The sequence below is a fragment of the Dama dama genome, chromosome 14 (assembly GCF_033118175.1).
Source record: "Dama dama isolate Ldn47 chromosome 14, ASM3311817v1, whole genome shotgun sequence".
Lineage (NCBI taxonomy): Eukaryota > Metazoa > Chordata > Mammalia > Artiodactyla > Cervidae > Dama > Dama dama.
This window is the reverse complement of record NC_083694.1, coordinates 8,057,390-8,129,478: the sequence shown is the minus strand read 5'-3', so window position 1 is coordinate 8,129,478 and position 72,089 is coordinate 8,057,390. Positions and strand designations below refer to the sequence as shown.

The 72,089-nt window shown below is 36.6% G+C and overlaps 1 protein-coding gene and 1 pseudogene across 1 annotated transcript; one reads left to right on the top strand and one right to left on the bottom strand.

The window, feature by feature from the left end:
• Nucleotides 1-21,002: 21,002 nt before the first annotated feature.
• LOC133069538 (large ribosomal subunit protein uL24-like) lies at nt 21,003-25,921 on the top strand (annotated as a pseudogene).
• Nucleotides 25,922-29,076: 3,155 nt separating this feature from the next.
• On the bottom strand, nt 29,077-31,081 carry LOC133068994 (choline/ethanolaminephosphotransferase 1). Its single transcript, XM_061160007.1, has one exon. It carries the CDS (start codon nt 30,984-30,986, stop codon nt 29,736-29,738), a length of 1,251 nt encoding a protein of 416 aa, XP_061015990.1. The 5' UTR covers nt 30,987-31,081; the 3' UTR covers nt 29,077-29,735.
• Nucleotides 31,082-72,089: the final 41,008 nt, after the last annotated feature.

The following is a 72,089-nucleotide window of genomic DNA, read 5'->3' as shown; positions in this document are numbered from 1 at the left end:
TGCCAGGAGATATATCAGTAGGCTCAGATATGCAGACGACACCACCCTTATGGCAGAAAGCTAAGAGACAGTAAAGAACCTTTTGAAGAAGGTGAAAAAAGGAGAGTGAAAAATCTGGCTTAAAGCTCCACATTCAAAAAATGAGATCATGACATCTAATCCCATCATTTCATTGCAATTAGATGAGAAAACAATGGAAACTATAACAGACATTATTTTCTTGGGCTCCAAAATCACTATAGATGGTTACTGCAGCCATGAAAATAAAAGACACTTACTCCTTGGGAAGAAAGTTATGACAAACCTAGACAAGGCATTGCAAAGCAGAGACATCACTTTGCCAACAAAGGTCCATCTAGTCAACGCTATGGTTTTTCCAGTAGTCATTATGGATATGAAAGTTGGACCATAAAAAAGCCTGAGCACCAAAGAATGTATGCTTTGGAACTGTGGTGCTGGTCAAGACTCTTGAGAGTCCCTTGGACAGCATGGAGATCAAACCAGTCAATGCTAAAGGAAATCAGTCCTGAGTGTTCATTGAAAGGACTGATGCTGAAACTGAAGCTCCTCTGCTTTGGCTACCTGACTCATTGGAAAATACCCTGATGCTGGGAAAGATTGAGGGCAGAAGGAGAAGGAGGCAACAAAGGATAAGATGGTTGGATGGCATCATCAATTTAATGCACAGGAGTTTGAGCAAATTCTGGGAGATAGTTAGTGAAGGACAGGGAAGCCTGATTTGCTGCAACTCTTGGGGTCACAAAGTGTGGGACACAACTGAACAACAGCAACGACATGTGGGGAGTTAGCTCCCTGACCAGGGATGGAATCTATACTACTTGCATTGGAAAGGGAAGTCTTGACCACTGGAACATCAGAGAAGCCCAGTTTTGAGGTAATTTTTTGTGAAAGGTATAAGGTCTGTTTCTAAATTCATTGCTTTTCATGTGGATATCAAGTTGTCCCAGTTTAAAGAAACATTCTTTGCTCCATTTTATTGCCTTTGAAATGAAAGTGAAAGCATTACTTGCTCAGTCCTGACTCTTAGAGACCCCGTGGACTGTAGCTCACCAGACTCCTCTGTCCATGGAATTCTCTAGGCAAGAATATTGGAGTGGGTAGCCATTCCCTTCTCCGTGGGATTTTCCTGACACAGGGATTGAACCCTGGTTTGGGGTCACACAGAGTCAGACACGACTGATGCGACTTAGCAGCAGAATCAGCTCCTATATTACAGGCAGATTCTTTACCATCTGAGCCACCAGTAAAAGATCAGTAGTCTATATTTATCAGGGTTTATTTCTGTACTTCCAATTCTGTATCATTGATCTGTTAGTCCTTTCTATTGCCAGTACCACACTGTCTTGATTACTGTAGCTTTACATTAATCCTGACATTGGTTAGTGTCACACATCCAACTTTATTCTTCTTTAATATTGTGTTGGCTAATCTTGGTCTTTTGCCTCTCCATATGCATGTTGGTTGAGCAGTGGTAAAGAACCCACCTGCAAATGCAGGAGACACAAGAGACATGGGTTCTATCCCTGGGCCAGGAAGATCCCCTGGAGTAGGAAATGGTAACCCACTCCAGTATTCTTGCCTGGAAAATTCCATAGACAGAGAAGAATGGCAGGCTACAGTCCATGAGGTCTCAAAGAGTCAGACATGACTGAACATGAGCACACAGGTACTATAAGTGGTATTGGACTTTTACTTAAAATTCCATTTGAGGAAACATAGAAAAGCAAATGAATTTTGTATATTAATCTTTATTCTGCCATGTTGCTATAACTGCTTATTAGTTTCTGAAATTTTCTGTCATCCTTTCAGATATTCTAAATTGACAATTATGTCATCTGTGAACAAAGACAGTTTTACTTCCTCCTTCCCAATCACAAAAAATATTTTTTCTTCTTGTCTTATTAATTATCTAGGACTTCCAATATGATGTTAAAAAAGAGTGGTGAGAAGGTACATCCTTATCTTTATACTTGATCATATTAGAGAAGTTCAAATATCTCATGATTAAGCGTGATGTTAGCTATAGATTTTTTTTCAAATAGTCTTTATCAAGTTGAGAAAGTATCCCTGAATTCCTAGCATGCTGAATGTTTTTATCATAACTGGTGTTGGATTTTTTTTTCGATTCTTTTCTTCATCTAAGAATTTATTTTTCTTTCTCAGCTTATTGATATAAGTGGTTATATTAATTAATATTTAAAGATGGAATTAGCCTTTCATTCTTGGGATGAATCCCACTTGGTCATGGTGTATAATTATTTTTATACATCATTAGATTTTTTCACATAGACATTTGACACAGAGCATTGACATGAAACCACCCTTATGGCAGAAAGTGAAGAAGAACTAAAGAGTCTGTTGATGAAAGTGAAAGAGAAGAGTGAAGAAGCTGGCTTAAAACTCAACATTCAAAAAACTATGATCATGGCATCTGATCCCATTGTGTCAAATCAATGGGGAAACAATGGAAACTGTGACAGACATTATTTTCTTGGGTCTCAAAATAACTGCAGATGGTGACTACAGCCATTAAATTAAAAGACGCTTGCTCCTTGGAAGAAAAGGCATGGCAAACCTACACAGCATATTAAAAAGCAGACATTACTTTGCCAATAAAGGTCTTTATAGTCAAAGCTATGGTTTTTCTAGTAGTCATGTATAGATGTGAGAGTTGGACTATAAAGAAAGCTGAGCACCAAGGATTGACACTTTTGAACTGTGGTGTTGGAAAAGACCTCTGAGAATCCCTTGGACTGCAAGGAAATTAAAACAGTCAGTCCAAAAGGAAATCAATCCTGAATATTCATTGGAAGGATGCTGAAGCTGAAGCTCCAATATTTTGGCCACCTGGTATGAAGAGAGCAGGTTTGTTGGAAAAGACCCTGATGCTGGGAATGACTGAAGGGAGGAGAAGAAGGGGATGACAGAGGATGAGATGTTTGGAAGGCGTCACCAACTCAATGGATATGAGTTTGAGCAAGCTCCGGAAGATGGTGAAGGATAGGGAAGCCTGGCGTGCTGCAGTCCATGGGATTGCAGTCGGACACAACCGAGGAATGGAACAACAGTAGCAACAGATTCTATTTACTGACGGTTGTGTTTAGAATTTTACATCGATGTTCATGAAAGACATTGGTCTGTATTTCTCTGGTAAAATTTGTAAATTTAGTGTAATGCTGACCTCATAAAATGTGCTAATGGTAGTTTTTATGTTTCTATCCTCTGAAAGAAGTGAGATAGAATTGCTATAATTTCTTCCTTACATGTTTGATAGATTTCACCAATGAATCCAATTGTTTCTTGTGCTCTCTGCTTTGGAAGGTTGCGAATTACTGATTCATCTTAAATGATTTAGGCCTAATTCAATACATCTACATATTCTTGGGTGAATTTTAGCAGATTGTCTTTCTAAGAATTAGTCCATTTCATCCATATCATCAACTGTGTGGGCATAGTTGTTTTATTTCTTTATTATCCTTTTCATTTCCATGGTATCTGCAGTAAATTTCCTTCTTTCACTTTTGACATTATCAATAGCAATTTGTGTCTGCTCTCTCTTTTTCTTTTTTATCCAAGTTAAATGCTAAATTGCTTCAGTTGTGTCCAACTCTTTGTGACCCTATGGACAGTAGCCTGCCAGGCTCCTCTGTCCATGGGATTTTCCAAGCAAAAATACTGAAGTGGGTTGCCATTTCCTTCTCCAGGTTAAAAGATTATTAATTTTATCAGTTTTTTTTCAAAGTATCACCTTTTGGTTCTGATGATCTTCTGTACTGATGATTTTCTGTTTTCAACTTATGCTTATTTTGAATTTAATTTGCTCTAATTTTGTCATTTTTTTTATGGTGGAAAGTTCTTCTATTGTTGGAGTTTAGATCTTCCATCTTTTCTACTATGTACATTTAATGCTATAAAAGTTCCTCTAGCACTTCTTTTGCTGTATTCCTCAAATTCTAATAAATTGTTTTTGCTTTTTCAATCAAAAGGGGTTTTTTTGTTTTTTTGGTTTTTTAAATTTTTCTTGAAATTGTATTTGACCCATGTGTCATTTAGAAGTGTGTTGTTTAATCTTCTTGTGTTTGGGACTTTTCCAGTTATCTTCATATAACTATTTAGTTTTGGTTTAATTTCTTGTAGTTTGAGAGCAGACATTGCATTATTTCTGTTCTTTTAAATTTGCTGTGATCTATGGCTTACAGTGTAGTCCATCTCTGTGAGTGTCTCATGTGTGCTTGAAAAAAATGTGCATTCTACTATAGTTGGATGAAGTGGTTTCTAGATGTCAATTTTATCCATTTAATTGAGAGTGTTGTTTTTTTTTTTTTAATTTGCAATTGGCCTATTGTTGCTTTACACTATTGTGTTAGTTTTTGCTGTAGAGCAGAGTGAGTCAGCTGTGTGTATACATATATCCCCTCTTTTTTTTTTCAGATTTCCTTCCCACTCAGGTCACCACAGGGCACTGAATATAATTCCCTGTGCTATACAATAGGTTCTCATTAGTTATCTATTTTATACATAGTGTCCATAGTATATAGATAGTGTTTGGTGATTCCAGCTGTATCTTACTGATTTTCTGGCTGCTAGAAAATCAGTGTGCTTCTGGCAGAGGGGTGTTAAAGTTTCTAACTATGACAGTGGGTTCATCTGTTTCTTTGTAAGTCCTACCAGGCTTTCACTCACATTGTTTGATACTCTGTTGTTAGGCATATACACGTTAAGAATTGTTATGTCTTAAAAATTGATCCCTTTATTGTTATGTAAGTTCTGTGTCTCTGGCTTTCCTCGGTGTCAGCTCTGTCTGAAATTAGTATAGCTAATCTTGCTCTCTCTTCATTTGTGTTGTTCTTGTTCAGTCGCTCAGTCGTGTCAGACTCTGCGACCCCACGGACTGCAGTACACCAGGCTTCCCTGCCCTTTACCATCTCCCGGAGCTTGCTCAAACTCACGTCCACTGAGACAGTGTTGCCATCCAACCATCCCATCCTCTGTCATCCCCTCTCCTCCTGCCTTCAATCTTTCCCAGCATCAGGTCTTTTCTAATAAGTCAGCTCTTCACATCAGATGATCAAAGTGTTGGACTTCAGCTTCAGTATCAGTCCTTCCATGAATATTCAGAATTGATTTCCTTTAGGATTGATTGGTTTGATCTCCTTTCATCTGTGTTAGTGTGGTATATATTTCTCCATCCATTTGCTCTTAATCTATGTATATCTGTATTTAAAGTGAGTTTCCTATAGATGACATATGGTTGAGTTGTGGTTTTTGATCCTTTGTGGCAATATCTGTCTTTTAACTGGTACAGTTAGGCCATTGACATTCAAAGTGATTATTAATAGAGCTGGACTAGTACCTACTGTATTAGTCCTGTTTCCTCTTTGTTCTCTTGTTCTTTGTTATTGCTTTTGTCCATCCCTCCTCTTGGGCCTTTTGTGGTTTTATATGATTCCATTTTCTCTCCTAGGGCTTCCCTGATAGCTCAGTTGGTAAAGAATCTGCCTGCAGTTAAACCATCATTTTCTCTGTGTATGTGACTATGTATGTAAGTCATACATAGTCACCTGTATTTTTGAGCATGCAATATGATTCTATTTTCTCTTTTTAGTATTTCAGTTATATTTCTTTTTTCACTTTTTTAGTGGTTGTTTTAGAGTTTTCAGTATACATTTATGATGTCCCAGTCTACTTTCAACTAGGACTGTACAACTTCCCAGGTAATGTGCACATCTTTTGAAACTAACCCTCATTTCCTTTCATCCCTTATACCATTGCTGTCATAATATAATAAGGATAAATTACCATGTATATGACATATACATAAGCATACAAAGTTGAATATCTTATTGCTGTTTTTATTTTCAACAGACTGTTATAAGATCAATTAAAAATAAGAAAAATAAACGTCTTTTTTTTTTTTAACTTTATCTTCATATATTCCTGTTTTCATGCTCTTCCTGTATGTAGGTCTGGGGTTATAACTCATTTTCCTTCTTCCTTTTGAAATTATTTTAAATTTTCTCTCAAGGCAAGTCCACTAGGAACAAATTCTTTCAATTTTTGTTTGTCAGAGAAAGTCTATTTCTCCTTCACCTTTGACAGATAATTGCATACAGTACAGAAACTAATTTGGTGGTTGCTGTCTACCAACACCATAAATATTTCTATTTATTCTCTTCTTGTTTTCATGTTTTCTGAAGAGAAGTTGTATGTTATTCTTTGTTCTTCTCTAAGGAAAATGCATTTTTCCTCTACCTTGTTTTAGAAGATTTTTGCTTATTTTTTGGTTTTGTATAATTTGAAAAATATGTGCTGAGGTGTAATTTTTTTTTTTTTTAATTTATCCTTCTTAGTATTCTCTTGTTACTGAATTGAGTCTAATGGACCTTGCTTTCAAGTCTAGCCCAGCCTCTGAGTGGGAGGGAAGGTTCTTTTCTCTTTCTAGTTTGAGGAGGTAAATAACAAAACAGAAACTGAGATCAATACAGCACAAACTTTATTCAGTGCTCAAAGAATGGAGAAGTAGAAACTAAGTTCACAGATCAGCTTCTCCCACCTGGAAGAGAGTAATTTAATTATGAAGAGTAGATACAAAGGGTGGAAGAGTAAGAGTGAAGCTAATGATGGGGAGACATGATAATTAGTCTGTGGGGAAGGGGCAGGGCTTTTTCTCAGGACTGGGTGCCCCTCAATTTTTGCCTTTTTGTGATACTTAGTATCTGGTCCTGGCTACTGATATGTGTGTCTTTTAATATGCAAATATAGTAGCACCATGTATAAAGAGACTCAGGGTCTGCTGCAGGTCAGATTTGTTGCCATCTTGGTCCCAGCTGGTTCCATTTGGTGTGGGTTTTTTTTGCAGATTACTTTCTTGTCTGCAGACCCCTTACTCAAAGATTTATGTTAAACTCTGGAGAAGGGTGGGAGTTAGAGAGTTTTAAATACTTGGAGAAGTTCTGGCAACACTGTGAGCTTCTTGGATCTTTGGTCTTGTGTCAGATATTAATTTGAAGAAATTATCAATTTTTGTTTCAAATATTTCTTCTGTTTTTCTTTTTTTTTTTTTTTTTTCCTTTCTCTCTCTCTCTTTTTCTTCTCTTTCTGAAGTTTACATGCATGTCTGTTGTAGTTGTCCCACAATCCTTGGAGACTCTCATCAGTTTGGTCAGTCATTGTTCTCTTTGTTGTTCAGGTTCTGAGGCTTCTAGTGATAACTTCTCAAGCTCAGAGAGTCTCTCCTCACCCATGCACAGTCACCTAACAAGCCCATTATAGACAGTCTTTATTTCTGTTCTCCTCTTGTTTTCTATCTCTGTCATTTACTTTGGGTCTGTTCTTATAATTTTCATTTCCCTGCTTATATTTCATCTGTGTTTGCATGCATCTGCTATATCCATTAGAGTCCTTAGCATATTAATCATGTCCCTTTCCAATTCACAGTCCAATCATATCAATACCCCTTCCATGCCTGGTTCTGATGCTTGCTCTGTCTCTTTAACTTTTTTTTTTTTTTTTGCCTTTTAGTATCCATTGTTTTTTTTTTTTTTTCATGATTGCCAGATGTGATGTACTGGTAAAAAGAAATTTCTGTAAATAGACCTTTAGTAAAGTGGTGGAGAGGTATGAGAGGAGAGAAAGCATCCTGTAGTCCTATGATTGCCTTTGTTGTTTAGTTAGTAAGTCGTGTTCAATTCCTTGCGACCCCATGGACTGTAGCCTGCAAAGCTCCTCAGTCCATGGGATTTCTGACAATAATACAGGACTGGGTTGCCATTTCCTCTTCCAGGGGGTCTTCCCCACCCAGGGATTGAACCTGTGTCTCTTGTATTGGCAGGTGGATTCCTTACTTCTGAACCACCAGGAAAGACCCTCCAAATCAGTTTAGCTCTGATCAAACCCCAAGAGGATTAGGCTCTGGTTAACTAGTTTCTCCTGCAAACAGGCCTTATTAAGCAGAACAGAATATTCTGGAATGTCTCAAAATGGTTCCTTTCCTCAGCCTCATGACAGAAACTGGAAGGGACTTTTCTCTGATATTTGCAATGGGAACCTGGTAAGCTCCTAGAGGTAAATTTCACCAGTTTGTGGTGAAATTTGTGCAGTTTGTAACTCTGAGACTTGTCTGCAGGGAACCTCCAGCAATTCATCAATTACAGTACAGATTTTCCTATGTTGGTTCTGGTTCTTGCAGTGGTACATCTCCCTAGATTCTGCTCTGGTAAGAAGTACCTGCCTTTGTGAATTTGCCTGTCTGTCTCTCCTGTCCTGAAGGTAGTAGTTTTTCCTGTGTTTATCTTTTTATCCAAGAAGAGTTGTTGATTTCCAGCCTGTTCAGTATTTTACCTGTTAGGGTAGTGTGATAACTTCCAAGCTCTTTATAGGCAGAACTGGAAACTGAAAGTCCATCTGTTGTTCTTGAAAAAGAAAAAAAAAAAAATCTGTGCAACAACTGAAAAATTAATTCCATTAAGGCTTTATTTCAAATGAGTTTGGGAAAAAATATGTATTTTTCTTAATTTATCATAGAAAACTATGTCTGTAACAAAAAAAAGCTTTTATTTCTTAACATTGGAAAATAAAAAGACATATATACATTGACATAAAAATAGATATGGTGTTTCAAGCAAGTTTATAAGAATAATAATAAATGAGAATTTACTTTCAGTAGAACAAATTATGAAATTTTTTGCAAACTTCTAAGTCAAGCATAGCCAAAATGGGATAGGGAAAATGCATTGGGGATAAGATTTTTTGAAGCTTATTATCTTGTTGGATTATAAACCAGATCCTCTTTAGCTAATTTAGTACTCAAAACACCTTGAGAGTAGATGTTTTTATTTGAATTATAGACTATGTAACAAAGGCATGATAAATTCACGGTTTATTAATATAATGTGATACAGCATTTTATCCCAGATGGCCTGATTTGAAGAGGGAAATTTTACAAAATATAAACATATTTATGAGACAAGCTTCTAATAATTACTTTGCAAAACAAATATTTGTAAGTATTATTTCAGAAGATGTTAATCCTGAAAAGAGGCAGGTAGCTAGCAGTATTGCCATCACTGTATGCAAAATGAAATATATCTTTGACAAATACATGCTTGACATCCAAGCATTTATTGACTTTTTTTGTCTTCTAGCAAAGCTTTAACTTTCTATTATTTTGTTTTCTCAATGTGGTGTATGTATGTACTGTTAGTTCCAAATCCTTGAGCAGATATAAGAGTAGACCAAAATTTCCTTCTGTGTTAGTATTTAATCCAGTAGACCAATGTTTGAATTTTTGTAACAGTATATCACGTGTGAGCATGTCCAACTCTTTGTGACTCCATGGACTGTAGCCCGCCAGGCTCCATTGTTCATGGGTTTTCTCCAGGCAAGAATATTGGAGTGGGAGACAATGTTCTCCTCCAAAGGATCTTCCCAACCCAGGTATCAGACACAGGTCTCCCACATTGCAGGCAGATTCTCTACCATCTGAGCCACTGGGGAAGCCCAAGAATACTGGAGTGGGTATCCTATCCTTTCACCATGGGAACATCCCAAACTAGGGTCTCTTTACCAGCTAAGCCACCCAGGAAGCCCCAACAGTATATCATAGACCATACATGTCAGTCGGTTCAGTGTTTCTGACTAATGCTTACATGAAAGCTTTTATATCTGATCTCATTGTATTAATAAAATATTAACTATATATGGACAAAATCTCTAGAATTGTATTCTAAATTCTGTTGATAACAACCAATAATTGTATGGAGCTATTTGAAAAACTCATTGTGTATCCTCAAATGTTTGTGTGTCTTGGATGTTGTTGGTTTTAAGAAAAGCATCACAGTATCACACTCTGGGTCATGATTTTTGCAACTATGTGTATCAGAATGTATCTCCACCTTGCCTCCTATACTTAATCCATACTCTTGTCAGTGTGTATAGTGAGTATCACAAGACTCAAATGTGCTGAATAAACTTGTGGAGAAGAGAAAAATTAAGAGAGAAATGTAATAAACACACAAAGCAGTTGTTAAGAGCATATTGGTACTAGAGAAAGCACAGTAGATTACTTTTTGGATATATGTGTGTCTGTATGCCTGTTTGCTATTTTAGTTGTATTTTGGGGAAATAGATTAAAGATTTGGTGTCAGTGTTAAAATTACCTAATTTGCAGAAAGTATTCTAATTAGTATTTTTATATATAAATCTGAATTGTCAGGAACAGTTTGCTGGTGTTCAGCAGGAAATACCTGCTATGTTATTTTTAGAATCCCAGTGGGCCAGTATCTTTCTTTTTGGTTTTTACATATTCCTCCCATTTTTTTCAGACTATTTCATTAAAAAAAAAAAAAAAAAAACAACTGTTGTTCTCTAACATCCTGTGAAATCAAATTGGTAAGTGGATAATTTGGCAATTCTATTATTTTCAAAGTGGTAAATGTTTTCATATTTTTGAACCTATACTCTATCAAATTGTAAGTGTTTACCAAAATGATTCATGCATCTCTTCATTTTTATCTATACATGGATAGTAAAAATACTGTTTCACTTTATCATGATAAGGATAACAAGAATTAAAAAGACCTTCTCAAAACTGATATATAAAGATATTAAATTTAATATTTGTAGGGGAATGACCTTCAAAGTCTTGGAGTCTTGTTATGTGTGTATATTTATGTGTGGGATTTAGTATGGTATGGACATTATACTATAATCAGTATTCTAGAAGATGACTTAGATTTTCTTATAAAGCCAAAAATATTAATAGAATGCATTGTCTTGAAATGATTACAATTTAAGTCTTTTCATGGGACTGAAATAGGCTGTAATATACTCAGCTATATTTTTAAAAATTCATTGAAAAAATTATATATGTTGACAAACATCTTCTGTATAATGTTAAGAAATTTTTCTACTACTAGTAGGAAAAATATGCAGAAATGTGTTAAGGAAAATATATATGTTATTTCAAACAAATGCACACACATATAGGTTTGCAGTGCTAAGTGTAACTTCTGGTTTGGAAGTTTGTTGTGTTATATTTTGCTTTTATGAATTTGCATCACATTTGAGGCTCAGTTCTGACTTCACATTTGTGTAATGGATGTTGACTGTTTAAACTATTAGCTTTTTTTTTCTCATAACTCATGATTATGGTACTTGAGAAAAAAAACTAACACAGCCATCTTATTTTTCTTCTGTTAGTATTGTAATTGAAAGAGTTTCACTGTAAATGTATTATCATTTTGAGATAAAGTATTTCATTATTTTTATTAGAGCATTTTAAAAGTTTCTTCTTTTTATATTATCTGCTATAATTCTTAATTCAATTTCTGATGATTTTTTTTATTTTGCATCCTTTGTGATTTTTCTTTGGTTCAAATTTTGTCAAGGTGACAAAAGTCAAAAAAGAAATGAAAAGAATTATTTAAAAATTATTTGGATCAAAATTTTAAAGAAGACGCCAAAGTCCAAAACTTTAATTAAAAAGAAAAGTAATTTAGACTCACCAGGTACCAAATAGAACAAGGCAACATCACATTAAAATTTTATGTAAAGGGAAAGAAATGCATGTGGATGTTTTATATAACTCTACATGAGTTTGACTTGTTAATGAAATAAGGAAAATGAGATAATGTATAGAAGAATGAAATTATGTGAAATATTAAATGGTTAATGTGTTGACATAGCTAAGTATCTTTGGCCACTGTTTTATTCCCTTATTCTGAAAATAGTGTTATGCCTTCTCAATTACTGACTTTTTATAATAGCTCCTTTTGTGAAATACATCAATATTTTAACAGTATTGAAAATCTTGCTCTTGTGTAAGTTCCTAACCAAATGGTGTCATGTAAGATGATACATGATAGACTTTGGAAGCATTCTTATCCCTTCTCTAGTGTCTGCTGCTAATTTCAGGTATTCATTTAAGCTTTCCTTGACTATTTATTATAAAATACTGTAACATAGTAAAGAAAAAATTAGTCAAAGTTATCTTGGATGTAGTCTGTGTAAAAGAAAAGGTAAAGGTTGAAATGTTATTAACATTCAAAGAGTAAGAAAGCCTATCTAGCGGTTTAAGTAGGCAATCTTTCCTCATTACAGTTAATTCATGATTATTAAAAGATACAGATGTAAGATTTTGGTTTACAACTTGAACTCTGTTCAGCCCTTCTCAAAATTTGCTGTGAGACATATTGGAATGTACTCTACTTGTAGAACATAAAACTGACACGATCCGGTCTTCTCCTTGGTTTTGATAAACTCTATAAAACGGTGGTTTAAAGACTTGGACTCTTTTCAAGGTGGTCTTAATTTTAGTTTACTACCCATCATAGAGCATGCCTGGGACTTATTTAACCCTTTTCATTCTTTAACATGAAAATATGTAAGTGTGGTGTAGTAATAAATACCTTAAATGAAATGAAAATATGTACTGTGGTACAGTAGTAAATATCTTAAATGGTGTGGCCCTGAGTTACTTTATGGTCTCTCATTTGGTCAGTGGTATACAAAACTAAGCTTGCAAGTCTGGGCTCTTCTGATTTGATAAAATGACTCATTCTGCATAGTTCAAACTGATCGACCGATAGTAGACTCAACTCTATGGGAAAATCCAAAATCATTGGGAGATGATTAAAGTCTCATATAACCTAAATTCTTATAATGTATCATATGATTTTGAGCTGATTTGGAGGGGGGGGGTAAGTTGACTTTTAAGTTCAAAATACCTGTTTGTATACTAGATTGTTTCCAGGGGCACATTTTTTTTAATTTGCTATATTCATTGATATTTATTGTATTCTAGAAGTTCTGTGAAAGTGTAAATGTACTTGGAGGAAGTCGAGGATATAGAAAATACAGGTATTCTATTTTTTTAATTTATTTATTTTTTTGCCTGTAGTTGGTGCCATGAGTCATAGCATTAATGTAGAAAAAGGGTTTTTTCTTTAATTCACATTAACTTTTAGAAATAATATCTACAAACCAAGAGTTCTAGGTACCAGAGACCCTTAACACCCTAAGATTGCTCCAACCTCTGTTACTGTGATGCCTTGAAACATAGTCTCCAGAAATTAAATGGGTCCCTGGCATCTCTTTCCAATATTTAGCTACCAAAATAACAAACAATATTAGAGATAAAATACATGTAGGTGATGTCAGTATCTATGAGTATGTTTATATAATTTTATATTTTAGGTTAGTGAGAAAACTTGAAGAAAGCTCTTATAAAATATATTGTTCAAGTAATATTACTTGTCAGTTATATTAATGCATAGCAAATACACAAACATGCACACATAAATAAAAATCTAACAATTTAATAGTAGAAGTATAAAATATAAGACACAATAATAAGGTAATAAAAGAAACCTACAAAACAATTTATATAACAAGTAATATTTAAATCAAAATTGAAATCTAAAGCTATGCTCAATTAGAGATGAAGAGACCAAGTTTGTTAAACATTGAACAAAATAATTTTTTAAAGTTAACTAATAATTTGCTTCAAATAAATAAAAGAAATGTAGTTAAATTATAGATGGAAATTAATACACAAAAACAAAGCAAATCAAATCTGTAAAATGGATTAAATAATTCAGGAACCAATAGCTTTAAAAAAGATGAAATGGTTACTGATAAATCTGTACAACAATGAAAAGAGAAAACCAAAGTGTAACTAAAAGGGAATAGCTAAAATGTATGTGTGCAACTGTGGGTATGCATGTGTTTGTATGTATATGCCTAGGTGTGTGATGGTGAGTCAATGAATTTTAAAGTCTTGTAACTAATTATACTCAAGCAGAGCCAAAATTTCATAAAATTAATCCAAAGAAGCACAGATAACTTAATGACTCAATAATCAGAGTAAATAGTCATCAAATCAAAACTTTTTTTTAAAAAAGCATCAAATAATGGTTTCTAAAAGTTAGTAAAATTCAAATTAAGTTTATGGACTCTTCCTTATTTCTATGATAAATAACAATTATAATTTTATAAAGCAGTCACAGCATGCAAAAATATAGGCTACACTAAGTTTCATTTTGGTTTAGTCGCTCAGCCGTGTCCAACACTTTGGGACCCAAAGCCTGCAGCAGGCCAAGCTTCCCTGTCCATCACCAACACTGGGAGCTTGCTCAAACTCATGTTCATTGGGTCAGTGATGTCCCCCAACCATCTCATCCTCTGTCATCCCCTTCTCATCCTGCCTTCAACAGTTCCCAGCATCAGGGTCTTTTCCAAAGAGTCAGTTCTTTGCATCAAAATATTGCCAAAGTATTGGAGCTTCAGCTTCAACATCAGTCCTTCCAATGAATATTCTGGACTGATTTTCTTTAGGCTTGATCTCCTTACAGTCCAAGGAACTCTCAAGAGTCTTCTCCAACACCACAGTTCAAAAGCATCAATTCTTTGGTGCTCAGCTTTCTTTATGGTCCAACTCTAACATCCATACATGACTACTAGAAAAACCATAGCGTTGACTAGATGGACCTGAGTTGGCAACATAATGTCTCTGCTTTTTAACATGCTGTCTAGGTTGGTCATAGTTTTTCTTCTGAGGAGAAAGCCTCTTTTAATTTCATGGCTGCAGTCACCATCTGCAGTGAATTTGGAGCCCAAGAAAATAAAATCTGTCACAGTTTCCAATGTTTCCTCATCTATTTTCCATGATCTGGTCCATGATAGGACCAGATGCCATGATCATCTCCTTTTTTTTTTTTTTTTTTTTTGAATATTGAGTTTTAAACAAGTTTTTTTTTCTCTCCTTTTTCACTTTCATCAAGAGGTTCTTTAGTTCTTCTTTGCTTTCTGCCATAAGAGTGGTGTCATCTGCATATCTGAGGTTATTGATATTTCTCCTAGAAATCTTGATTCCAGTTTGTGCTTCAACCAGCCTGGCATTTCACATGATGTAATCTGCCTATAAGTTAAATGAGCAGGGTGACAATATACATCTTTTACATACTCCTTTCCCAATTTGGAACCAGTCTGTTTTTCCATATCTGGTTCTACTTGTTGCTTCTTGAGCTGCATACAGATTTCTCAGGAGGCAGGTAAGGTGGTCTGGTATTCCCATCTCTTGGCAAATTTTCCTCAGTTTGTTGTGATCCACATAGTCAAAGGCTTTGACACAGTCAATAAAGCAGAAGTAGATGTTTTTCAGGAACTCTATTGCTTTCTCTATGGTTCAGTGGATGTTGGCAATTTGATCTCTGGTTCCTCTGCCTTTCCTAAAACCAGCTTGAACATCTAGAAGTTCATGATTCACATATCGCTGAAGCCTTGCTTGGAGAATTTTGAGCATTACTTTGCTAGCTGTGAGATGAGTGCAATTGTGTGGTAGTTTGAACATTCTTTGGCATTGCCTGTCTTTGGGACTGGAATGAAACCTCACCTTTTCCAGTCTTGTGACCACTGCTGAGTTTTTCAAATTTGCTGGCATATCGAGTGCAGCACTTTAACAGCATCATCTTTTAAGATTTGAAACAGCTCAGCTTGAATTCCATAACCTCCACTAGCTTTGTTCATAGTGATGTTTCCTAAGGCCCACTTGACTTTGCATTCCAGGATGTCTGGCTCTAGTTGAGTGATCACACCATCATGGTTATCTGGGTCATTAAGATCTTTTTTGTATAGTTCCTCTGTGTATTCTTGCCACTTCTTAATATCTTCTGCTTCTGTTAGGTCTATACCATTTCTGTCCTTTATTGTGCCCATCTTTGCATGAAATGTTCCCTTGGTAACTATAATTTTCTTGAAGAGATTTCTAGTCTTTCCCAATCTATTGTTTCCCTCTGTCTTTGCATTGATCACTGCAGAAGGCTTTCTTATCTCTCCTTACTATTCTTTGGAAGTCTTCATTCAGATGGGTATATCTTTCCTTTTCTCCTTTGCCTTTAGATTCTCTTCTTTTCTCAGCTATTTTTAAGTCCTCCTCAGACAATTATTTTGCTTTTTTGCATTGCTTTTTCTTGTGGATTGTCTTGGTCACTGCCTCCTATGCAATGTCATGAACTTCCATCCATCGTTCTTCAGGCACTCTGTCTATCAGATCTAATCTCTTGAATCTGTTTGTCACCTTCACTGTGTGATTGCCAAGGGATTTGATTTAGGTCATACTTGAATGATCTAGTGTTTTTCCCTGCTTTCTTCAATTTAAGTCTGAAATTTGCAGTAAGGAGTTCATGATCTGAGTCAGAGTCAGCCCCTGGTCTTGTTTTTGCTGACAGTATAGAGCTTCTCCATCTTTGACTGCAAAGAATATAATCAATATGATTTTATTATTGACCATCTGGTGATGTCCATGTGTAGAGTTGTCTCTTGTGTTGTGGGAAGAGGGTGCTTGCTGTGACCCATGTGTTCTCTTGGCAAAGCTCTGCTAGCCTTTGACCTGCTTCATTTTGTACTCCAAGGCCAAACATGCCTGTTACACCAGGTATGCTTTGAATTTCTACTTTTGCATTCCAGGCCCTGATGATGAAAAGGACATCTTATTTTTGGTTTAATTATAGAAGGTCTTATAGGTCATCATAGAACCGTTCAACTTCAGCTTCTTTGGCATTCATGGTTTTGCCATAGACTTGGATTACTATGATATTGAATGGTTTGCTTTGGAAATGAACAGAGATCATTCTGTAATTTTTGTGATTGTACCCAAGTTCTGCATTTTGAACTCTTTTGTTGACTATGAGGGCTATTCCATTTCTTCTAAGGGACTCTTGCCCACTGTAATAGATACAATGGTTACCTCAATTAAATTTGCCCAATCTAGTCCCTTTTACTTCACTGATTCCTAAAATGCTGATGTTCACTCTTGTCATCTCTGTTTGACCACTTCCAATATACCTTGATTCATGGACCTAACATTTCAGGTTCCTATGCCGTATTGTTCTTTGCAGCATTAATTTTAAGCAATCTTAATTCTAAGCTGAACAACTCTAAAATAATTAAGCTAAGTCATATTTATGAATATAGATACTGTCTTACAAAATATTAGCAAGAAAATTTCAGATGACCATAAGAGAATTGTGACCTATATTCATGTTTTCTTTTAAATGGAATAAATTTGATGTTAATACTGTTCATAATTCCAATCAGTTAAAGCTATACATTTGGATTGAAACTTTCATGGAAAAAAATGTACACAAAATTTCACTTAATTAAATAAGCCAACCAACCTCTTAAAAATTCTTAATTATATTAATAAGGAATTTATGTATGGCATACATATTAACCATGAAGATATACATATTATCCATATCAGGACTAAGGAAAAATGCATACAAATGCCACAGACTGACTTACTGAAGAGAAATGTATTTTCTCATAATTCTGGAAGCTGGAAATCTAAGATCAAGGTGCTGGAAATATTGATTTCTGACATGACCTCTCCCCTTGGCTTAAAGACACTTTTTACTGTGTTGACGTATAGCCTTTGTTCTGTGTGTGCTCCTGGTGTCTCTCTCCCCCTCTTATATGACACCGATGCTATTATATAAGGGCCCCACCCTTTGACCTCATTTCACTTTAATTACTGCCTTCAAGGCAAGGCATTATGTCCAAATACAATCATAATGGGAGGCAGGGCTTCAGCATATCAATGTTTGTTTTGGGCACACTATCTACAAAATGTTCAGCCACAGGACTTTTACTTGATATGGTTTGCTCATATTTAAAGTACTAAGAAATGTAACAAAAAATCCTCATTTTTATCACTGAAAAAATATTTATATTTTCAGATAATTGATATGGATAAAATATAAAATATTGACTGAAGGGAATTTCCAAAATTCAAAACTCAAAAGTTACAATTCTTGGGTATCTCTTTGTTATTAGATACATATATACTTGTCATATCTTTTTGATAAATTGACATCTTTATCAATGTATGATGTCCTTCTTTGTCCCTTGTAGTATTATTTGACTTAAATTCTATTTCTTATGATACTGGTATAGCCTGTCCAGCTCTCATTTAGTTACTATTTCTATGTAATATTGTTTTTCAACCTTTCACTTTACAGTTAGTGTCTTTAAATAAAACATGGATCCTTTGAATACAGCAAATAGTTAAGCCATGCTTTTTTTTTTACTCCATTTCAATAATCTCTGCCTCATATTGGAGATTTTTACCCTTTACATTTAATCGCTGATATGGAAATACTTCTGCCATTTTGCTATTCATTTTCTATATATGTCATATAATTTGTTGCTTTTCAATTCCTTAATTATTTTCTCCTTTTATGTTTATTTTTGTAGTGTACAATTTTGTTTTTCATTTCCTTTCATATATATAATAAAATTATTTTCTAGTGGCTATGTTAGAGATTACAATTGGCTTCTGTTAGAGATCACAATTAGCTTCTTACATTTATAATAAATTATTTGGTTTAACAATACCCTAGCTTCAGTGGTATATGGAAACTGAACTCTTATACAGATGCATGATTCTTTCTTGATTTTTTTTTGTCATCATGAATTACATATTTATATATTATATACCCAATAACATAAGTTTATATCTATTTTATCCATTGGTCCTTTAAATCATACAAGTACAAGTGGAGATATTTTAAACAAGAAATATAATGATTGTTTTTGGATTTAGTTATGTGATTTTCTCTGCCAATGCTCTTTCTTTCTTTGTATGACTTCAAGTTACTGTAAAGTGTACTTGTATTTATACCCTAAAGGCTCCCTTTTGCATTCTTGTAGTGTAGGTCTACAAACAATTAAACCTTTGAACTTTTGCTTATCTGGAATTTTTTTTTTTTTTTAATTGAAGTGATGTCTGAGGAGGGCTTACAAAGAGTGGAGAAAAGAGAGAGGGTAAAGGCAAAGGAGAAAAGGAAAGATGTGCCCATCTGATTGTAGAGTTTCAAAGAACAGCAAGCAGAGAGAAGAAAGACTTCCTCAGTGATCAATGAAAAGAAATAGAGGGAAACAATAGAATGGGAAAGACTAGAGATCTCTCAAGAAAATTAGAGATACCAAGGAATCATTTCATGCAAAGATGGGCACAATAAAGAATAGAAACAGTATGGACCTAACAGAAGCAGAAAATATTAAGAAGAGATGGCAAGAATACATAGAAGAACTATACAAAAAGATCTTAATGACCCAGATAACCATGATGGAGTGATCACTCACCTACAGCCAGACATCCTGGAGTCTGAAGTCAGGCGGGCCTTAGGAAGTAAGCTAGTGGAGGTGATGGAACTCGAGCTGAGCTATTTCAAGTCCTAAAAGATGATGCTGTGAAAGGGCTGCACTCAGTATGCCAGCATATGTGGAAAACTCAGCAGTGGCCACAGAACTAGAAAAGGTCAGTTTTCATTCCAACCCCAAACTATACACTGAGTACAGGTGAAATGCTGGGCTGGATGTAGCACAAGCTGGAATCAAGATTGCTGGGAGAAATATCAATAACCTCAGATATGCAGATATGACAGCATCCTTATGACAGAAAGTGAAGAAGAACTAAAGAACCTCTTGATGAAAGTGAAATAGGAGAGTGAAAAATCTGGCTTAAAACTCAGCATTCAAAAAACAAAAAGCATGGCATCTGGTCCCATCACTTCATGGCAAATAGATGGAGAAATAGTAACAGACTTTATTTTCTTGGACTCCAAAATCACTGCAGATGGTGACTAAAGCCATGAAATTAAAAGATTCTTGCTCTTTGGAAGAAAAGCTATGACCAACCTAGACAGCCTATTAGAAAGTATAGACATTATTTTGCCAACAAAGGTTCATCTAGTCAAAGCTATGGTTTTTCCAGTAAGCATGTATGGATGTGTGAGGTGAACCTTAACAAAAGCTGAGTACCGAAGAATTGATGCTTTGAACTGTGATGTTGGAGAAGACTCTTGAGAGTCCCTTAGACTGCAAGGAGACCAAACCAGTTAATTCTAAAGGAAATCAGTCCTGAATATTTATTGGAAGAATTGATGCTGAAGGTGAAACTGCAGTACTTTGGCTACCTGATGAGAAGAGCTGACTCTGGAAAAGACCCTGATGCTGGGAAAGAATGAAGGCAGGAGGAGAAGGGGGTGACAGAGGATGAGATGACTGGACGGCATCACCAACTATACGGGCATGAATTTGACCAAGTTCCCGGAATTGGTGTTGCACAGGGAATCCTGGACCACTGCAGTCTATGGAGTCACACAGAGTCAGACAGAATTGAGTGACTGAACTGAACTGATATATATATATATATATATATATATATATATTCTTTTTAGATTATTTTTTATTACAAGTTATTGCAAGATTTTGAGTATAGTTCCACATGCCCTAAACTGATTTAATTTCTTGTTGATTTTTAAATTTTGTTCATCAGATATGGAATTCAATTGGTTATTTTGTTGTTATTGTATTTTTTCTGCAGTTTAGGAATGCCACACCTCTTCGCTCCATCATTTTTGCTAAGAAATTTACACTTAATATTGGCAACAACTTTTTTTTTTAATAAACAGCTTCTCTTCTTTTGATTTCAGGGTGCTCTCTTTTTCTTTAGAGAGTTCAATTATCATGTGTCTCAATGTGCTTACTGTTTTATTCATTTTTCTTGGAGTTCATCACATATCCTCTTGTGTAAAATAATGTCTTCATCACATTTGGGAAGTTTTCAGCTATTGTATCTTCACATACTCTGTCAGTTTCTCCTCTCCCACTGACACTCTTAGTCTGCATATATCAGTAAATTTGATGATGTCTTACAGGCCTTCTATGCTTGTTTTTTTTTTCCTACATATATCTCACCTTTTTAATTTTATTTTATTTTTTTTAAATCTCTATTAGTTTTTCTTTCTGCTCCTATGACTGGATAGCTTCAACTGATCTTTCTTATATATACATTTTTGTGTTCTTTAAATCTCCTGTTGAAACTCTCTAGTGATTTTTATTTATTTTACTTAAAAATATTTCAAAGAGCTGCAACTATTTTTAAGTTTCCCTCTTGATTTGATATTTATTTGATTACTATGCGCCTTCGACTTTTTTCAAGAGGTAAACAAAAAATTCTGATACTTTTTGTTTACTATTACTTTGTTTGTAGAGAGAAAAACCTATGCCACCATTTTGTGCATTTTATACTTTACAGCTCCAGAATTTTGGTTCAGTTCATTTTTTATAGCTTCTGTGTCTTTATTGATATCATATGATTTGTGAGGCATTAATTGTATGATATCCTTTAGCTCTGTGCATCGTTCCGTTTACCTCTGTGACTATAACACAGTAGAGTCTTTGAGTCTGTTTCTAGTAAGTCCAATGTCTAAGCTTCCACAGAGACAATTTTGGTTAAATTTCCCATGTGTGGGGCATACTTTTTTTTTTTTTTAACATGCTTCATTATTTTTTGTTGAAACCTGAAAATTTTAAATAGTATGATTTGTTAATTCTGCATATTAGATTCTTCTGCCACCTTAAAATTGTTTGTTCTTACTTTTTCTGCTTTGTGATTGGTTGGATTTTTAGTGAGTTTTCTAGTCTCTGATTGTAAAGAATGTATTCATTGATATGTGTGGGCTGCAGTCTCTCTTCTTTTATTTTCTGATTTGACAGATGCCTTTGAATGTTTAGAGACAAAATTAAAACCCCATATTCTCTTAGTCTTTGCATATTGGTTCCGTGTTGCAACACTCCCTTAACACTTAGGTGGCCAGTTACAGACCTTGCTTAGTCTTCACTTCCTGTTTGTGCAGAGCCTAAAGATCAGCCTGAGGTAAAAGTTTAGGGTCTTCCCGGGTTCTTTTGTTTGTTTGTTTTTAATATAAACCTTCCCCTGGGCATGCACCTGGCTTCCTATATTCCCCAATACTCATGTGAGAGTTTCAATGCCATAATTCTTCAAAGACCCTTTCTCCACAAATTTTCCTCTCAGGCTTTTGGCAGTCTTTTATTGTCCCTCAGATTGCAATCATTTGGTCTAGGCAGCAGTGGGTTCTTTACTTGCCTTCCATGATTTTTGAGAAATGCCCTCTGTGTAGCTACTTTTCTGCCCTGAGAAAGTTCTCGATCAGGTGAAGCAGAGACAAGTGCTTTCATCAGTCCTACAAGTAAGTGTTAGACTAAAACAGATAAAAATAACTATTTGAGAACAAGATCAGCTTTCCTTCCTCCAGAACAAGGGACCAGAATGCCAAACTGGATTATTGGATGCCATTTCAAGACCATCTTGGAGACAGGAGGGAGGTAGGACAAAGGCAAGTACTATAAAATTCCCCAACTATTTTTACGTTGATTCAATGTTTACTTGACTGCTATAAGCCTTTGTGGCTTCCCTGGTGGCTCAGTGGTAAAGAATCTGCCTGCAATTGGAGAGGTAGGTTTGATCCTTCAATCGGAAAGATCCCCTGGAGAAGGAAATGGCAACCCACTCCAGTATTCTTGCCTGGGAAATCTCATGGACAGAGGAGCCTGGTGGGCTATAGTCCACGGGGTTGCAGAAGAGTCAGATTGAATTAGTGACTAAACAACAAAAATAAACCTTTGACTTTTCTTTTTCATTATTAAGAGCTAAAAAAAAAAAGTAAATCTGACAGTTTTCATTTACTTTGACTGTGTTTGTAGAGGGACAGCCCCTTTGGAACTACCTACTCCACCATATTCACTGACATCAAACAAACTGCTAGCATATTTTTACATTAAAAATAAATCTAATATTATTTTAATGAAACTCTAATACATTCTCTAGTATTTATGTGAGGTGTGTGTGTGTGTGTGTGTGTCTATGTGTGTTATCAGATTTTTTTTTCAGTCTTCATTTTCTAATGTATTCCTAGAGAATTATTTTACTTAGACATATTTCCTGAAGGCAACTATATCATTCAAAGAATAAATAGAAGGTCAGATTATATAATTTTTCTTTATTAATTTTTATTAAAGCATAGTTGATTTACAATGTTGTGTAAGTTTCTGCTGACAGCAAAATGGATCAATTATATATATATATATATATATATATATATATATATATATATACACATATATATATCTCCACTTTTTAAAGATAACTTTTCCCGTATAGGTCATTACAGAGTATTGAACAGAGTTCCCTTCCGATAGAGTAGGTTCTTATTAGTTGTCAATTTTATATATAGTAGTGTGTGCACGTCAATCCCAATCTCCCAATTTATCCCTCCTTCTTCCTTTCCCCCTTGGTAACCATGTTTGCTTTCTACACCTGTGAATCTCTTTCTGTTTTGTAAATAAGTTCATTTGTACCATAGTTTTAGATTCTACATATATGTGATATCATATGACATTTGCTTGTCTCTGTCTGACTTATTTCACTCAGTATGACAATCTCTAGATCCCTCCATGTCACTGCAAATGACACTATTTTGTTCTTTTTTATGGATTAGTAATATGCCATCATATATGACATGTACATCTTTATCCATTCATCTGTCAATGGCATTTTTTGCTGCTTTCATGTTCTGGTTATTGTAAATAGTCCTTCAGTGAACAATTAGGGTACTTTTAAATTGTTTCTGGAACAATATATTTATAATCTCCCATTTTCACTTGAGCATAGGTCTGTTCAACATAGAACTGAATTTTTATAAAGTTTACTTTGCTTCACATTCTATGCCAAAGTCTAGATAATTAAAATAAATAGGTATAAGAAAAAAGGATGAGGAATTCCATAATTTGAAATTCTAAGTCCCAGTTTTATTTTCTTGTTTATCTTTCCAGGCTTATTTTCAAATATACCAATTTATTGCTTGCAATTTTCCTAAGGTAGCCAGACTATTGAGGACAAAATATGAAAAATATAGAATGTAATAATTTGCAATGTCTATTATTATGAAATTCAAATGTAGGGGGGAAACACACAAAGGGATTTATTTCTATATAATATTGTGAGCAATACAGATAGATATATGTACAGGATTCTATGGAACCACAGATCAGTACTTTACATTACCTGATATTTAAAGCAATACTGATTAATAGGGTACTTGAAAGGTGATAACTTGGGTTATTGAAATGTCCTTATAGACAATGGCATGAGAAAAGGCACAGAGATACAAATAAAATTAAGTTTATATAAAAACAAACTATCATTAGAGAGACAATCAAAACTGAACCATTCCTAGTGGTTGTAAAAAGAACCAGAATTGTATAGATTGTAGAGCTTTTCAGGTAGCACAGTGGTAAAGAATCTGCCTGCCAATACAGGAAACACAGGAGACTCAAGTTCGATCCCTGAAAGGGGAAGACTCCCTGGAGTAGGAAATGGCAACCCACTCCAGTATTCTTGCCTGTATAACCCCATGGGCAGAGGTTCCTGGCAGATTACAGTCCCTGCATTTGCGAAGAGTCAGACAAAACTGAGCAACTAAGCATGCATGCTCGTCCTCTAGATAGTTATTATCAGAGGAAAAAGAATACGTCAGAAAGATTCTTTATGTCTTCCTAAATTAACCTTGTTTATCTGTTACTTGAAGTGTAGATTCAGAATGGTAATTATTGGAGAAATGAGAACTGAGACATAAAGGTCATTGTCTGCTTTAATTTTAACATGACATGCTCACTAGAGCTCTGGATAAAGATAACTTCCTCATCAGGATTTACTAGAGAATTACTGCAATTATATGTCTGAGGAGGCAGTTGAGTGGCAGCTTTGGTCAATGACACAAACAGAGTGAGAGCTCATTAGTGTGTGTTATCATATGTGTGATTCTGTCATCCTTTCCATTTGTCTAAGGAAAAAAAATGATTCACTTTTACTTTTGGATTTTTATTTTGAGATCTTTGGTATAATTTCACTTAAATTCCCCCTTTAAATTACTGAGGATAACACAGGAGTAAAATACAATATTGAATGTGTATAAGAGGACAAAAAGACATATAATGAAAAATAAAACATTTTATCAACTAAGTTTCTTATAATAACTCATAATTAAGAATAATACCTTTATCTTATAATTATTTCTGGTGATTTTCATTCAATTTCTTGTGGATACTCTATATTTTGAACCATATATATAAGAATAAAAAAGTACATGACTGGCCAGTGGGTAAGAGTTTGCTGAGAGAAGGCATACAATCTGCAGCCATCAATTCAGGGCATGGTACCTCTTGACCCCAGTGCCCCAGTACTGTTCTGGTAGCCAGGGAGGGGGACCAGGATGGTCTTGGGCTTCCTCCTAACCTTTCTCCTAGCACCACCAGCCAGAAGAAAGAAGGTTTTGACACTTGGAAATATGAGCTGAGCTGAAGGGGAGGGAGACTGTGGTGATGGAGTTTAGTCTGGGCAGAGTAGCTTCTTAAAGAATGGTCTTGGGGTACTTTCTTGGTAAAACTTTCAGGCCTCACTGGCCGTTGGAAGATTTTTTTGAACCCGAGTTCTGTGCGTTTTCCAGGTTTGAGATATAGGGCCCAATTTCATTCATTTTGAAGGGGGTTTAATCTGTTCATCCTCCATTTCATAGATTCAAATGGTCAGAAGAGATAAATCCCTTTGTGACTTCTGACCTAAGCAAGAACTGAAAAACACATTTCAATGCGCCTTCCCACATTCACAGGAAAATTATGTCTTCTCCTCTTTCTAAAGAGCTGAGGCATAAGTACAAGGGTCAATCCTTGCCCATCTAAAAGGGATAAAGAAGTTCAGGAAGTAAAAGTTGTAAAGGGGCACTACAAACGGCAGCAAATTGGCAAAGTAGTCCAGGTTTACGGGAAGAAATATGTCAACTACACTGAAGAAATGCAGCGGGAGAAGGCTAATGGTACAACTGTCCATGTGGGCATTCACCCCAGCAAGGTGATTAACACTAGACTGAAACCAGACAAAGACTGCATAAAGATCCTGGAAGGGAAAGCCAAATCTGGCCAAGTAGGAAAAGAAAAGGGCAAATATAAGAAAGAAACAATTGAGAAGATGCAGGAATAAAGTCACTTGTCAACAGCTTTCATTAAAACTGTTAAAATTATTTAAAAACATATATGACTGTCCTTTTCATTAGAAATAATTAAATTTTAGTTCAGTTCAGTCATTCAGGCATGTCCGGCTATTTGCATCATAATGGATGGCAGCATTCCAGGCTTCCCTGTCCATCACCAACTCCTGGAGCTCTCTCAGACTCATGTCCATTGAGTCGGTGATGGCATCCAACCATTTCATCCTCTGTTGTCCCCTTCTCCAACTGCCTTCAATCTTTCCCAGCATCAGTGTCTTTTCCAATGAGTCAGTTCTTTGAATCAGGTGGCCAAAGCATTGGAGCTTCAGCTTAAGCATCAGTCCTTCCGATGAATATTCAGGACTGAGAAACGAAGAGAAGTGAATGGATGGACTGGTTGGATCCCCTTGCAGTCCAAGGGACTCCCAAGGGTCTTCAACAACACAGTTCAAAAACATCAATTTTTTGGCTTTCTTTATGGTCCAACACTCACATCCATACATGACTATGGTAAAAAACCATAACTTTGATTAGACAGACATTTCTTGGCAAAGTAATGTCTCTGCTTTTTAATAAGGTGTCAAGGCTGGTCATAACTTTTCTTTCAAGGAGCAAGCACCTTTAATATGATGGATGCAGTCACCATTTGCAGTGATTTTGGAGCCCAAAAATAAAAAAATGAAAGTCTCTCACTGTTCCCATTGTTTATCTATCTATTTGCCATGAAGAGATGGGACCAGATGCCATGATTTAGTTTTCTGAATGTTGAGTTTTAAGCCAACTTTTTCACTCTCCTCTTTCACTTTCATCAAGAGGCTCTTTAGTTCTTCTTCACTTTCTGTCATAAGGGTGGTGCCATCTGTATATCTGAGGTTATTGATATTTCTCCTGAAAATCTTGATTGCAGCTTGTACTTCCTCCAGCCCAGTATTTCACATGATGTAATCTGCATATAAGTTAAATAAGCAGGGTGACAATTTACAGCCTCGATATACTCCTTTCCCGATTAGGAACCAGTCTGTTGTTCCATGATCAGTTCTATCTGTTGCTTCTTGAGCTGCATATAGATTTCTCAGGAGGCAGATAAGGCGATCTGATAGTCCCATCTCTTGGAGAATTTTCCACAGTTTGTTGTGATCCACACAGTCAAAGACTTTGGTGTAGTCAATAAAGCAGAAGTAGATGCTTTTCTGGAACTCTCTTGCTTTGTCTATGATCCAGCAGATGTTGGCATTTTGCTATCTGGTTCCTCTGCCTTTTCTAAATACAGCTTGAACATCTGGAAGTGCACAGTTCACAAACTGTTGAAGCCTGGCTTGGAGAATTTTGAACATTACTTTGATAGCATGTGAGATGAGTGCAATTTTGTGGTAGTTTGAACATTCTTTGGGATTTCCTTTCTTCGGATCTGAAATGAAAACTGACCTTTTCCAGCCCTGTGGCTACTTCTGAGTTTTCCAAATTTGCTGGCATATTGAGTGCAGCACTTTCACAGCATCATCTTTTAGGACTTGAAATAGCTCAACTGGAATTCCATCACCTCCACTAGCTTTGTTTGCACTGATGCTTCCTAAGGCCCACTTGACTTTGCATCCCAAGATGTTTGACTCTAGATGAGTGATCACTCCATCATGGTTGTCTGGGTCATTAAGATCTTTTTGTATAGTTCTTCTCTATTTTTGCCACCATTTCTTAATATCTTTTGCTTCTGTTAGTTCCATACTGTTTCTGTCCTTTATTGTGCCCATCTTTGCATGAAATGTTCCCTTGGTATCTCTAATTTTCTTGAAGAGGTCTCTAGTCTTTTCCATTCTTTTGTTTTTCTCTATTTCTTTTCATTGATCACTAAGGAAGGCTTTTTTTTTTTTTTTTAATATCTCCTTGCTATTCTTTGGAACTCTGCTCTCAAATGGGTGTGTCTTTCCTTTTCTCCTTTGCCTTTCACTTCTCTTCATTTCTCAGCTATTTGTAAGGCCTCCTCAGACAGCCATTTTGCCTTTTTACATCCCCCCCACCCCCCACCTTGGAGATGGTCTTGATCACTGGCTCTGGTACAATATCATGAAACTCCATCCATAGTTCTTCAGGCACTCTGTGAGATCTAATCCTTTGAATCTATCACTTCCACTGTATAATCATAAGGGATTTGATGTAGGTCATATCTTAATTGTCTAGTGGTTTTCCCTACTTTCTTCAATTTCAGTCTATATTTTGCAATAAGGAGTTCATGGTCTGAGCCACAGTCAGCCCCTGTTCTTTTTTTTTTTTTTTTTTTTTTTGCTGACTGTATAGAGCTTCTCCACTTTTGGCTGCAAAGAATATAATCAATCTGATTTCAGTATTGACCCTCTGGTGATGTCCATATGCAGAGTCTTCTTTTGTGATATTGGGAGAGAGTGTTTACTATGACCAGCTCATTCTCTTGGCAATACTCTGTTAGTATTTGCCCTGTTTCATTTTGTTCTCCAAGGCCAAATTTGTCTGTTACTCCAGGTATCTCTTGACTTCCTACTTTTGCATTCGAGTCCCCTATAATAAACAAGATATTGTGTGTGTGTGTGTGTGTGTGTGTGTGTGTGTGTGTGTGTTAGTTCTAGAAGGTCTTGTAGGTCTTCATAGAACCATTCAACTTCAGCTCTTTCAGCATTACTGGTTGGAGCATAGACTTGGATTACTGTTATATGAATGGTTTGCCTTGGAAACATTGATCATTCTGTCATTTCTGAGAGTGCATCCATGTACTGCATTTCAGACTCTTTTGCTGACCATGAGGGCTACTCCACTTCTTCTAAGGAATTTTTACACACAGTAGTAGATATAATGGTCATCTGAGTTAAATTCACCCATTCCACTTGATTTTAGTTCACTTAATGTCAATGTTACTCTTGCTATCTCCTGTTTGACCACTTTCAACATACCTTGATTCATGGACCTAACATTTCAGGTTTCTATACAATATTGTTCTTTATAGCATTGGACTTTACTTCCATCACTAGTCACATCCTCAACTGGGTGTTGTTTTTCCTTTGGCTCCATCTCTTCATTTTTTTCTGGAGTTATTTCTCCACTGATCTCTAGTAGCGTATTGGGCACCTACTGACCTAGGGAGTTCATCTTTCAGTATCCTATCTTTTTTTTTTTTTTTTTTTTTTGGCTTTCAGATCATATGTTTATTTAAAAAAATAAAATGGATCAACAAAGTTATCACATTATTATGCATGCTAACAGGATTTCCCAAGCCCATGAGATACCGTATCTTGAGCAATAAAAAAATGACTTCCTCAACAATGTAAAGATAGGAAACTTTTCAATCCAAATTCAAAATCTTTATCAAGTTCCACCTCATAGGCTAGTAGGATATATCTGTGCCACAAGCTGAGCTCCCTAGTAAAGAAAGCTTGAGAAGATACTAAACAAGGATGTCACTAAGAAGATGATGATTTGTTAAAATTATAAAGCAACCAATTTTGGCCTGCAAATATTCTACATTAGAAATCACCACTGGGGATCTGCTCCCCATGATGATTTTACTCTTAATCCAGGATAACTACAAACACATGGTATTTTTTTCTTGCATGCTTTCTTGGGCCAACCCTGCATGACAACAGGTACATTTACAGGATGGAACTTGAAATTCCCATTCTCACACAGGGATAGTTAAGGAGTGTTATCAATAACAAAGAATAAAAGTTATACAACATTGATTATTATAAATTATTCTTGTTCTTAACCACCCCATTCTCCTTAATATGTTTGGATTCTTTCCTGCAGAAAACATGAGCTTCCTATGTAACATCAGTTACATCATTAATGATGATTAGAATGAGCTGTAGAGACCTTGATTCTGAAGACATGTATATGCAGGTGAGATGCAATCTGATTGCAAACACTGACACAGTAGCGAATCAAATCAAAGAAAGAGAAAACCAGGGCTATCCAAAGTACAATATACTCATCAATAAAGCTGTTAAAATACTGGTCCAGAAACAACAGTGCTGGCCCAATGAAGGCTGTGTCATGCAGATGCATCTCACTTTTGGTCATGTGTGCCACCACAAGCTTATTGGTGATTTTGGCAGATACAAAACCAAATGTCAATATATAAAGACAGGGATGCTTTTCGAAAAGCTGAACTGCTGATTTCTTGTAGATCATTGCAGCTAATGTAATTACTGATCCAATATGGAGGAAAGGAGAAAGGACACTTGTTCCTGCTATCGTTGATCCATTTTTTCCAACACCACCTGTGAAGATTACACGGAAGTAATTTGTACAGGAAAATATGGTCCCTGCAACAGTACAAAGCGCAGGAAAAATTTTCATTTGAATATTCAGCACTGGAATCATAGATTGCCAAAAAGGTGGTCCTCCAATCACTGCCAGCAAATGCATGATTATTATGAAGATTTGCACTTCAGTCACATCAATTATTCCAAATCGCAATGTTCCAGAAACGTATGTTTGCCAGTGTGCGCAATAGAACATGAATGTCCCAGCAAAACAACAAAAAAACATCCAATCAGGGTTTGTCCCCAGTTGCACTGTAATACAAGTTCCAAGAACCACAAAAACTGTCGATAGTGAATCACACCCATGATCAAAAAGTTCTCCCAAAGGAGAACTACTATTAGTTCTTCTTGCCTGTTTCCCATCAATAGCATCCAAAGACTGGTAAATGAAAAGGCCGCATGCACAAGCAATATACGCCCACAGAGGTGCCTGCTCTGTAGCTGTAGGGCAGTAGAAGACTAATAAAACAGTTGTACAGATGTTTATTGACAATCCAATGATCGTGATGAGATTTGGAGCGATCCAGGAGGGAACTCTTCCAACGAGCCATTCCCAGTACCCCTGCATCAAAGGCTCAAGCAAGGACCGTCCGGCACTCTGATACCTGTGTTCTTCTAGCCGCTTAAGTTGATGTCTTGACAATGGTGGTGTAGGTAACTGGAACAACTTATTTAATACACACCCGGGAGTAGTCATATGCCCGAAGCCCAAAGGGGACTCCGGGTGAGAATCTCCACATCGTTTCCTTGTTGACCGATGCCCACTCATGGATCTTGGCTTTCTTTTATTTGAGGAGAATACTTTATTTTGTTTTACAGTTTTTGGTGGATGGTCTTTCCCACGGCCCGCAGAAGCACACCGCTAGAATTAAGATCTGCGACTCCAGCCGACTCAGTATCCTATCTTTTTGCCATTTCATACTCTTCATGGGGTTCTCAAGGAAATAATACTGAAGTGCTTTGCCATTCCTTTCTCCAGTGGACCATGTTTTTTCAGAACTCTCCACCATGACCTGTCTGTCTTGGGTCACCCTACAGAGCATGTCTCATAGTTTCATTGAGTTAGACAAGGCTGAGGTCCAGCCTTGTGATCAGTTTGATTAGTTTTCTATGACTGTGGTTTTCATTCTGTCAGAATTAAATTTTAACAACCTCAAAATTTTTTGTTTGAATCAGAGAGCACAAAATGGATAAATAATTTATATATCCCAATGTAGGAACTGAGGACAATTCTATTAATATATTGCATATAAACATGGAATACAAATAAAATATGATTGTAATATTTGGATTATATCCACATTATGATTTGGGGGAAAATATGCAATGTATTCTAAAGTATATAGTACATTCTATCAGTATGTATAATCTTAGTGTGAGGAGAAATTCCTCACTATTATTTTCTGTTTTTACATTTTGTTCTACTGTTCTTTCAATACTTGATATGTTCTTCATCCACTCCTAAAATCTTATAGTCCTTCATTTCTCATCCAAACCTTGTCTTCTTCTGCTTTTCACCAAGTCCTGTCATGTTCAAATTTTCAGTTATTGCTCAGCGTGTGTAGCCTCCTCTTTTTTTTTATCCTAGAGACAGTATTTCACAAATATCAATACTATAATTTGAAAATTTGGTAGTTCCAATCTGCCACATTTTTATGTACTGGCATGTGTTCTCAAGTTATTCCATGCTGTATCCTTTCTAAAGCTGTTAGTTTCTGTATCTGTTAGAATTATATTAACTAAATGGATCCAAAAACGACAACAAAAAAAAATTATCTTAAAAAATAGGTTTACTTTGATTCAGAAGAGGGACAATCTAGAGTGATGACTGAAGCTGTGACTGGTCAGTGTTTCATCTCCAAGCTCTTCTCATAGTTTTATGTTGTCATCTACAACACTGACTTTATGCTCTAATTCTACTCATAATTATGGGATATTTATTTGGTTGAGACAGGCCCAAGTGTTTCATTCATGGTTTTTAAGACTATTTGTCTTAGCACATTTAGATTGCTATAACAAAATATTGTAAACTGGATGAGTTATAAACAACAGGAATGTATTTCTCATAGTTCTGGAAGTTGGAAGTCCAAGAACAAGATGGGGAGATTTGATAAAGTTGACTTCCTGGTTCATACAAGTATGGCAGCTTCCTGCTGTGTCTTCACATGGTAGGAGGGGAAATGAAGCTCTCCTGGGCTTTCTTATAAGGACATCATCCAAATGTGCTAATCATTTTCCAAAGACTTTACCTCCTAATTCTATGACCTTAAAGGGTAAGATTTTAGCCTGTGAATTTTGGGGGTACATAAATATTCAGACCCTAGCACTATTAATTATTTTAGTATGGATGAAAGTTAAGAATATCTCACTTACTGTGTTGGACTATATCTATTTATGGACCAGTCTGTGCTGACTGAAGAATATTATTGAAGAATAATATTAGGCCCACATTCTTCACAAAATACAAAATGGAACAGAAAACAAGAAAATAAAAAGAAAGACCTATCAAGGGATAAATGTCCCTAAGCAATCAAAGTCCAAACAGATACTTTGGACACCTGATGTGAAGAGCCAACTCATTGAAAAAGACCTGATGCTGGCAAAGATTGAAGGCAGGAGTAGAAGGGAACAACAGAGGATGAGATGGTCGGATGGCATTACCAACTCAATGGATATGAATTTCAGCAAACTCTGGGAAATAATGAAGAACAGCGAAGGCTGGCTTGCTGCAGTCCATGTGGTCATAAAGCGTTAGATATGTTTAGTGACTTAAAAACAACAGGATGGTATAAATTTAGGTAATCATCTACAATGTTCTCTTCCACTGCCTCAAATACCAGAGCTGGTTAAGGTCATATGTTGAGCTTTCTTCTAGGTTAACATCTCATAATCTTTGAGATACAGCATATATTGCCCAGATAAAACTGCTGAGTTTTGCCAATTCAGCATAACATCAATGACCAAAAATTTTTGTGAAAATTAAAAATGTAATGATTTAAATGGCAATGACATTTACATTAGAGATACATTATTACAGTAGACTGTATATTATAATAGGTTGGAAGAGGTATAATCTCTGACCTTCACCTAAAGCACTATGGAAACTGAATTTGGAAGGGAAAACTGCTTCTCTGGAAAAATGATAGAATTAACTTCAGACTACTTCTTGGCTAAAAATAAATGGAGAAGGAAATGGCTACCTACTCCGAGGTTCTTATCTGGAATATCCCATAGACAGAGGAGCCTGGAGGGCAACAGTCCATGGGGTCTCAGAGAGTCAGGCATGACTTGGCGACTGAGCACGCAGCACGAATGACCAGCAAAAACAAAAAGCCAAATCATTTTATGTTCTTACTTAAATATGTACTTCTTTAGAGCCTAGTTCCTCTATGGTTATTTTATCTTAATGATTATATACAAATTGAAGACTGCTCCTTACCTGGTCTTTATTTATCATTAGGGAATTGTACTGTTTCAGACTGTTTTATCAGGTGGATTGTGGTGCTAGGAGTTGAGGGAGCAGCTTGAACATTCTGGATATATAGAGAAAAAAAGAGCAGAAAGAGAGCAGAAAGACAACACACTGTGTTAAAATGAGAATTAAGAATTTAAGGAGGGTTGTGCAAAACTTTATTTAAAAACCAAACTTTGATAATGTAGCTATTATGGTACTATTTTGAGTAACCATGAGTATTATATTTAATATAGTCTCTTTAGTTTGATTCCTCTTCCTAAGTATGCATTGCTGTTGTTCAGTAACTCAGTCATATCTGACCCTGTGACCCCATAGACTGCAGCATGCCAGACCTCCCTGCCTTTCACCATCTTCCGGAGCTTGTTCAGACTCAAATCCATTAAGTTAATGATGCCAAACAACCATCTCATCCTCTGTTGTCCCCTCCTTCTTCTGCCTTCAATCTTTCCCAGCACCAGGGTCTTTTCTAACAAGTCAGCTCTTTGCATCAGTTGGCCAAAGTACTGGAGCTTCAGCTTCAGCATCAGTCCTTCCAAAGAATATTCCAGATTGATTTCCTTTAGGACTGACTGGTTTGATCTCCTTGCAATCCAAGGGACTCTGAATCGTCTTCTCCAACACCACAGTTCAAAAACATAAATTCTTCAGCACTCAGCCTTTTTTATGGTCCATTCCCCACATCTGTACATGACTACTGGAAAAACCATCACTTTGACTATATGGACTTTTGTCAGTAAAGTGGTATCTCTGCTTTTTAATACACTATCTAGGTTTGCCATAACTTTCCTTCCAAGGAGCAAGCATCTTTTAATTTCATGGCTTCAGTCACCATCCGCAGTGATTTTAGAGCCCAAGAAGAGAAAATCTGTCACTGGCTCTACTTTTCCCCCTTCTATTTGCCATGCATTGATGTGACCCATTGTCACCATTTTCGTTTTTTGAATGCTGAGTTTCAAACCAACTTTTTCACTCTCCTCTTTCACCCTTATCCAGAGGCTCCACTAGTTGCAGAAGACATAGTTATTTACATAGAAAATACCAAGGAATCTACCAAAAATAATTCTAGAATCCTTGACAAATAAGTGAGTTAGGCAAGGTTTCCGGACACATAGTCAATAACTAAAAGCAGTTTTTTTCTGTATACTGAAAAATACAAGGGAAAATAAAATTTGAAAACATAGCGTCTTTAGTCATCACACACCCTAAACAATGAAGTATGTAGGGATAAGTATATCTAAACATGTATAGTAGCTGAATGTCAAAAAAATATTAATGCCTAATGAAAAAATCCAGGAAAATCTAAGTAAATGGAGAGATATAATGTGTTTGTGAATTGGACTATTAAACTAGTAACTGTCAACTCTCCTCAAATTGATCTACATCGATTGATCTATATTTTGAAGCAGTTCTTACTAATATAAAGTTACTTGCATACTATGAAACTAAATAATTTTTCATGTGTAATTTGCAAATAATTTGCCTCAGTTTGCATTGTCTTTAATCTGCTTAACATATTCTTTATAAAGAACAAAACCTTTTAGGTTTAAGTACATTAGTTTATATATTTTAAAATTTTTATGGTCATGCTTTTGGGTTCTTGAGTAAGAGCTTTTATTTGTGTTTGCTTTTTTGTTTTTAAATTTTACCTTAGTTAACCAATTTTTTTTCTTACACTTCTGATGTTTTGTTTTGTTTTACATTTAAGCCTGTTATGCATTTTTTAAAGCTTTGTTTTTGTTTTTTTGCTTTGGTTTTAACTTATTTTTTATTAGACTTTTTATTTTGCATTGGCTTTCCGGGTGACTCAGTGGTAAGAATCACCTGCCAATGCAGGAGACATGGGCTTGATCCCTGGATCAGGAAGATCCCCTAGAGAAGGAAATGGCAACCCACTTCAGTATACTCTTGTTTGGGAAACCCCAGAGACAGAGGAGCTGGTGGGCTACAGTCCATGGGGTCACAAAAACCTGGATATGATGTAGCAACTAAACGATAACAAATAGCATATTAGCAATGTTGTGATAGTTTTAGGTAGAAAGCAAATTAGCTCAGCCATACATATACATGTATGCATTCTCCCCCAAACTCCCCTCCCGTCCAGGCTGCCTCATGACAATGAGCAATGTTCCATGTGCTATACATAGTTCCTTGTTGGTTATCCATTTTAAACATAGCAGTGTGTACCTGTCCATCCCAAACTCCCTAACTATCCCTTCTGCCCCCTTTTTCCCCTCTGGCAATCAGAAGTCTTTTCTCTAAGTCTGTGAGTCTGTTTCTCTCTTGTAAATAAGTTCATTCATATCATGTCTTTTTAAATTCTATATATAAGGGATGTCATAAGATATTTCTCCTTCTCTGACTTACTTCACCATTATGACAGTCTCTAGTTCCATCTATGTTGCTGCAAATGACATTATTTCATTTTTCTTTGATGACTGTGTAATGTTCCATTGAATGTATGTACCACATCTTCTTTATCTATTCCTCTGTTGATACAGTTTATGTTTCTTCCATGTCTTGGCTATTGTAAACAGTGTTGCAATCAATACTGGGGTGCGTGCTTACTTTTGGGCCATGTTTTCTTTTGGTTATATGCCCAGAAGCAGGACTGATTGGAAATATGGTAGTTCTATTTTTAGTTTTCTATTTTTAGTTTTTTAAAGAACCTCCATACTGTTCTCCACAGAGGCTGTACCAATTTCCGTTCCTATTAACAATGTAGGATGGTTCTGTTCTCTTCCCATCCTCTCTAGCATTTACTGTTTGTGGATTTTTGATGAAAACCATTTTGATTGCTATGAGGTGATATCTCACTGTAGTTTTTATTTGCATTTCTCTTATAATTAGTGATTAGTGATGTTGAACACCTTTTTTCATGTACCTTTTGGCCATCTGTATGTCTTTGGAGAAATGTCTGTTTAAGTCTTCTGCCCATTTTTGGATTGGGCTGTTTGTTTTGATGATGTTGAGCTTCATGAGTTGTTTGTATATTTTGGAGACTAATCCCTTTTGGTTACATAATTTGCCAATATTTTCTCCCAATCTGGAGGTGTCTTTTTTTTTTTTTTTTTTTATTGTTTTCTTTGCTGTGCACAAGATTTTAAGTTTAAGTAGGTCCCATTTGTTTATTTTTGTTTTTATTTCCATTTTTCTGGGAGACAAAAAAGATCTTGATGTGATTTATGTCAGAGAGTGGTCTGCCTATATTTTCCTCTAGGAGGTTTACAGTGTCTGGTCTCACATTTAGGTCTTCAATCTATTATGAGCTTATTTTTGTGTATCATGTTAAACAATGATCTAATTTCATTTACACATAGCTATACAGTTTTCCCAGAACCATTTGTTGAAGAGACTGTCATTCTAACATTGTGTAGTATTACAGTGTTTGTCGAGTAAGCTTTGAATAAGATGTGAAATTTAGGTTGAGTTTGTAATTATCTGATATCATTTGTTGATAAGATCATTCCTTTTCCACTTATTTGCTTTGACACACTTGTCTAAAATTAGCTGACTATTTCTGGGTCGGTCAGTTTCTGGCTTCTTGATTCTGTTCCTTTAATCCATGTGTCCTTAAACCTGCCAATAGTACATTTTCTTTCTTTCTTTTTTTTTTTTTTTTTCTTTTAACTTAGCTATATGTTAAGTCTTAAAATAAGACAGTATAATTCTTTCAATTTTTTTCTTTTTCAAAATTGTTTTGGTTTCCTTGATTTTTCTTTTAAATAAGTAGCTAAATTAGATACATCTACAAAGAATACTGTTGGGATTTTAGTAGGAATTGTGCTCTACTGCATACTGCAAGGAGCAGGAAGTAAGAAAAAAATCTACACTATTTTATTTTATTTTTTTGTATTATTACAATCAAGACACTTCAATGTTAAAGTTCATTCATCCTGCTTATCTTTTATCTCCCTAAAATTAGATCATTTTCCCCTAAGAATTAGAAAAAAACTTTCTCTTTCCTTGTTTCCTTCTTTGAGATCATGTCTTGACCTTGAATCTTTCATAAATTGAAATGCTCTAGTCCTTTTTCTAGAGCACTGATTCCTATCATTTGATCTCATGTATTAGCACAACCACTAAGTACTTATTCTGCATCACAAGAAGCATTTAGAAATATTTGAGTAGTTATGAAAAGTGCAGGGTCAAATACACAAAGCAGTATCATTATTAAAGGTTGCTTGGCAGTCAGAATGAATTCTGAGTTTAAGATGTCTGTTGTAATTCTTTCATCTTCCTAGATAGACCCTCTAAAGACTCCTATCTGGCTGTGCAGCAGCATCTTCAGGTGGGAGCCTGACCTTGTTATCATCCCTCCCCAGAACCTGTGACTTCTGAAGGAGGGAAGTCAGTACTCACGCACCTTTATATACAAGAGGTCAGATTCACTCTGCACTTCAATCCTTCCTTACATAGACAGTACATTCTGGGGGACCAGGTTAATATTTCCTTCCTTAGTAACTCAAGAGGGCAAACTCTACAAGGTGAGATTGAATTCAGACTCATCCACTTACTATGTGACCCTATAAATGTATTTGCTTTCTTGATCTCAGTGGCATCACCTGTAAAACATTACTGTTGTTCTTGCTGCAGCAAAACCAAATTCTATCCTTAGTAAACTGTAATTATTCCCTTGATCTTTTCTGAAATCTATGCTGTATACATTTGATCTTCTTGACATGGACAAGTAATAACACTGAGTTATTTTTATGGTAACTCACATTCTTATATGAAAAATAATGTATTAAAAAGCTTATTCAATCTGAATTCCAAATTTTGTCTGGATGACATCTCTTGAAAGGAGAATCTGGACTATTTCTATCCTCATGTGATTCACTGTCACCTGCATCACCTTTAGTCACCATATTAAGCTTGTTCTTCCAGGATACATATCCCTTTAATCATGTGCCATGATCACTAAGGGTAGAGAAAATTAATTCTTCTTCTACTTTAAATTTCTTCTTCACTAAGGGCAACCATTGTGGGAAGGGAGAGGTGAGGGCTAGATGGCAGAATCATGTCTTTTGTGTTGCTTTTCCAGAAATATTTCTAATTAGCCACTCCTGAATTGACTAGTTGTAGCTAGGCCAGTTTTGAAAATTGCTTGGATAACTGACATATTGCCTCTATGATCCATGGAATAAGTGTGTTTTTATATTCCTGTTAACAAAAGATCCTAAGATTAATAAAACATTGGCTTCTATCTAAATTACCATATACCCACTTCGATGCTGCCACAAATTCTACCCTAATTTACTGATTTGAGATCATATATAATTCCTACCATACCATTAAACTCATTCACTTCTCTTCCTCCAGTTCCTGGTTAGTTGGCAACATTTCAGCATCGTATAGTAACCACTACTCAAAATCCTTTCTCTAGTTCCCACAAATGTCTCTGGTTTCTTTTCTCTCAACAGAAATTCAACTCTTGCTTGACAGGCTGCCACACATTAAGTAAAATCCATTCAAATGTGTACACCCTTAACCAAATAACAAATTTGGATAAATCCAATATTCTGCCTAGCTTACAACTGTGTCCATGCAGCTGTGTAGCTAAAGAATAAATTTTTTAAAAATGAGAGTTATTTCTATTTAAATATGTCACCAGGAACATACTGTTCATGGGGTTCTCAAGGCAAGACTACTGAAGTGGTTTGCCATTCCCTTCTCCAATGGACCACGTTTTGTCAGAACTCTCCACCATGACCCATCTGTCTTGGGTGGCCCTACACAACATGGCTCATAGTTCCATTGAATTAGACAAAGGTGTGATCCATGGGACCCATTTGGTTAGTTTTCTGTGATTGTGGTTTTCATTATGTCTGCCCGCTAATGGATGAGGAAAGAGGCTTGTGGAAGCTTCCTGATGGGAGAGACTGACTGAGGGGGAAACTGGATCTTGTACTGATGGGTGGAGCTGTGTTCCCTCCGTGTTGTTTGACCTAAGGCCAAAGTATGGTGGAGGTAATGTAGATAATGGTGACCTTCTTCAAAAGGTCCCATAAAGGCACTGTTGCACTCAGTGCCCACGACCGTGCAGCAGGCCACCGCTGATCAACACCTTCACTGAAAACTCCTGGACACTCACAGACAAGTCTGGGTAGGTCTCTTGTGGGGTCACTGGTCCTTTCTTCTGGGTCCTGGTGCACACAAGGTTTTTGTGTGTGTGTGTGTGTGTGTGTGTGTGTGTGTGTGTGTGTGTTTGCCCTCCAAGAGTCTGTTTCCCAGTCCTGCGTAAGTTCTTGTGGCTCTTTGGTAGGCTTAATGGTGACCTCCTACAAGAGGGCTTATGCCATACCCAGGTCTGCTGCACCCAGAGCCCCTGCACCTGCAGCAGGTCACTGCTGACTTGTACCTCTGGAGGACACTCAAGCACAGTTCTGGCTCAGTTTCTGTGGGGTCTCTGGGTCCTCGTGCACACAAGGTTTGCTTGAGCCCTCCAAGCATCACTGACAGGTATGGGCTGATTCTAAATTCAATTTCACCCTTCCTGCCATCTTGCTGAGGCTTCTCCTTTGCCTGTGGACATAGGGTATCTTTTTTTGGTGGGATCCAACATTCTCCTGTTGATGGTTATTCAATGCCAAGTTGTAATTTTGTAGTTCTCGCAGGAGGAGATGAGCTCATGTCCTTCTTGTAGGCCATCTTGTAAGCCAGAGATCAAATTTCAAACATGTGGTGGATCATCAAAAAAGCAATAGAGTTCCTGAAAAACACCTACTTCTGCTTTATTGACTCTGCCAAAGCCCTTGACTGTGTGGATCACAACAAACTGTGGAAAATTCTTCAAGAGATGGGAATAACAGACTACCTGATCTGCCTCCTGAGAAATCTGTATGCAGGTCAGGAAGCAACAGTTAGAACTGAACATGGAACAACAGACTGGTTCCAAATTGGGAAAGGGGTATGTCAAGGCTGTATATTGTCATCCTACTTATTTAACTTATAGCAGAGTACATCATACAAAATGCCGGGCTGGATGAAGCACAAGCTGGAATCAAGATTGCCAGGAGAAATATCAATAACCTCCCATATGCAGATGGCACCACCCTTATGGCAGAAAGGAAAGAAGAATTAAAGAATCTCTTGATGAAATTGAAAGAGGAGAGTGAAAAAGTTGGCTTAAAACTCAACATTCAGAAAACTAAGATCATGGCATCTGGTCCCTTTACTTCATGGCAAATAGATGGGGAAACAATGGAAACAGTGAGGGACTTTATTTTGGGGGGCTCCAAAATCACTGAAGATTGTGGCTGCAGCCATGAAATTAAAACACACTTGCTCCTTGCAAAAAAAGCTATGGCCAACCTTGACAGCATATTAAAAAGCAAAGACATTACTTTGCTGACAAAGGTCCATCTAGTCATATCTATGGTTTTTCCAGTAGCCATGTATGGATGTGAGAGTTGGACTGTAAAGAAAACTTAGCCCCAAAGAATTGATGCTTTTGAAATGTGGTGTTGGAAAAGACTGTTGAGAATTCCTTGGATTGCAAGGAGATTCAACCAGTGCATCCTAATGGAAATCAGTTCTAAATATTCATTTGAAGGGCTGATGCTGAACCTCCAATACTTTGGCCACCTGATGCAAAGAACTAACTCATTAGAAAATACCCTGATGCTGGGAAAGATTGAAGGCGGGAGGAGAAGGGGACGACAGAGGATGAGATGGTTGGATGTCATCACCGACTCAATGGACATGAGTCTGCGTAAGCTCTGGGAGTTGGGGATGGACAGGGAAACCTGGCATGGTGTAGTCCATGGGTTCTCAAAAAGTCTGAAACGACTGAGCAACTGAACTGAAGGGAACATCACAAGATCACTGGTATGACAAGGCAACCCGTGTTTATTCCTCTAATCCATTGCCTTTGCCACTTTTAATTGATTATCATAGTGTTCTCTTCTCTTCTAAATTTTGTGACATCGCTCCCCAGTCATCACTCTCAACAGATGACCTGGCTTTCCACTTCAAGGAGATGATAGACACAACTAAAAGAGCATTTCCTTTAGTCTCCTTTTCAAACTCCCATCTTTCCTCTTACTACTATAGTTGAACTGTTCCTGCTCATGCGCATGACAATCCATTTTACTTATAAATGAATATTATCCTGTGATACCAAGTAAAGGATATTTCTCAAGTAGGTCTCCCCTTTTACTTCACCATTTTTCCGTGTCTGTTTTACCATATGAATCAGCATACAAACAATGTATTTTCTCTCTTATTGAAAGAAAAATATTTTTTTTACCCCCATTGACACTCAAGCTTTTGATTTATCTGCTCTCTTTTGAAGCAATGCTCCTAAAGAGTTACCTAGTCTATCCATCATTCAACTTTTTTCTTCTTTCTTAAGTCTTGAGATTTTTTTAAATACTCCTCTGAAAATAGTGTTTCTGTGGTCACCACGACCACTGTGAAGCTAATAATGATGATATCATTCTTTTAATCTTACTTGAGCCACAGCATCATTTAACATGGTATATGTTAGATGCTCTTATTAGAAACATGTTAGATGTAAGATGCTCTTATTAGAAACCTAGATCACTCAACTTCTAGGGTGTCACTTTTTATTTGTTTCCTCCCATGTTAATACAAGGTCCATGTAGACAGATAGGGATTTTTTGCCAGTTTCATTCAGCAATGTATTCCTCGTACCTGGAAGAATAGCTGGCACATACTAAGTGCTCAATAATGTATTTTGAATTAACTAACTCATTATGTTATTACATCTTTTCCCTTCCAAAAAGAACTGCAATTTCTCAAAGCTCTAGATTCAGTAATTTTGTCTACGATGCAATTCCAAGAGAAGATTTACTCTATAAAGGCTTGCTCTCTCTCATTAAGACACATTACACTGTTTAAAATTGACTTTCTATCTGATCATCTGCTCCCAAGTTCTTAGGCTGTGGTTAGATTGAGTCTAGTGGTTTGGAAGTCCATGGAAAAATGCACTGTTGATATCACTTCAGTGATAACAACTTTATATGATAAGAAAAGGAAAGAAAGTGTTAGTCTCTCAGTCTTACCCACCTCTTTGCAACCTCATGGCCTATAGCCTGCCAGTCTGCTCTGTCCATGAAATTCTCCAAGCAAGAATAGTGGAGTGGGTTGCCATTCCCTTCTCCAGGGGATCTTCCTGACCCACGGATCAATCCTAGGTTTTTTGCATTGCAGGCAGCGTTTTTTTACTGTCTGAGCCATCAGGAAGCCCATATGTCAAAGAAGGTAAATCAGTTTGTAACATGTGATTTAGAAGTTTCATGCTCCCTCATAATTAGGTAAACTTGTGCCAAGCCAATGATTTCTCAGTATAAAGAGGCTTTTACTCTTTCCAAAGTTTCAGGAAAATGTGCTTATCACATGGCTCTTTTTGAGTCTACATCTCAACAGATCCAGATATGAAACTCTCTCCTCTGTTGGCTAGAAAATATAACCCCACTTTAGATATGAATTTGTTAAAGATATACGCTATAGTTTTTATTGATGGGATTTGTTCAACATGACCCACAGGTAACTCTTGTCACCTTTCTGACATCCGGTCTTTCCTCCTATGCAGAACCCCTTTTTTTCTCTTACTATCTTCCAGAAGTTCTTGCTCCTGAGAGAGTGTCATCACTGTGAATCCCAGGTTTTAGAAACATTTAATCCACTCCCAGAATCTGCATTCATGCTCCATGAGTGACCATCTTCTGAGTAAGCAAAAATGGAAATTCATAAACTCACTTATACTTTGAAAAACATATAAATTAATCAATTAGCAGACTATATTGAATTATAATTAAAATAAACTGTTCAGCTGTATTTTAGTATCCAGTATAAATGTCATTTTCTTGGAAAAGTGATCTCTTATGTTCTCCTAGCAGAGAAGGAAATGGCACCCACTCCAGTATTCTTGCCTAGAGAACTCCGTGGACAGAGGAGCCTGGTGGGCTGCTTTCCATGGGGTCACACAGAGTCGGACACAACTGAAGCAATTTAGCATGCATGCATGCATTGGAGAAGGAAATGGCAACCTACTCTAGCATTCTTGCGTGGAGAATCCCAAAGATGGGGGAGCCTGGTGGGTTGCCGTCTATGGGGTTGCACAGAGTCAGACACGACTCAAGTGACTTAGCAGCAGCAGCATATTCTCCTAGAAATTTGTGTCCCTCTTTTTTTCCTCCTCAATAGCTTCAATATTAAAAAAAAAAAAAAGTGTGAAATACCATTCTTACAGATTATTCACTCTGGACCATTAAACATATTCAAGGGTTGGCAAGCCTTCCTTTTCTTACTCATTTGAAAAGGTAAAATTCTTAAGCCATTCACACTGTAAGGCTGGAATAACCTTCTGGCTTTCCAATAATTTGTGAAATCCCATTTTGATTGCTGCACATAAATTACTGAAGCACAAGCCCAGTCCTACGAAAGCCACATCTTCAACTTTAGGAGGTTGAAATATCAATAGAGTCAGATCACCAAAAATCCTCTGAATGTTTTAACAGTTATACTAATATATAATAAGAAAATTATTTCAATAACAGCCCCAGACCTACAGGCCCAGTCCTTTAAGGTATTTTCAAATTGTCAGTACCTCATGAGTTGCATGCAAAGCAAACAAACATGTTGATTTAATGCATTAATAAATAATAATGAGGTTTAAGAATAAAATAGAAATTGATCATGTGTACTTCTTATCTACACTTCCATCAAACTTAATGACATGTGACATTTTCATTACTTTAGGAGTTTCACTTGTTTATTTTATTATTCTCTAGAATGACAACTTGCTGAATGTTCAGTGATTTGGATTTTATATTTGTGTGGTTAAACATACTGTCTCACATCTTTCTTTAAAAAACACTTTTTTTTTTTTAAGATAAGGCACAGATTTAAAAATCTATTAAAGCAGTCTATGGAAGAGAAGTATCTCTTTGTAAAGAGACAAATTCATAGGTAAAGAGGATACAAATAATTTCATTTTAAAGCTTAGGTAATAAATATAAAAATCTAATTAAAAATAAAAGACAGGCTCAGTTGTGTCCAACTCTTTGTGACCCCCATGGACTATACAGTCCAAGGACGTCTCCAGGCCAGAATACTGGAATGGGTAGCCTTTCCCTTCTCCAGCGGATTTTCCCAACCCAGGGATTGAACCCAGGTCTCCCACATGTCAGGCAGATTCCTTAGTGGCTGAGCCACAAGGAAAGGCTAATAAATATAAAAATCTAATTAAAAGTAAAAGAAGTTATGGATGCCATTTTCATAGTACTCAAATGTTAGTATCCAAATGCTTTGGAAAAATAACATCTTTTTAAAATGCTAATAAAAATTTTTACAATATACATTTGAAATAAAATGCTTCATTAATTCATTGAAGCAGTGGTTACACAATAGCTAATTTTCTTTAGGCTATCAATGAAGTATAACAAAATAATTAGCATATAATCAATATCTAATAAAAATTGCTTATTGTATATATATACATATATAAAATAAAAAATAAATCAGGGTTTTCTATTGGTCTACTGAGAAAGTCTTGGTTGACCTACTCAAAATAAATTTCAGGGTAATTTTCTTTTAAATATAACTACACACAACCTAGATGCCCATCAGCAGATGAATGGATAAGGAAGCTATGGTACATATACACCATGGAATATTACTCAGCCATTAAAAAGAATTCATTTGAATCATTTCTAATGAGATGGATGAAACTGGAGCCCATTATACAGAGTGAAGTAAGCCAGAAAGATAAAGACCAATACAGTATACTAACGCATATATGTGGAATTTAAAAAGATGGTAACGATAACCCTGTACGCAAAACAGAAAAAGAGACACAGATGTACAGAACAAACTTTGGGACTCTGTGGGAGAAGGCGAGGGTGGGATGTTCTGAGAGAATAGCATTGAAACAAGTATACTATCAAGGGTGAAACAGATCACCAGCCCCGGTTGGATGCATGAGATAAGTGCTCAGGGCTGGTGCACTGGGAAGACACAGAGGGATGGGATGGGGAGGGAGACGGGAGGGGGGATCAGGATGGGGAACACCTGTAAATCCATGGCTGATTCATGTCAATGTATGGCAAAAACCACTACAATACTGTAGAGTAATTAGCCTCCAACTAATAAAAATAAATGAAAAAATAAATAAATAAATATAACCACACTTGTAAATCAATTAAGTTGCTGACTTCAGCTTTGGGTAACTCCATGAAATTTGAGATTTCACAATGCCCAGATGAAGCTTTGTTGAGCTTAACAGCATGCCACTGAATATTTGGTAAAACCAAGCTGTTGCAGCAACTTTTAGACCTCCCAGGTCACACTACACACACCTATATGCTTGTGATAAATACTGGAGAGTATTCCATAAGTCCACCAAGTTGCTCAGTTTCATAAGTTGCCATTCTAGCCATCTGATCCATTTCATAACATTTACCTATATTCCTCAAAAGAGGTATTTTCTTTGTCACATGAATTCACCTTTATTTTTTGTTTGCTTGTTTTTTTAAGTATCTTCTGAGAAATTTTCTACTAGGTCATCTTTCAGTTGCACAAAGTTAAGTTTTCTTTTTTTGTTGTTGTTGTTTGTTTGTTTGTTTGTTTTAGAATTTTTATTTTATATTAAAGGGAAGTTGATGAATAATGTATTAGGTTTAGGTATACAGCAAAGTGATTCATTTATACATATGTATGTATCTATTCTTTTTCAAGTTCTTTAATGTTATAACAGAGTATTGAGCAGAGTTCCATGTGCTATACAATAGGTCCTTGTTGGTTATCTATTTTAAATATAGCGTTGTGTACATAGGATTTCCCTATAGTTCAGATGGTAAGGAAACTGCCTGCGATGCAGAAGACCTGGGTTCAATCCCTGGGTCAGGAATATCCCCCGGAGAAGGAAATGGCAACCCACTCCAGTAGTCTTGTCTGGAGAATTCCATAGACAGAGGAGCCTGGCAGGTTACAGTCCATGAGGAATCAGAGTCAGCCATGACTAAGTGACTAACACACATTATGTACATGTTAAGTCCAAAATTCCAGTCTATCCCTCCTGGTAACCAGAAGTTTGTTCTCCAAGTCTGTGAGTCTGTTTATGTTTTGTAAACAAATTAATTTGTATCTTTTTTTTTTTAGATTCTACATGTAAGTGATATATGATATTTGTCTATCTCTGTCTTACTTACTTCGTTTAAAATGATGATCTCCAGATACATCCATGTTGCTGAAAATGCATTATTTCAATCTTTGTAATGGCTAAGTAATATTCCATTGTATGTATATACCACATCTTCTTTATCCAGTCATCGGCTAATGGACATTAGGTTGTCTCCATGTCTTGGCTGTTGTAAATAGTGCTGCAGTGATGTTTGGGGTACATGTATCCTTTAAAACTGTGTTTTTCTACGTATATATGCACAAGAGTGGGGCTGCTGAATCATGTGGTAGTTCTATGTTTAGTTTTTTAAGGAATCTCCATGCTGTTCTTTATAGTGGCTGTACTAATTTATATTTCCACCAACAGTGCAGGACAGTTTCCTTCTGTCTACACCGTCTTCAATATTTATTGTTTGTAGCTTTTTGATGATGGTTATTCTTATTGCTGTGAGGTGATATCTCATTGTAGTTTTGCCTTGTTTTCCTCTAACAACTAGCAATATTGAACACCTTTCCATGTGCCTCTTGGTCATCTGTATGTCTTCTTTGGAGAAGTGTGTTTTTAGATATTCTGTCTTTTAGGGTTTTTTGTTTGTTTGTTTGTTTTTATATTAAGCCACATAAGCTATTTGTAAATTGTTTTTAACTTCACTGAAACTGGCACAGCTAGAATCTTCCTTTAGGTCTCTTTAATTCACTCTATGTTTCCAGCTAGAAAAGAGGCCATGAATTATTCTTGATTGCTTTCCTTTTTGCATCTCCAAATTCTAATTTGTAAAGTCTCCACATTACTAAAAAACTGGAAATAGAACTGCCATATGACCCAGCAATCCCACTTCTGCACATACACACCGAGGAAACTAGATCTGAAAGAAACACGTGCACCCCAATGTTCATCGCAGCACTGTTTATAATAGCCAAGACAAGGAAGCAACCTAGATGCCCGTCAGCAGATGAATGGATAAGGAAGCTATGGTACATATACACCATGGAATATTACTCAGCCATTAAAAAGAATTCATTTGAATCATTTCTAATGAGATGGATGAAACTGGAGCCCATTATACAGAGTGAAGTAAGCCAGAAAGATAAAGACCAATACAGTATACTAACGCATATATACGGAATTTAAAAAGATGGTAACAATAACCCTATATGCAAAACAGAAAAAGAGACACAGATGTACAGAACAAACTTTGGGACTCTGTGGGAGAAAGCGAGGGTGGGATGTTCGGAGAGAATAGCATTGAAACAAGTATACTATCAAGGGTGAAACAGATCACCAGCCCTGGTTGGATGCATGAGACAAGTGCTCAGGGCTGGTGCACTGGGAAGACCCAGAGGTATGGGATGGAGAGGGAGGTGGGAGAGGGTATCGGGATGGGGAACACATGTAAATCCATGGCTGATTCATGCCAATGTATGGCAAAAACCATTACAATATTGTAAATTAATTAGCTTCCAACTAATACAAATAAATGAAAAAAAGAAAAGAAAAAAAAATATCCAAATAAAAGAATATCTTTTTTTCCCTGTTTTTTAATTTATTTTTTTCAGGTGTCATTTTTTTTAATTGAAGGATAATTGCTTTACAGAATTTTGTTGTTTTCTGTCAAATGTCAACATGAATCAGCCATCGGTATACATATGGCCCCTCCCTCTTGACCTTTAAGAATATTTCTAAATGTTTCCCAGTTAAACTGCTGTGATTTCAAAAGTCTCTTCCTGACATCCTGATTTCAATAACTTCTTCCTGAATCTATTCTCCCTACCACTGACAGTGGACTTCTAAAAATGGATTCTGCATTTACTGCAGGAAAGATTTCAATGTTCTCCATCCCCATTCACCATGAAAACCCAACTATTCTACTCAAAATGTCTTCAAGGTAAGATTAAATACTTTAATATAGTTTAAAAGAGTTTGTGTGCTTCCTGAGAAAATATGGCATCATCATATAGAGGATTTGACTCATGGGATCTGTAGTGTTTGATAAACTCTTTAAGAAAAAAAGCCTATCATAAATCTTCAAGTTTTCTTCTTATTGAGTTAGAATGAAGGGGGGGGGGGGGGAATCAGGTAGACATAATGATACAAGGGAAGATTAAACCATCAGTCTTGCTAAAAGGATAAATTAAGGTAATTACATGATTACTTGTATAATTTACACTTCCAACAAATATTTTCAAGATGAAATATTTTATTTTACTGGGGACTTTGTTTCTGTTGTTAGTCTCTTTGTTAGATTATTTCAAGCTAGGAGGAATTCAAAGATAACCTGTAGGAAAATATTATCACATTTTTTTTTAAGAAAGAAAGAACGCAAATTTTGTTGATAAAAGTCTGTCAAATCCATCAGGTTTCATGCTACACTCAGGTCCCATTTTGTATTCTGGGTAGAAACATCTCTCAGATTTATAAAAGAATTTTTTCCTTGCAGAAAAAAGAAACTAGATTTTAATATTTCAGTTGTTTCTGCAAAGCCAAATTTGGGCTTTACTTGTAAGTCTGTATCATGAAGAGCATGTGCATAGTTTGTGATGTATTATAGTAGAGCTTTGACTTACCGTTGGAAGATTCATTTATATAGTTTTTTTTTTATTATTACTTTTCTCTGAAGTTTACTTTTTACTGTTCTATTCTTTGTGTCCATAGGTTATTACTAATGTAAGTTATTGACAATACATTCTATTACACAATACATATACAGAAAGAAATGGTATTTATGCCCATAGATGCACATTATTTGGAGGATCTGAAGTATTTAAGTGAATTTAACAATCAAAAATTGGAATAAAATATATGATAGCTTTTTGTATATTTTATGTACATTGCATCAATGATGAGAAACTGCATCTATGAGATAAACATATAATAAAATATAAAATATATTACATATATTTTAAATAAAATATTTACAAAATATCTATTTTCATTGCTTCTATTTATATATGTAAATTTTATGACACTTAAAAAGAATGAATAAATTTTTATTCTCAACTAAGGCATATGGTTCTCTGAGTTAAGAAACACAAGTGGAGGAACTGATCTGTAATTTTGATGAAGAAATTTTAGTAAATAATTCTTTAGGAGGGTGCGGAGGTCACCTATAGTAAATGTGTAAAATAAAAAGAGAAAAATCTTAGAACAAAACATCCAGAGGTGGTGCCAAATTATGAGATAACCAAACTAAAACCAAGAACTGATAAGAGGGATTGAGAAAAGGCAAAGGACATGTAAAATAAATAATATTTGGGAAACCAAGGAAAGTGTATTCCAAGAAAACTGTCCACATTTTGAAATGCGATGTATGTAAGCTGACTGATTTGTTGTTGTTGCTATTCAGTTGCTAAGTTGTGTCTGATTCCTTGTGACTCCGTGGACTATAGCACACCAGGCTTCCCTGTCCTTCACTATTTCCTGCAGTTTGCTCCAACTCACGTCCATTGAGTCAGTGATGCTATCTATCCATCTGAAGCTGACACTCCAATATTTAGGCTACCTGATGCGAAGAGCTGACTCTTTGGAACAGACCCTGATCCTGGGAAAGGTTGAGGGCAAAAGGAAAAGGAGGCAGCAGAGGATGAGATGAGAGGATGAGGAGTTGACTAATTCAAGACTTAAAAGACCTTCGTAGGAGGTTTAGCAATTAGGAAAATGTGACCTTGGCAAGAACAGTTGAACTTTAGGGTGAGGATTGAAGCCATATGGTTGCAGATAACTACAGGCAGAAGAGGATGAATAAAATGAAGAAGTAAGTAGAAAATCACATGTTTGGAGTGAATATGGAGCCAAATAAATTTACTGTTCGTTGGGTTTTGTTTTGATTTGGTTTAAAAGCAAAGAGAAAGCACTTGAAGTTTCCAAACCAGAATGTAAGAAGTTTGGAAACCACCACTGTCATCCTCAAAAGATCAAAGTAAATATATATACATTTTTCTTTTTTAGCAGAAAATTTAGGTGGCAGAGAAAACTGCTGCCCCCAAATTGGAGAGACAGACAGTTGGATATGGAAGTCACAGTTTATCAGAGCAGAAGCCCAGGAGGAAAATCCTCTGCAGGAACTAGCACCAGGATGGGAACTCTTAAACTGTATCTGATGAAACTGTGTGAGCCTCAGTGTGGACAGATTTGAGAGTGAAACCCTGTAAGGAGAAGTCAGTCAAAATGCTCTCCCTTCCCCCACTCCACACACACTTTTGTGATTTTTTTTTTTTTTTACTCCCCGAAGCCCTACCAGGTTCTCACAGTAAAGATCTCAGAAAAATTTCCTCATATTTCATGTTTCCATTTTGTCAGTGAGGGGAAGACATTCTTCATTCTGAAATACACTAGAGCATCTTGTCTTCTTAACAATAATTGTCTCATGGGAAATTATATTTCCAGAGCCTTACACACTGGAGTTTTACCAGAGCCTTACAGACCTGAAGGTAAGGGAAATCCACAACTCCAGTTCCTTTTAGTCTTTGTTGACTAAAAAATGATGCACAACATGAGAGTTGCAAGTTAAGTTTTATCTGGGGCAAAATAAGGACTGTGGCCTGGGAGAAAATACCTTAGATATCTGAGAGACTGCTCCAAAGAGGTAGTGGGAGAAGGTAATACATAAGATTTTGATGAAAGGAGAGTTCAATGCATTCAAGCGCTTACTTTACAAGAGGTTTTCTGCTAGTTATGAGGAGATGATGTCATCATGAAGTGATTTAGTGCTTTTCTAGATATGAAGAGATGCAAGGACTGGGATCACGAAATCAGTTCTTGAAAATCATGTCCAAAGACCTGTTCTACCAGATTCCCTTGAGCACAGAGTGCCTCACTTCACCCTGAACTCCCTCAGGTGATGTTGAAGGTCAAAGGCGCAGGGTTCAATCTCCACAGAGGCAGACGGCAAATGCCCTTGCCATTGTATTGTTCAGCTGTTGGCAAGTGCTCTTGGCAAGTGCCAATATGTAGTTGACAGTCAAATGCCAATTAGTAGTTGACACCGTTGTTCTCTCACCTAAAAGCAGGAGACCTGGGACTCCACTCTGAGAAACACTGAGAGAAATTTGCAGATCAAACTGAGATCTGATCATAAGACTCTAGTATACCCTTCTGTCCATGTTTTACCACCACAATAGGGCTCCTATGTGATAACAGTGAACACAACTGAAGAACTGCAAGATAAACACTTACCATAACACCACATGGTCCTGAGGATGCAGCCTTGGATACAGAGGGCCAGCCATAGAACTATAGTCAGATTTTCTACACAAAAAAAGAACACAAGTTAGAGAAGAAATAGAAATATTCTCTCTATACTATCACCTACAAATTGCTCCGGCTTACATTTTTTTTTATATCTGTTATTCATTTGAGTTAATTTGTGAAGAGTGTAAAGTATATATCTAGATTAATTATTTTGTGTATGGATGGCCAGTTGTTTCAGCGACATTTGTTTGTTGAAAACACTGTCCTTTCTTTACTGAATTGTCTTTACTGCTATGTTGTATAGCAGTGGTGAGAGAGAACTGTTTGCATTCTTCCTGATCTTAGTGGGAAAGTATATAGTTTCTCACCCTAAGTATGATGTTATTTGTAGATTTTTGAGATGTCATTTATCCAGTTCAGGAAATTCCATTCTATTTCTAATTTTCTGAGAGTGTTTAAAATCAATAGGTCAAGTGCATTTCCTGCTTCTCGCCATAGGACTGTATGATTTTCTTGTCTGTTGGCATGATGGACTATGTTAATTAATTTTTGAATATTGAACCAGTCTTGTATACTTGGAATAAACTCTACCTGATCATGATGTATAATTATTTTTATGGCTATTGGATTTGGTTTGCCAATACTCTGTGGTCTGTAAAGAAACAAAAGAATTAACAGTATTTTGTTAAAGTGCAGACGCCTTATATCTAGAAATCTAAAATATCATTTAAGTAAGCATGAAAACATAATGTTAATATTGCTATATCTAAGTGTTTTATATTGGGCAGATTGCAATTATTTATAGATCCTAACTTTTTGCACACTGACTTTTTACATTTTTGCAAAATCTATATTGCACACATTTTACTGACATATACACACTACTATATATAAAATTGTTGTTGCTATTTAGTCACCTAGCCATGTCCAGCTGTTTTGTGACCCCATGAACTGTAACCCACTGGGCTCCTTGGTCCATGGGATTTCCCAGGCAAAAATACAGGAGTGGGTTGCCATTTCCTTCTCCAGGGGATCTTCCCAGCACCGGGATTGGACCCCTGTCTCCTACTCACATTTCCTGTACTGAAGGTGGATACTTTACTGCTGAGCCTCCAGGGAAGTCCTCATATATAAAATAGATAAATAATAGGGGCCTATTGTATAGCTACAAGGAACTCTACTCAATATTCTGTAATGACCTCTATGGGAAAAGAATCTAAAAAAGAGTGGATATATGTATTGTTATTGTTCAGTTGCTAAGTTTTGCCCCACTCTTTGTGACCCCATGGACTAGAGCATGCCAGACTTCCTTGTCCTTCACTATCTCCTGGAGTTTGCTCAAACTCATGTCCATTGAGTTGGTAATGCCATCCATCTCATCCTCTGTCATCCCCTTCTCCTGCTGCCTTCAATCTTTCTGAGTATCAGGGCCTTTTCCAATGAGGCAGCTCTTAACATCAGGTGGCCAAGGTATCAGAGCTTCAGCTACAGCATCAGTCCTTCCAAAGAATATTCAGTGTTGATTTCATTTAGAATGCATTGTTTTTATTTCCTAGCAGTCCAAGGGCTCTCAAGAGTATTCTCCAGCACCACAATTCAAAAGCATCAATTCTTTGGCACTTAGCCTTCTTTACTATCCAAATCTCACATCTGTACATGACTACTGGAAAAACTATAACTCTGATCATATGGACCTTTGTGGGCAAAGTGGGACTCTGCTTTTTTTTTTCTTCTTTTTTTAATGATCTGTCTACATTTGTCATAGCTTTTCTTCCAAGGAGCAAGTGTCTATTAATTTCATGGCTGCAGTGACTGTCTGCAATGATTTTGGAGCCCAAGAAAATAAAATCTGCCACTGTTCCCACATTTTTCCCATCTATTTGCCATGAAGTGATGGGATCAGATGTCATGATCTTCGTTTTTCAATGCTGAGTTCTACGCTGGAATTTTCACTCTCCTCTTTCATCCTCATCAAGAGGTTCTTTGTGTGCTGTGCTTAGTCGCCCAGTCATGTCTGACCCTGTAGCCCGCCAGGCTCTCTGTCCATGGGGATTCTCCACTCAAGAATACTGGAGTGGGTTTCCATGATCATCTACAGGGGATCTTCCCAGCCCAGGGACTGAACCCAGGTCTTTCACATTGCAGGTGGATTCTTTACTATCTGAGCCACCAGAGATGACCAAGAGGATCTTTAGTTCCTCTTTACTTTCAGTCGTTGGGGTGGTATCATCTGCATTATGAGGTTGTTGGTATTCCTCCAGGCAATCTTGATTCCTGCTTGGGATTCATCCAGGCTGGCTTCTCATGATGTACTCTGCATATAAGTTAAATAATCAGGATGACAATATACAACCTTGATGTACTCCTTTCCCAAGTTTGAATCAGTCTGTTGTTCCATGTCCAGTTCTAACTGTTGCTTCTTGACCTGCACACAGATTTCTCAGGAGGCAGGTAAGGTGGTCTGGTGTTCCCATCTCTTTAAAAGTTTCCACATTTTGTTGTTCTCCACACAGTCAAAATTCTTAGCATACTCAATGAAGCAGAAATAGATGTTTTTCTGGAACTCCCTTGCTTTTTCTATGATCCAATGGATGTTGGGCAGCTTTAATCATTCTTCCTTTTCTAACTCCGTCTTGTACATCTGGAATGTCTCAGTTCTCATGCTGCTTAAGGGTAGCTTGAAGGATTTTGAGCATTACCTTGCTAGCATGTGAAATTAATACAATTGTACAGTAGTTTGAGCATTCTTTGGAATTGTCTTTTGAGAGGGTAACAGGCAGGAAGGTCAGGGGTCTCCAAACGGAGGAAGTAAGCTGCAAGTGCCAGACATTTTTATCTCTCTTAAGCGGCAGGAAGAAACAAACTAGCCATACCTTTTCCCTCTCTATACAAATTTAAAAGAAGTTTTCTCTTAAAATACTGTGTTGCCATGACACCTGGTTTCACCTGAAGCTAGCTATTCTCAAACTTTGAGTTAACCAATACATTTTTTTCTTATGGAAATGTTTGTCTTAAGCTATGTTAATGTACCCCAGACTCTGTCTTCAAGTAGGTTCTGCCAAATGGCTTAGAACCTACTTGACAAACTGGTGTGTTATATTCAGACATTGTTCTCCTAATCTATGTAAACGAAACTATTTGTATGGTAATCTGCCCTTCTACAAGATTCATGTCAATCATTTTATGGCCTGGGATGAATTATCTGGTGCCATTCTGAGTTTTAAGACATTCTTTTCTTTTCATTAACAGACTGCTAGTGACTATATTAACATTCAGCTGAAGACTAACAGGGGGGCATTCTTTCTGCCCCCTTCTGACGCCTATGTCAGAAGCTTTCTCTATCACCTTTATACTTTAATAAAACTTTATTACACAAAAGCTCTGAGCGATCCAGTCTCGTCTCTGGCCCTGGATTGAATTCGTCTCCTCTGGAGGCCAAGAATCCTGGCGTCTTATAGTTCAGCAACAACCTTTCACTTTCTTGGGACTGGAATGAAAACAGACATTTTCCAGTCCTGTGGCCATTGCTAAGTTTTCCAAATTTGCTGGCGTATACAGTGCAGCACTTTAACAGCATCATCTTTTAGGATTTTAAATAGCTCAGTTGGAATTCCATCCAGCTGATCTATGTATATGTATAACTAAATCACTTTGCTGTACACTTTGCTGTACATGTGAAACTAATACAACATTGTAAATCAACTATTTGATTTGCAAGATATTTATATAAACATATAAAAACAAATATAGACTGTTTCAAAATCCAGAAGTAAACATTACCAAAGAGACAGCATCACATTTATAAACCAGGTCTAACTTCTTTAAGTTAATCTTTTCTTCTGTGACTTCTTTCATACTTTTAAACTGTAACAAATATTTTCTTGTCCTTACAAGGAAATGGCTACTATTACATATATGGAAGTAAAATACAAAACTATGTTTATCATCTCTTAGGACAAAAATTGTTTTGCTCAACATGGAACAGCAGACAAATTGTCATCTTTTCTTAATGTAATTGATAAATTGTGGCAGCCAACGCAGCTGTTCTAAGCTCACACTTATAGAGTGCCAAGATCAACTAGGAAACCCTAACATGTACTCAAAAGATGTGTCAGTTCAGTTCAGTTCAGTCGCTTAGTCGTGTCTGACTCTTTGCGACCCCATGGACCGCAGCACGCCGGGCCTCCCTGTCCATCACCAACTCTCCCGGAGTTTACTCAAACTAATGTCCATTGTGTTGGTGATGTCATCCAGCCATTTCATCCTCTGTCGTCCCCTTCTCCTCCTGCCCTCAATCTTTCCCAGCATCAGGGTCCTTTCACATGAGTCAGCTTATTTCACATCAGGTGGCCAAAGTATTGGAGTTTCAGCTTCAGCATCAGTCCTTCCAATGAACACCTAGGACTGATCTCCTTTATGATGGACTGGTTGGATCTCTTTGCAGTCCAAGGGACTCTCAAGAGTCTTCTCCAACACCACAGTTCAAAAGCATCAATTCTTCAACGCTCAGCTTTCTTTATAGCCCAACTCTCACATCCATACATGAATACTGGAAAAACCATAGCCTTGACTAGATGGGTCTTTTTTTGGCAAAGTAATGTCTCTGCTTTTTAATATGCTGTCTAGGTTGGTCATAACTTTCCTTCTAAGGAGTAAGTGTCTTTTAATTTTATGGCTGCAGTCACCATCTGCAGTGATTTTGTACATATTACATTATTTTGCAGATCCTAAAATAAAAGGCATCCACATTTCAAGGTTCCAACATTCTATGAGTCTATATATTTTGTACCAGCTTTCAATCACAAATCCAAAATAATCAAACACAAATGATGCTGAGGGCATGTATACTCAGTGGCAGCCATGATTTCAAGCATGTTTCATTATTTTATTTTTCCACTTACCATCAGTACAGTTGTGTGGAGTGGACATTATTCTAATCATCCATTTTGCAGACAAGAAAACTAAGTCATGGCTTAAAAATTGTAGGGTGGCAGTAACATATGGGACTTAAGTGAAATGAATGATGTGAGTCAGACTGAGTTTGATACCTTGCAACCAACACATTTGACTCATTGAAACTAACTTCTCTATTCTGAGAGGTACATTCTTGATCAAAGTGCTGAAGTACTGTTATCTCTTTGGTACAACAGTAAATCAAGAAATCAAATTGCATATTTAAAACCCATTCTGTTATAAAAGCAATATTCTGTAATTCTACATTACCCTCCATGTGTTTTTACAATACAAGCAAGACCAGGATATATTTAGCCTGCTGAGCACACCAAACTTTACAAAATAACCATGTTCTTGCCAAAGTCATCCTGTTCCCTGAATCTTCTTTCTTCTATTGAGATAGGAGATAGTGGGCCTCTGGGATGGACACCTAGTATTTGTCAAGTGGAGTAAAATTCAAGTTTTATTCTTACCCAGATATTCTGAGGACAAAGCTAGTGGTAAAGCTGAGCTCTTCTAAAGCAAAGAGATAAGGTGCCCACTCCTGAGGTCAAGGAAGATTTTCCTGTCTGCACATGCACAGGGCGGCTTCTTGAGGGTTGAAAAGGAGGGGACCCCACCCCATAATAAGTATAGACATACATTCACAGGCCTCTCCAGTGGGATCCATCTTAGTAAAATTTGAGCATGCATCTTGGGAAGGATCCAAGGATGAGTCAGTTGTGAAGAAAGAACCAAGATAATTGACGAGAGCTTGACAAAGACTGAGAAGGGCTCTCTTACACGTGACTGATGTCACCTCTGTACTGTGCTCCTCCTTCCTCCTCCCCAAGTGTGCACTCTGCCTAGTTTCTGATGGACTGTGCTCCCTGTCACTCAGGGTGCTCACTCTCCTCTCCAGGTGCGTGTCTCCCTCTGCCTAGTGTCTGACCTACTGCCCTCCTCCTCTGTAGAGAGGATGCCCATACCCTTTCTTTCTGAGTGTGTTTTTCTGCCCTGCTTCTGAGTTGGATTAACAAACTGTTTCCATCTGTCCTCTCCTGTACATTGCTCTGTGTCTCTAATAATCACCTTTGTACCTGTTTTTATAGTTTTTGCCTCCTTGAAATATTCTTGCTTTCAACCAGGTAAAAGAGACAGGGTCACTTTGCTGCCAGCCTCTAGCCACTGGTGGTCTAGTGGTTAGGATTCTTGGTTTTCATCCAGGTTACCCAGGTTTAATTCCTGGGCAGGGAACTGAGATGTCCCTTCAGGGCTGCTCACTTCTCTCCCTCCAAGATCATTATTGTCTATGTGGCAGATTTTTATTTTTTACATCTAAGAGTTTTCACTATAGTTTCTCCTTCATTGGGAAAATGTCTCTCTGTCTGCTCCATTTCGACTTAAATCCTTTTTCCACCAAATACTTCACCATGGTATGATGTTATTTTTGGTTTTGCATATACCAAAAACTTCTTATTTTTATGATTGTCTCTGATCCTCTGAAAGTCACTTTAAGATGTGAAATCATGATTTAAGAGTTTCATCTTTGGCATCTTGTGTAAGTTATAGCAATGTATAAATATAAACCAATCTTCTTTTATATGTTTACTCTACTGAACATAAAGATTCCTAGTGAGAAGTAGAATCAGAGTAAGAAAATGGTTTTCAAAATGTGGTTCTAGAATCACCCACCCTAGAAATAGTTACGTATTTTTAAAAGGTATAGATTCATGTGTTACATGCCATGCTTTCTATAACAAAGTCTTCTTTTGTGAAGAGATACCATTTATTCCTGGCAAGCTCCCCAGGGCTTCTTGTGCATTCTGTTTGTAGTTTGATTTCTAAATCATCAGACATGTTTTCTTATCAGTTGCACTGAACACTAGACTATGAATAAGTTGAATGCTAGTGTAGTTTTTATATGGTTAATATATCATCTCCACCCATAATTTGATATATTTGATATTTCTTTTTAAAAATAGCACTTATTGCTTTCATTTAAAGACCCTAAATGTATGGATGTGATAGTTGGACCATAAAAAAGGCTGAGCATTGAAGAATTAATGATTTTGAGCTGTGGTTTAGAGAAGACTCTTGAGAGTCCCTTGGACTGCAACATCAAACCAGTCAGTACTAAAGGAAATCAATTCTGATTATTCATTAGAAGGACTGCTGCTGAAGCTGAAGCCCTGAAACTTTGGCCACCTGATGTGAAGAGCTGACTCATTAGAAAAGACCCTGATGCTAGGAAAGATTAAAGGTGGGAGGAGAAGGGGACCACAGAGGATGAGATGGTTGGGTGGCATCTCTAATTCAATGGACATGAGTTTGAGCAAACTCCAGGAGATGGTGAAGGACAGGAAAGTCTGGTGTGCTACAGTTCATGGAATCACAAAACATCAGACACGACTGAGTGAATGGACACAGTGAAGACCCTAAGTAGTTTATTTATTTAATTTTCAGTGAAAGTCACTCAGTCGTGTCCAACTCTTTGCGACCCCATGGACTAGACAGTTCATGTAAATTCTCTAGGTCAGAACACTGGAGTGGGTAGCCTTTCCCTTCTCCAGGGGATCTTCCTAACCTCCTTCTCCAGTGGATCGTCCCAACCCAGGGATTGAAACCAGGTCTCCCACATTGCAGGCGGACTTTTTATCAGCTGAACCACAAGGGAAGCCCATTTTCAATTTTGCTTAGTTTTTTTTTTTTTTTTTTTTTAATTGAAATAGAATGACTACTCACTCCAGTATTCTGGCCTGGAGAATTCCATGGACTGTATAGTCCATGGGGTCGCAAAGAGTCGGATAGACTGAGCAACTTTCACTTTACCTCATAGTTGATTTACAGTGTTGTCTTAGGTTTGGGTGCACAGCAAAGTGATTCGGTTATACATACATACATACATACATACATACATACATAATATATATATAGATAATGTTTCAGATTATTTTCTATTATAGGTTATTATAAGATATTGCATATAGTTTCTGTAGTACAGTAGAACCTTTTTGTCTATCTATTCTACATATATGTAGTGTGTATCTGTTAATTCCCCAGACATAATTTACTCCCCCTTTGGTAACCATAATTTTTTTCTATGTCTGTGAGTCTATTTATATTTTGTAAGTAAGTTCATCTGTGTCAGTATTTTAGATTCCACATATAAGTGATATGTGTGTGTGTGTGCATGTGTTTGTGTTAGTCACACAGTCTTGTCCAATTTTTTACGATCCTATGGACTCTAGCCTCCCAGGCTCCTCTGTCCATGGAATTCTCCAGGAATGATAATGGGAGTAGGCTGCCATTGCCTTTCTCCAGGGGATTTTCCTGACCCAGGGGTTGAACCTGTGTCTCCTGCATTGCAGGCAAATTCTTTCCCATCTGAGCCACCGGGGAAGTCCCTATAAATGATATCATAAGATATCTGTCTGACTTACTTCACTTAATATGATAATCTCTAGGTCCATTCATGTTGCTGATCTCTTAAGTGTCTTCTTTCATCACTCTCCCTTATTGTCATTTTTCCCAGAAAACACACTTTTGCATCTTCTGTTCTCATTCCCAAGCCGTCCTCAATAGCTTTTACTGCTGTTTAACGGCAATCCCATATGGCTGTACAGTTTTTTCTGCAGACATCTAATGTAAAGCATAATGAAAGTTAGCTCTCTTTGCTAAATCAAGTCTGTTAACTAAAGGTTAGATTAGTCTGAAGGAGGGGAAACTTCTCTAAATTCTTTATCGAGATAGGCAGTTTTTCTGTCCAAACATGTATTTTTTTTTTTTTTTTTAATTTACCTGCAAGTGTTGGGTGTGCTCACTCAGACCTTGTTAATTGAAATCTAGTGTTAGTTTCTGTCCTGGAATCTTTAACTGTGCTTTCTTTTTCAATCCTCAAACTATCCTTCACATGTTGGCTTTGTTTATTATACAACACTCATACTGCAAACAACCAAAAATAAAGTTTTTTCCAACAGAAATGAAATGTTTCTTGTTCCTGTGACACAGACCAAAGTGATCTGAAATTTCCGTATGCAGGTTACATAGGATGGTTATCCACACAGTTGTTTGGGGAAAAAGGCATATGAAGACTCGGTCTTTTAAACACTGTAAGTGGATTTCAAATTTACCTTGGGCTTTGACATCCAACCCAAAGATGAAGAAAGGGGGTGAAGAGTTGTGTATAGGTTTTTTCTTTATTTTGTTAGTGTATGACTGAGTCTTAGAAGCTCTGCATGTCACTTTGGCATGCTGCCTAATGGTTAGAACTCAGGTCAGTGCCTTGTGTAACTGTGAGAAGGCCTGAAAAGTTGTGTGATTGTGTTTATGGGAGGAAGAAATGGGATTTATAAATATCTGGCTAACTCTGCTTCATAGGTAGGACGCTTTCAGCAACTGAGTAAACAGAAGCTTAACAATTTTAAGATACTGGATTACCTTTATCTGCTTAACAAATTTTGACATTGGGCTTTGATGACTCTTCTGATTTTCTTTTCTTTTTTTTTTTTTCTTCTGATTTTCAAAGCAAGAATTATTAAGCATGTTTCAATTGATGCTTCAAGTTTAGCTTTAAAAATCCCCCATGAAGTTATTCCTGAATAAGTTAATTTATAGAAGACATGCAATATGACAGACCATGGAATAAACACTAAAAACTCTATGGAAGTTTTAAAGAAATCATCAATGTAATTTTGGCACCATATGCCTCTTTGACTTGTAAATTCAATACATTACCTGGAGGTAGTCCCAATTATGCCAGCATTTTAATAAAATAAAGGATATTTAAAGTTTTCTTTGGGGGAAATTTAATCACCAAATAGGTACCACTGATACTTTTATATACTGTAACCACATTATTGACATGGGATAGATACTCACAATATATTCTCAAATTTTATCAAGGTAAGTGTTTCATGCAACCATGATTCACTGATGTGAATATTTAAAGTTTGTGAGATATAATTTGTAAAAATGTAACACAGTTCATCCAGAGGATTCAAATTGGTGCTGATCCTAGTATAACAGTAATTCTCTAATCTGAAGAGCTACAAACTATCACTAAAGGAAAAACTTTTTCTTCTCTGAATACTCGATATTCTTCAGCTCACGGAAAAACATACAAACGAATCTTGATGAATTTTGAAGTAGGAAAGCTTAACACCGTGTTTTATTACAGCATGCAAAGCATTACGAATCCTCTTTAGTAAAACAATAGTTGTTTAGTTTTAAAATAATTTAATGTGGTTGACAACTAAAATATTTTATCATGAAAAAAGTGAAAAGTTAATATTTTATCTGGCTCAAATAATTATTAGCACAATCTTATAATTGCTTAAAAAAATATGATATGGTTTGGAAAAACATATGCACACACACACGCAAACACAAAAGCTGGTTAATGTTTGCCATTGTTTTCTTTAAAAATAGTTCAGAGTTTGTGTATTTTTACTTGTGCATTTATTTATAAAAATATATGTTTATGTATGTATGTGTGCATATACACTACACATATATGTATGTGTGCATATATGTTTATGCATATATTACATATATGTACATATGCATATATGTATGTGTGTATATTGTGTATATATTATATAGATATTTATCTTTATAAAGTTTGCAATGACATTTCAAGGAATAATAGTACAAGAGAGGTGAATATACTAATTTTCTAGTAAAAGTGGCAGTGACGTTTCCATTGGGACTAGACTCAGTCAGGATCCATGTGCTATTTAACAATGTCTTCACAGCTAGTTGTATAATATTAAATAGTCCTCTATTATTCTGGACTCAAGTTTCATCAGTGTTATATGAAATATTTTCTTTAGGACTAGGCTACTCTCTAAAGTTTATTCTGGAACAAATAATTTTAGTTTTCTATTAATTTTTATCCATGGGTTTCTTTTACTACTTAAAAAATGTTTTATTTTATGTTGAAGGATAGTGATTTCAATGTTATATTAGTTTCAGGGGTATAGCAAAATTGATTCCGTTAAACATATATATATATCTATTCTTTATCAGATTCTTTTTGCATATAAGTTATTACATAATATTGAGTAGAGGTCCCTGTGCTATACAACAGGTCCATGTTGATTATCTATTTTATATATAGTAGTGTGTGCATGCTCAGTTGCTCAGTTGTGTCCGATCCTTTGCAACCCCACGTACTGTAGCCAGCCAGGTTCCTCTGTCCATGGGATTTCCCAGGCAAGCATGCTGGAATGGGTTGCTATTTTCTCTTCCAGGGGATACATAGTAGTATGCATATGTTAATTCCACCCCCCTAATTTATCCCTCCTCCCCAGTTTTCCCCTTTGGTAGACGTTGAGTATTTTTCTAAGTTTGTGAGTCTGTTTCTGTTTTGGAAATAAGTTCATTATATCACTTTTAGATTCCATACACAAGTGATATCATGTGATACATATCTTTCTCTGTCTGTCTGCACTTAGTATAATGATATCTAGGTCCATCCCTGTTGATACAAATGGGATTGATTCTTTATCACTGAGTTATATTCCACTGTATACTTGTTGTATATATGCACCACATCTTCTTTATCTATTCATCTGTTAATGGACATTTAGTTTGGTTCCATGTTCTGGCTTTTCTAAATAGTGCTGTAATGAAAACTGAGGTGAATGTATATTTTCAAAGTATGGTTTATCTCTGGATATACACCCAGGATTGGGGTTGCTGAATCATATGGGAGCTCTGTTTTGTTTTTTTTTTTAAGGAATTTCCATACTGTCCTCCATAGTGGCTGTGCCAATTTATATACCTACCAAAAATGTAATGCAACTCTCTTTTTCCCACACCCTTTCCAGCATTTGTTGTTTGTAGAACTTTTGATGATGGCCATTCTAACTTGTATGAGGTGATATTTCATTATAATTTTCATTTGCATTTCTCTAATAATTAATACATGTGTTTGAGTAAACTCTGGGAGTTTGTGATGGACAGGGAGGCCTGGCATGCTGCAATTCATGGGGTCACAAAGAATCAGACACGACTGAGCTACTGAACTGAACTGAATAATTAGTAATGCTGATCATTTTTTCATGTGTTTGTTGATCATCTGTATGTCTTTGGAGAAATGTCTATTTAGATCTGCACATTATTTGACTGGGCTTTTCCTTTCTTTTAATTGAGCTGCATGAGCTGTTGGTATATTTTGAAGTTTAATCCCTGGTTGGGGCATTGTTTGCAAATATTTTCTCCTACTCTGTGGATTGTCTTTTCATTTTGCTTATGGCTTCCTTTGATATACAAAAGTTTTACATTTCTTTTCTGCCAAGAGAAATTCTTTTAGCTTTTGTTGTGAAGCTGTTGTTTGGTGGTGCTGAATTCTCTCAGCTTTTGTCTGTAAAGAAAGTGAAAAGTGAAAGTCTCTCAGTTCTGTCTGATTCTTTGTGACCCCTATGGACTGCAGCCCACCAGGCTCCTCTATCCATGGAATTCTCCATGCAAGAATACTGGAGTGGGTAGCCATTCCCTTCTCTGGGGAACCTTCCCGACCCAGGATAGAACCCAGGCCTGCCACACAGCATGTGGATTCTTTACCATCTGAGCCACTAGGGAAATTTGTCTGTAAAACTCTCTCAAATCTGAATGAGACCCTCACTGGGTAGAGTATTCTTGGTTGAATGTTTGCGCAAACCCTTTCATCATTTTACATATATCATGCCACTCCCTTCTGGCCTACAAAATTTCTTCTGAAGTATCAGCAGCTAAACTTATGGAAATTCCCTTGAATACTGTTTTTTGCTCTCTTCTTTATTCTTTTAACATCTTCCCTTTGTTTTTAATTTTTGTGAATTTGATTAATATGTGTCTCGATGTGGTCCTCCTTGGGTTTATCCTGTATGGAGCTCTGCAGTTCCTGGACTTGGATGACTATTTCATTTCCCAGTGTTAGGGAAATTTACAGCTATTATCTTTTCAAATATTTTCTTGGGCCCTCTCTCTGTCTCTTCTTCTCCTGAGGCCCCTATAAGTGAATGTTGGTGCATTTAATGTTGTCCCAGCAGTCTCTTAAACTCTCCTCATTTCTTTTCATTCTTTTTCTCTGTATTCTGTTCTGTGGTAGTGATTTCCTCCATTCTGTCTTCCAGCTCACTTAAATATTTTCCAGTTATTCTGCTATTCATTCCTTCTAGTGTATTTTTCACTTCAGTTATTGTCTTATGCAACTGTGTTTGTTTGTTCTTTATATCATCTAGCTCTTTGTTAAAAAATTCTTATATCTTCTTGGTCTGCACCTCCTTTATTTTTTTTCTGAGATCTTGGGTCATCTTTACTAATATTAATCTGAGTTCTTTTCAGGTAGGTTGCCTATTTCCACCTCACTTAGTTTGTGTGTGTGTGTGTGTGTGTGAGTGTGAGTATTTATCATTTATTTGTCTGGAACATATTCCTCTGCTGTCTCATTTTGTTTACCTTTGTGTTTGTAGTGCTTGTTGCCCAGGCGGCGGGATTGCAGTTCCTCTGGCTTCTGGTGTGTGCCCCCTGATGGAGGAGACCAGTCTAGGAGGCTCATGCAGGCTCTCTTGTAGGAAGGACTGGTGCCTACCCACTGCTAGGTGGATCTTGTTCTTTTCCCTCTGATGGGCACTGTCATGTCAACGGGTGTGTTTAGAAGCAGATATGGGTGCAGGGAGATTTTAAGCAGCCTTCTCCTGATGAGTGTGGCTATGTCCCTGCCCTGTTGTTTGTTTCATCGAAGGTGTCCCAGCACCTGAACCTAGAGGCTGTTGGATGGGGTCAGGTATTGATGTCAAAATGGCAGTGTTTAGGAGAGCTCACACTAGTGAGTACCCCCCCAGTACATCCTCTACCAGTGTCTTTGTTCCCACAAGAGTCACGGCCGACTCCTACCTACCCAGGAGATCCTCCAAGACCATCTCTGGCCTGAGAGCCTATGAAGCCACTGCTATTTCCCTGGGTCCCAGTGTAGAGAACTTATGTGGACCCTCCAACACCAGAGTTTCTATTTCTCCCAATCCCATGGAACTCTTGCAACAAGCCCCACTGGCCTTCAAAGCCAGGTGTTCTGGGGGCTCCCTGTTTGGCCATCAGGGCCTAAGGCTGGGAGCCTGATGTGGGGCTCAGAACTTTAACTCCTGTGAGAGAATCCCTGGAATATAATTATTTTTCAGTTTTTGAGTCATCTACCCATCATGTATAGGATTTGCTTGTATATTGAGTACAATGATGTTCTCTTCTAGCATCTTGTTATGGCTGCTTCTTTGTTTTTTGACTTAGAATATCTTTTATGGTACGTTCCAGTCTTTTTTGTTAATGGTTGTCCAGCAGTTAGCTGTGATTTTGGTGTTTTTCTGAGAGGAGATAGGCTCAAGTCCTTCAAATCTGTCATCTTGTCTCCAACGTTTTAGTTTGTGTTTTAATTAATTTCCATTACTTATTTAAATTATTTGTATTTTAAACTATTGTCTTATCATAGAAGGTTTGAATATCTTAATCTTTTTATACTATAGGTTAGTATACTTTGCTTCTTTTTGGGGGATACTGAACATATATTTTTGTTAACAAAAAATATATTTTTTTGGATAATCATTTTGAGAATATCATTTTTCATTTTATGGTATTATAAAAAATAGGATATTTAATTTGAGGAAATGATCATTATTTTCTGTACTAAAGGTTAAGTAGCCTCTCTGAACTTCAGTTTTCTTACTTATAAAAATAATTTCTTCATCTTAAGGATTTGGGGTACTTAAATGTGTGAATGTATTTTTGCTGAGTAATCTGTATATATTTTCAATAATAATGTTTACTTATATAAGATGGAAATTATTTTTAAAATCAGTTGTATTGTTGTAACAGTTTAGACTTAATAGAAGATTGCTAAGAACACATAGGAATATTCCACTTAATCCCTACACAGTTCCCCCCATTGCACCTTATATCAGTGTGATGTATTTGTTACAGTTAATGAACTGACAGTGATAATGTATCATTAGCCAATGTCATTTTTCTGTTCTAATTTTCTACCCACAATACTACATTACATTTAGTTTTCCATCTTCCTCTGTCTCTGGTTTCCCTTGATCGTCATGATCTTGACAATTTTAAAGAGTGCTGGTCAAACATTCTAAAAAAAGTATCTCTCAGTTGATATTTGCTTGGTAATTAGTTTTATTTTCTTGATTAGACTAGGTTGTGTGTTTTGGAGTGAAAGAACACTGAGGTAAAATGCTATTTTGATCACTTCATATCAAAGGGCGCACTTTCAATGATTATCACTATTGTTAAGAACCTTCATTAGCTGGATGAGGTAAGTTATCAAGTTTCTTTTACACTGTGAAGTTTGCTTTTTGTCCCCACTTTTTGGGCTGTACTGTTTATAAGGAAGTTCCACTGTGCAGTCTCCACTTAAGGAGTGATGAGCTATGCTTCAATTTATTAAGGGAGGAATATCTTTATAACTATTTGTGGTTATTCTACACAAGAGATTGGGTTTCCCAGGTGGTGCTAGTGGTAAAGAACCTGCCAGCCAATGCTAGAGATGCAAGAAATGTGGGTTTGATCCCTGGGTGAGAAAGATCCCCTGGAGGAGGGCATGACAACTCACTCCAGTATTCTTGCCTGGAGAATCCCACAGACAGAGGAGCCTGGCAGGCTATAGTCCATAGGGTCACAAAGAGTTGGACATGAGTGGAGCGATTTAGCATGCAGACATGCACATAGATTTTTCTCTTCTCCACCATTTATTTATTATTGTAATTATTTATGTAAGTACCAACTCATGGAGGTATTCTATACTTTGGTTATAATTCAATTTTTCTTTATTAACTTTCAAACTTTTTCCAGTTGCTCCTTGTATCCTATTGGCATACCCCAACCATTGGTGATTGTTTTGCTTTTCTGTATTTTTAAAATTCTTTATTTTCTGTCCCTATAAGATGCAGTGGTATCATGTTCTGTATTTCTGTTCCAGTCCTAGAATCTGCCTTTCTCCAGTTATACTGGTGAATTTTACTGGGGAATAGCATCAGAAAAAAAGATTGGGAATGAAATGTGCTCCTTATTTCCGTGGAACACTGCATGTAGATTCTGTTAAGAGAACATGGATGTGTATGTGTACATAACAAGAAGAGTCTATACCTATTCAGTTCAGTTCAGTTCAGTCACTCTGTCATGTACAATTCATGAAGCTTCAGCTTCAGCATAAGTCCTTCAAATGAATATTCAGGACTTATTTCCTTCAGGATGGACTGGTTGGATCTCCTTGCAGTCGAAGAGACTCTCAAGAGTCTTCTCCAACAACAGAGTTCAAAAGCATCAACTCTTCAGTGCTCAGCTTTCTTTATGGTCCAACTCTCACATCCATACATGACTACTGGAAAACCATAGCTTTGACTAGATGGACCTTGTTGGCAAAGTAATGTCTCTGCTTTTTAATATGCTGTCTAGGTTGGTCATAACTTTTCTTCCAAGGAGCAAATGTCTTTTAATTTCATGGCTGCACTCACCATCTGCAGTGATTTTGGAGCACAAAAAAATAGTCTCTCACTGTTTCCATTGTTTCCCCAGCTATTTGCCATGAAGTGATGGGACTGGATGCCATGATCTTAGTTTCCTTAATGCTGTGTTTTAAGACAAATTTTTACTCTCCTCTTTCACTGTCATCAAGAGGCTTTTTAGTTCTTCACTTTCTGCCATAAGGGTGGTGTCAGCTGCATATCTGAAGTTATTGATATTTCTCCCGGCAATCTTGATCCCAGCTAGTGCTTCATCCAGCCCAGCATGTTGAATGATGTACTCTGAATATAAGTTAAATAAGCAAAGTGACAGTCTACAGCCTTTCCCGATTTGGAACCAGTCTGTTGTTCCACATACAGTGTATACGCATATCCATATGTATTTCCATTTGTAGCCATCCATGTCTATATCAAGCTGAGCATGAATTCATACTGATGCTTCTGTCTCTTACTTTTTATCACTTGGATGATTCTAGTTTTCTCTCATTGTTTATCTGTAAATTATACTCTCTGTAAACTACTCTCCAAAAATGAAAAATCTGGTTCTTATCCCCCACCATCCATTTATACCTAATTGTTCAGTTCCAGAATGCTTGCATAGCCCTAACAGAACCATGAACCTGTTCCCTTGTGGGAAACAGCTCTATTTGTTAAACTGATTCCAGTGCTTGCATAACATTTCTTTTATTTTTAGTTTTATAGACTCTACTCCTTTCTAGAGTTACTTGGGTCAGTACTATTTCCCCAATTTCCTTCAGTGAGGTTGCTTCATATTGTTTTATCACTTTCTACATTCAGTCCTAGAATAGATATTTTATATATGTACATTAAGGTTCATGCTGCAAAGTTCTACCTGTATTGATGAATTTACAATGTGATATACCCACAAGTGTAGTATCATAGATAATTATTTCACTGCTTTAAAAAGATCCATTTGCTTCAAGTATTCAACCCTTCTCCTTAACATTAAACACCTACAATCACCAACTGTTTTACATTCACTGTATAATGTCTTCTGGGAGTTATTTTTCAAGACAAATTCTTGCTATGATACTCCTTTTGTATACTTTAACTATTTCATTGGAAATATCAGTATATGCTATAGCACTAATGAAAAACAGGCCTAGATATGCCTGTAGTCTCAAAGACAAAGCATTGATGTTAAAAAAAAAAAAAAGAACTCAGTAGTGAATTCACAAAGCAGAATAAATAAATCCTAGCTTGTAATAAAATTGAGCAAATTCACACACACACACACACACACACACATATATCTATATCTATATCTATCTATATCTATATATCTGTACATGTGCTTGTGTGCCAAATCATGTCTGAGTTTTTGTGACCCCACAAACTGTAGCCTACCAGGCTCCTCTGTCCATGGGATTTTCCAAGCAAGAATACTGGAGTGGTTTGCCTTTTCCTTCTCCAGGGGATCTTCCCCACCCAGGGATCAAACCCACATCTTCTACTTGGCAGGCAGATTCTTTAACACTGAGTGACCAGAGAAGCCCTAAACATGCAGTAGACACAAACATTTTCCTCCTAGGTGATGAGAGACCTAGTGATAGGAATATTAACTACCTTCCTCCAAAGTCACATATCTCATCAACCCAAATGATTAGCTTCAGTGTCTTTATCCTTAAATCACCTCACTTATTTTTTCTTTCCCCCAGGTAATTTTCTTTTTCATTTTATATTTGTTGTTGTTGTTCAGTTGCTCATTCGTATCCGACTCTTTGTGACCCCGTGGACTGCAGCATGCCAGGCTTCCCTGTCCTTCACCGTCTCCCAGAGCTTGCTCAAACTCATGTCCATTGAATCAGTGATGCCATCCAGCCATCTCATCCTCTGTTCTCCCCTTCTCCCCTGCCTTCAGTCTTTCCCAGAATCAGGGTCTTCTCCAATGAGTCAGTTCTTTGCATCAGGTGGCCAAAGTATTAGAGCTTCAGCTTCAGCATTAGTCCTTCCAATGAATATTCAGGACTGATTTCCTTTAGGATGGACTGGTTAGATCTCCTTGCAGTCCAAGGGACTCTCAAGAGTCTTCTCCAACACCATAGTTCAAAAATATCAATTCTTCAGAACTCAACCTGATTTATTGTCCAACTTTCGCATCCGTACATTACTATTGGAAAAACCACAACTTTGACTAGATGGACCTTTGTTGGCAAAGTAGTGTCTCTGCTTTTTTATATTTAAACATCATTAATGATAGCTTCAGTGTTTCCAATATTATCTGATAATCCTTATGATTGTTAGTATTTATAAGCTTTATTATTGCTGTTATAATTTAAACATTTTGGCTAATTTATCTTTCAATCTAAGTTACTTTCACTCATGTCAATGAGCAATAATGGCTTTCAAAAGTAATAATGTGGGTTCTTTTGAAGACATAGGAATACTTAAATGTTACAGCATTCATTAAAAATCATTATTTGCTTTGAAACATTCATTGTATTATAAAGTTATAGGCATTTTAGGGAAAAAAAATGATATACTACATTTATAGCCAATTTGGATTATAAAAATGGTTTTGATTAACCTTTATTTTATTCATTATAATATATACATATAAATTTTCTTGATTTTCAAATAATAATCTTCCCTATTTATAGATTATAATGGAAGATATTCAAATATGATACATAATTATGAGTCCATATGGAATCAAATAGATAATGAGTCACTCTATATGGGAAAATGGTACCAATCAAGACAATCCTTAAAAAAAGACATAATTCATATTCCGAAGGCCTGTGGCAATTTTTAAATAGGACAGGTTGTGATTCCAGATGGTTAAATGTGATAGTACTGCTATTAAGATAAAGGTGCAAGAATGCTTCCCTGGTGACTCAGCAGTAAAGAATCTGCCTGCCTCGCTGGGTCCAGAAGATTTCCTGGAGAAGGAAATGACAATCCACTTCTGTATTTTTGCCTGGGAAATCCCATGGACAGAGGAGCCTGCTGGGCTCAAGTCCATGGAGTCAGAAAGAGTCAGACACAACTCAGTGACTGAAAAGCAACAAAACAATTATTAGTAAGAGAGAGGATAATGAAACCAAAGCTCCAATGCCCTGTTCACCTCATGTGAATAGCCAACTAATTGGAAAAGACCCTGATGGTGGAAAAGATTGAGGGCAGGAAGAGAAGGGGGCAACAGAGGATGAGATGGTTGGATGGCATCACTGACTCAATGGAGATGAGTCTGAGCAAACTCTGGGAGATAGTGAAGGACAGGGAAGCCTGGTGTACTGTAGTCCATGCGGTCGCAAAGAGTTGGACACAACTGAGTGGACAACAATGAAACCACTGTAATTTAGAAGCTATATTCATTACATAATAAAAGAGCTTCATAATGTATAAAGAGATGGTTCCAATGCTTGCTTGCCATTAATTTGAGTGTTATTTAAAAATTCTTTTAATTCATAGGTTCATAATCAAGGTAACAATATCAGTGTGCTCAGTCTTTCGGTCATCAGTATTGTTGAGTACTGCAAGACTGTCAAAAAAAAATCCTGACACCTAAGATTATAAATGCTCCTAAAACTAATCCTGTGTCAATGAGATGAGTTCATTCAAAGTTGTCACTTAATTTTATTTTTATTTTTTTGCCAT

Excerpts from the sequence above, each read along its gene's own strand:
- LOC133068994 (XM_061160007.1), bottom strand. The coding sequence starts at position 30,986 with ATGAGTGGGCATCGGTCAACAAGGAAACGATGTGGAGATTCTCACCCG.